This window comes from Gorilla gorilla, chromosome 17 (genome assembly GCF_029281585.2).
Source record: "Gorilla gorilla gorilla isolate KB3781 chromosome 17, NHGRI_mGorGor1-v2.1_pri, whole genome shotgun sequence".
Lineage (NCBI taxonomy): Eukaryota > Metazoa > Chordata > Mammalia > Primates > Hominidae > Gorilla > Gorilla gorilla.
This window is the reverse complement of record NC_073241.2, coordinates 71,618,745-71,690,833: the sequence shown is the minus strand read 5'-3', so window position 1 is coordinate 71,690,833 and position 72,089 is coordinate 71,618,745. Positions and strand designations below refer to the sequence as shown.

Sequence of the window (72,089 nt, the reverse complement as noted above, 5' to 3'; positions counted from 1 at the left end):
TCAGGAGGCCGTCTCAACCTACCACCTCATACTCCCATATACTCCCAGCACCCTTGTTCATATCCTGCCTCTTCTCTCAACTCCACATTGCTTGGTTCTTCCTCTCTCTCTTTTTTTTTTTTTTTAATTTGTTTTTTTTGAGATGGAGTCTTGCTCTGTCACCCCGGCAGGAGTGCAGTGGCGTGATCTCGGCTCACGGCAACCTCTGCCTCCCGGTTCAAGCGATTCTCCTGCCTTAGCCTCCTGAGTAGCTGGGATTACACACACCCACCACCACACCCAGCTAATTATTATTATTATTATTTGTATTTTTAGTAGAGGCAGGGTTTCACCATGTTGACCAGGCTGGTCTTGAACTCCTGACCTCAAGTGATCCTCCTGCCTCAGTCTTCCAAAGTGCTGGAATTACAGGGATGAGCTACCATACCTGGCTGGTTCTTCCTCTTTCCAGGGACCCTCATCTTCATCTCTTTTCAACCACAAGCATTTCCATGAAGGCACCGGGATCTTCTCTTCCATTGTAAACCCCTTTATCTTCAACTGCTTCCTGAATTGTTTTGCCCCTTCCAGGCCTCAACAGATATCTAGAAGTGCCTGAAGGATACAAATTGTAATAAATGCATCTCAAATGAAAATTTCTTTTTCTCCTTCATTTTCCTTGCCTCTAGGTCAAAGAAGTGGTCATCATTCTCATTACTCTCTCTCTAGTGATTTTTCCAGAACATTTCTATTTAGACCTCAGTAAGAAAAATAAGAAAGAAAAAGACATCTTGCCGCTCTTTCTACCTAATCATATAATTTGAATACCTCCTCATCACTAATATCTACCATGCTCCTGGTCATTCATCCTTCTTCATTGCTTCCTTTAGCTTAAAGCACACTACCCTTTGGCCCAGCTCCATTTCTGTCTTCACCCTAGGTGCCCTCAGTACCCCTTGTGTTAAGCCACTGTACAACTGGTAAATTCCTCTCTGTGTTTCTATCACCAGTGCCTCCCCAGCCCTATTTCTGCCATCCACCCACTGCCCTCACCCTAAACTTTGCTACCATCCAGTGTTATTTTACTTCTGAAACATTTCATTTAAATTCGGCTCTCACATAACTGAATTGCCCAACAATAGGAAATGGCTAAATTATTGTCATTGCATAATACAGGATATCATGCAATTATTTATACAAACAAGGCAGATAAAAATATACTGATATGAAAGTTTTCTAAAACATATAGTTAAATGAAAAAAGTCAATTAACAACGTATCTTAATGGACTTTTATCAGACTATTACAATCCATTTTTGTGCAAATAAATCATTTACAGCTGTGTGTATGTATAAATGCATAGGAATTTTCCAAAAGGATAAATAAACTGCTAAGAGTGATTTCTTTGGGAAAAAGGTTAATAATGAGGACAATAAGGAAACATTTTAATGTTTCATTCTTTGTAGTTCTGTATGTCCTGAATTGCTTTCAATAAGTATGTATGTATACATTATTTGTAGAATTTTTAAATGTACATATATGAAAAAAACTCTTTACCACAATCTTTATCTTTCTTATACTCTGTTACTCTCTTTACCTATATCTTGACATTATTGAGAATTTCTGGGGTTTGACACTTTTTTATCGCCTCATGTCTTTCTTTCTTGGACTCTCTTAGTTACCATTTTCTGATCACTGCAACAATCTTACCATAATTTTTAAATTTTTGCCCCAGTTTTCCTTTATTACATCTACCCAGTATTATTCCACCTCAAGGTAGAGTCAACCATCCACTTTATCTACATTCAAGCTAATACCACCGCATTTCTCTGGTTTACTTCCTACATAGATGCCTCCTCTAAATCCATTACAGGTTATTTTTCTCTACCTGTGCCTATAATGTTAGGGTTTCTCAGGGTTTTGCATGAAGACCTCTTCTTTCCTCATTCTTCATGCTCTTCATGGTAGATTTAATTTAATTTTGAGGCTTTAAAAAAACCCCTAAAAAACTAAAGCTTAGTAATAATTCCTAGTCTTTACTTCATCTCATGCCTCTCTACTTTGTTCCAAACTCATATGTCAAGGTGACGACTTGTGATTCTCATGAGTTCCTCAAACTCAATATGTTCAAGATCACATCCTTCTTTCTTTACTTGGATACTTGTTATAACTATCTCGAGGAATGAACCCATCATGCCACAACCTGTGTTTTTGATTTGAATTATTATTCTTTCCTGGTCTTTATATTCATTCGTTCACCTAGTCTACTAATTCTACCCCCTAAATAACTCTCAAAATTCTTGTTTCAAGCCATCATCATCACCTGCCTAGATATTGCAATGGTCTCTTGTCTAGTCTTTCTAACTTCTGCTTTTTTCCCTCTAGTTCATTTCTCATAAAGCCTAACTGAACTTCCTGAGATGCAAATCTCATGTCACTTCTCTGATGAAAATGATTTAAGGATTTCCCCAACAAAAACAAGTTCAAAATTCTTTATAGGACTAACAACACCCTTCACAAGGCACTACGGGCTATCTCTTCAGTTCATGTATATTTGATTCACCCTTTGCTATCCATGATGAATCCATAATGAGTCCTTCAAAATCTTGTGTTTTCTTTTCCACCTCCATGGCTTTACCAACTCTGGCCTTCTCCCTGGCCTGCTCTTCCACCATTCTGCACTGAGCAAATTTCTATCCTCCATTCTAATACCAAATTAGAGGTAATTTCTCCCTCTAGATCCCAGAGGACATTTATATATTATTTTACCATGATTTTTGTCACTGTGTATTTTAACCGATTCATTTGTCTGCTTCGTCTACTGAAGTAAGAGCAAATTCCTAGGGAGTCAGGACAAGGTAATTTATTACAATATACAGAGTTTGATACATGGTGGGAATATGGTATCATGCAAATGCCAATGGCTCCTGAACCTATTGTTCCAACTGCGTTCTCTACCTTAATCTTAATGCCCACGACTTATACTGTCTACTGAACTTCCCCACTTCAGTAATATAAGTTTATGTAACTGCATGTGATAAGAGTTTAACACATCTAAAATATATACTCCTTATGACCTAACCTTTTCAAATAACCTGTTCTGCCTCCCAAAATCCAATTTTTGGTGAATTTCCCCAACATCCCCCCAACACCATCCTTCTCATGGGCCCCTCAGCTTTCATCTTGTTCTTCTCAAGTCCAGGTTAGTCTATTTTTTTCTATTGAGAATTTCAGTAATGCATCCTTTTTTCTTCTCTCTGTACTTTCTTGGTTATCATTGCAACTTTGCAACAACTCTCTTGGAGAATGTAAACATAATCTCCTTTAATAACTAAATTTGTACAATTTTCTTCTGGCTATTGGTACTAAATTCAATTACAATATTCATTACCAAGATCACTTTTTAAGATAATGATAGATATTTTGAGTTATGATCCTATTGGTTCACATTGGGAAAAGGCTGTTATCCTGATGTTCTTAAATAGGCCATTTTTCTTATTTCTCGTGATGTCATTAAATAAAGATTTATCAACATCAATCAATTAATGTAACTGGACAAGGAGTAAGAATAGATACCTATCACATAATACCATTGTCTGCAGGGGTTAGCAGTCAATTGGCCAGGGCAACAACCCCTAAAAACCAATTAGCAGAGTAATCTTCCAATAGAATTGTTCGATGGGAATGTAGTTGTTTCCTTGCACTCTGCTAATTAGTGACCCTGTATTTAATAATTTTAGAATACAAAATATACATCTAAGTAAAAATTCTATCAATGCATTTTCTTGAAAAAAATTTATATGTTCAGAATGTTGGAAAAAAACACATTGTTTTCAAGCCCCTCCCTGAATATCTTTTTTAAAATATAAAATGTTGTGGAGACAGTGTTGATTAGATGCCAAGATTCTTAATTTTTGTCCTAATTGTTGCTAATTCTCTGTGTGATTTTGGGACTGTTACTTCTAACACTTACTTTTTTGTTTCTTCTTTAAAATGAGAGGTTTGTATAAACTAAACATATCTTTAATATCTTATTTTATTCAGTATTTGTATTTAGTATCCCGCACTCATTTTCATTACTGGCTCTACAAATATACTGAGAGTTAATTTTGACAAACTTCAGTCAAGTCAACCAAGTAATTAATCAATCAGGGGCTGGCACCTTGACTTAGTTTACTGTAATTAGAGTCAGCTTGTTAAGATGTACCAGTATTTAAATAATATTCAAAAATTGTTTAATATGAACATGAAAGAAAGGATTCATTATTCTCATCAAAAGCATGTTCACACCTCAAGTAAATGTTTTCATTTTCATTGAGCACAGAATAGTATTCAGTCCTTAGCCTCACATTGGACAGTAATCAGATACATTTGTTATTAGTATTTTATGAATTAGTATTGTGAGAATAAAAGTTTTGCTTTATAAATTACTGTCCTGTCATGTCACTAGTTGACCTATATTATTACAAAACCACTGTCAATCATTACAAAAGAATTATGAGAAGATTACAACACAGGATATGGCCAAACATAGTACTAGCTTTTAAAAAATGAGGAGAAGTAAATTAATGTTTATTGAACATATGCAATGGATCAAACCTTTTACATGTATTATCTCAATTAAATATAAGTCTTCTAAAAAGCATGACTTTATAGAGGAAATGAAAGATAGAATGACTTGAAATAGAGGTTATGACTTGTACAAGTGGAAGATACAAAATTTAAGACAAGTTCTGCCTGAATTGCAAAGCCACATATTCTTTAAAAGCAAAAAACTGATAGTAAAATAAAAAGTAAATGATAGTAAATTGAAAAGAGGCCTGGAGGCCTAGGAGGTTCTATATTCTATTGAACAGAGAGTTTAATATTAATTTCTGTCAAATTTTCAAAAAGTATTATTTTATGACATTTATGTCATTTTTGATGTGTCTGTTGCAATGGCGAAACTGATGTATTGATTTATTATATTCTGATGTCAGAAAAACAAGCCCCTCGTGACATATTTTTTGACAAGATGAAAAAACATAAATAGATGGATAATATCTGATAAAACAATTGTACACCCCAAAATGTTAATTGATGGATGTGTCATATAGTAGTTTATAAATCTGATTTAATAAGTACACACATGCACACAAACACACACACACATACACTTACTATGGGAATGTGATCTGAATGCTCAGTATGTAGGTTATCAACTGTTCCTGTTTTCCTGGGAATGGAAAGCATTTCCAGGACAAGGTGTTTCCAGTTCTAAAATGGGAAAATAAAGATTTTCCATTTTTATAGACAAACAGGAACAAGTTGGCCACCTGATATAATTTGAATTTGTGCTCCTGCCCAAATCACATTTGGAATTGTAATCCTCAATATTGGAGGAGGGGGCTCATGGGAGGTAATTGGATCATGGGGGCAGATATCCTCCTTGCTGTTCTCGTGATAGTGAGTGAGTTCTCACAAGATTTTGTTGCTTAAAAGTGTGTGGCACCTCTCCCCTCTCTCTCTTCCTCCTTCTCTGGCCATGTAAGACATGCTTACTTCCCCTTCACCTTCTGCCATAATTGTAAATTTCCTGAGGCCTCCCAAGCTGTGCTTCCTATACAGCCTGCAGAACTGTGAGTCAATTAAACCTCTTTTCTTTATAAATTACTCAGTCTCAGGTATCTTTATAGCAATGTGAGAACAGATTAATACAGAAAATTTGTATTGGAAAGTGGGGCATTGCTATAAAGATAACTGTAAATGTGAAAGCAACTTTGGAACTGGGTAATGGGTAGAGGTTTGAACAGTTAGTAGGGCTCAGAAGAAGACAAGAATATGAGGGTAAGTTTGGAACTTCCTAGAGACTTGTTAAATTGTTGTGACCAAAGTGCGATAGTGACATGGACATTGAAGTCCAGGCTGCGGTGTTCTCAGATGGAGATGAGGAACTTATTGGGAACTGGAGTAAAAGAAACTTTTGCTAAGCTTTAGCAAAGAGACTGGTGGCACTCTGCTCCTGCTCAAGAGATCTGTGGAACTTTGAACTTGAGAGTGGTGATTTAGGGTAGCAGGTAGAAAAAAATTTCTAAACAGCAAGCATTCAAGATTTGGCCTGATTCCTTCATATATGGTCATATATATGAGCAAAGAGATTATCTAAAACTGGAACTTATATTTCAAAGGGAAGCAGGGAATAAAAGCTTAGGAAATTTTTAGCCTGACCACGTAGAATTCCTCTCCCCATTTTTGGGAGAGGAATTCAAATCACTTCAGAAATTTGCATAAGTAAAGGGGAGCTGAATGTTAATAGCCAAGAAAATGGGGAAAATGCCTTGAAGGCATTTCAGAGAACTTTGTGGCAGCTCCTCCCATCACAAGCCTGGAGGCCTAGGAGGGAAGAATGGTTTCCAGGACCAGGCCTATAGCCCTGCTGCCCTATGCAACTTCAGGACACTGCTCTCTGTAGCCCAGCTGCTCCAACTCTAGCTGTGACTAAAAGGGCCCCAGATATGCCTCAGGCTTCTTCTCCAGAGGTTGCAAACCATAAGCCTAGGCAGCCTTCATGTGGTGTAAAGCCTGTGAGCAGGCAGAGGGCAAAAGTTGATGCTTGGGAGCTTCCACTTAGATTTCAAACGATGAAAGGAAAAACTTGGATGTCCATGCAGAAGTCTGCGGCAGGGATGGAGCCCTCATGAAGAATCTCTACTAGGGCAGTATGAAGGAAAAATGTAGGGTTGAAGCCCCAACACAAAGTCCCCACTAGGGAATTGCCTAGTGGAGCTGTGAGAAGAGGGTCACCATCCTCCAGACCCCAAAATGATAGATCTACCTACAGCTTGCACCATGTACCTGGAAAAGCCACAGGCACTAAATGCCAGCCTTTTAAAGCAGCTGCAGGGGCTGTACCCTGCAGGGCCACAGGGGCAGAGCTGCAAAAGTCCTTGAGAGCCCACCCCTTGCAACAGTGTGACATGGGTGTGAGACATGGAGTCAAATGAGATTATTTTGGAGCTTTAGTATTTAATGACTGCCTTGCTGGGTTCCAGACTTGCATGGGGTATGTAGCCCTTTGTTTTGGCCTACTTCTGCCATTTGGAATGGGAGTATTTAGCCAATCCCCATATCTTCATTGTATCTTGGAAGTATTAACTTGTTTTTGGTTTTTACAGTCTCACAGGCAGAAGGGACTTGCCTTGTCTCAGATGAGACTTTGGACTCTGGACTTCTGTGTTAATACTGATAATGAGATGAGTTAAGACTTGGGGGACTGTTGAGAATAGTTGATTGCATTTTGCAATGTGAGAAGGGCATGAGATTTGGGAACAGGCAGGGTTGCAAATATACGGTTTGAATTTGTGTCCCTAGCCAAATCTCATGTCAAATTGTGATCCCCAGTGTTGAAGAGGGGGTGTGGTGGGAGGTAATGTAGATCACAAGGGTGGAGTTCTCCCTTGCTGTTCTCATGATAGTGAGTGAGTTCTCACACAATCTGTTTGCTTAAAAGTGTATGGAACCTCTCCCCTCCCTTTCTTCCTCCTTCTCTGGCCATATAAGACATGCCTGCTTCCCCTTCTACTTCTGCCATGATTGTAAGTTTCCTGAGCCCTTCCAAGCTGTGCTTCCTATACAGCCTGCAGAACTGTGAATCAATTAAACCTTTTTAAAATATGAACTATCTAGTTTCAGGTAGTTCTTTATAGCAATGCAAGAATAAACTAACATACCACCCTATCAGGATAACACATATAGACTCTCCTTATTTATGCCCTGATATTTTAGCCCTGTTTCCATGGAAATAACCATGATTCCAAGCCAAAGAGATAATGGAAAGGCATTAAGTTAATAATTAGGACTGGAGATACAAAGTTTATCTAGACTACATTATCCTGGACTGACACATGCAATCTTATTCCTCTAATTTCTCCCTAAATGCTCTCTTGCCTGACTCTTGTGCTAACACGAACTAAGCAGCCATCATTTCCAAACTGTACCTTCCTCCCCTAGCTGCCTAAATTCCAGCCATGAGTATTCTTCATCACTTCCTTTCCACTCTTTGGCAATTACAGGAGCATCAATGTTATTGCCCTAGCTGACCACTGAATGAATGGTCATCAAGAATGTTAGCCTCATTCCTGAACAAACCAAATAATAAAAACTAACTGAGGTTTAAAAGGTCAAAGCTAAAATCAACATGTTACCTCACCAGCTAAGTATCTTGTGTTCTTTTTTGCCTGCTGACCACGAAGAGTCATCTGTGACAGGCAGAAAGTGTAAGAGAATATTTCAGGCAGAGTAAGCAGGCACTCATGGGTTAGAGCTGTACAATGATGAACTCAATATTCCTGCCGAAATACTGACTTTTGGTTAAAGGCAATAAACCACTTTTGTTTATGTAAAAATTGGTTGAACTTAAAAAAAACATAAAGAAGAATAGGTTATGTTTTATTATTCACAGCCATCCAGAAGTGAGGACTGGGCTTATATTTTTAATACACTCTCTGTGGACCTTAAATAGACATAAAAGTAAACTAGGATATACAGTGAGTCCTCCTATAACATTGTCAATAAGTTTTTGAAAAGTTTGACTTCAAGTGAAACAATGTACTGCATTAAAGAAATAATTTTACCATATGCTAATTGATATAAACAAGAGTTAAGTTTCTATAACATACAGTATATCCAAAAACCTATAGGCAAGTTTAAATAAGGACATACTGTATTCCCTAGTGATGTGTTACAGGGTTCAGTATTCAGTTTGACTTCTTTTTAGAATGTTTTATTTTATTTTTAAAAAATTGTAGGTGACACGATAATTGCACATACTTATGGGTACATTGTGATTTTGCTTGACTTAATGTAGTGTGGTGGTGGTGATGGTGGTGGTGATTTCTGCTTATTCGAATGATCTTTCCAATTTTGATTGAGAGGATTTTGAGAAGCAAAACTAAAGGAGATAATGAAAGGTTGAAGTCAGCACTAACAACTGCCAATTGGCAAAATTTGGCCAGTTAAGTCACTGGTAGGTTGAATTCAACATTGGTTAGAGTATTTATACCAACGAAATTGTCAAACATGGTTATCAGTGGGGATTTTTTTCTCTTTTTATTTATTTATTTTTCTTTTCTGGAGAGCCAGTTGTTAAACATCTACCAACACACAACTGGACAAAATCTCCCCTAAAACTTGCAATCCAGATCAGTGTAAATTATGATAAGCAGCAGAGGAAAAGCACCTCACCTATATCCATTTTCTCATTCATGGTTTCAGGGGATAATCTTTACCACCTAGAACTCTAGATTAATTCAGGTAATAAAAGCAAGCCTTCATAAAGAACTTGGCTCTCAGGCAGCTGAGGAACAACAAAAAAGAGTTAACATGAAGTGTGAAATGGTTATGAATACTGAGCCCCATTTATTTTAGCTGAAAGCACATAATTTATTAAGAATGAACAAAAAGGGAAAAGTCATCACTTTTCCTCCAGTTAATAATGGCCTACACTTCCTCTGTCTCCAAATGCTTTGTTCAGTGACATACAGATGATATTAAAAAAAAAATCCTGATCCAGCTATTCTATCCAGAGTCTTGTTAAAAGCTTAAGAATCTTTTCTTAGATTAAACCTAACTTCAAAAGCATCAGTTATGGTCTCTGTTTGTCACTGTAAGAGGGATTTCAGAACTGCAGAACTAAGATCTTAGAGTGAAGGTTCTCTTTTACTTCCCAAAACACATTTTTTTCAGGACAACCCCATGGAGAAGCAGCCCATAAAGAAGCATTAAGAAGAGTGGCTTTTGCATTTTGTACATATGTTATGGATCTCAACATTCCAGGATGAGTTTGTGTGGTTTTCTTCTCATCAATCTGGAGGATTTGTCACAAAATACCAACATGTAGCTCATTTATTTCTCATTTTATTTTTATTTATAGTTCTGGGTGGTAGTTTCTTACTGTGGGGATTTGCATTCTCTGGCATTGGTCAAGGTCAAAGTAGAGAGCCTTTATGTGCATTCTAAGCCCTTTCAAATATGTGTTCAACCCCAGTGTGATGCATTAAAAAAAGATACCTTGTTCAGAATCGACCCACAAGCTCCTGCATTTTGTTTGTCTTCTATTAAAGACTAAGCAGCTACATTTCATTTCAAATTCCACATAAATGCTTTCAGAATAGCTGAAATCTGGAGCTGTCTGAAAACAGGAAAGATATTAGATGACCTCTCAGAATCCTTCCTTGTTCCTCAGTTTTCAGCATTGCAATGGCTTCCTATTGTGTGTGCACACAGCTGTTCTAACTCAGTACTGAAGGCTGCAGGCTCTCTGGCCTGCGCTCAATTCCTTTCTCTATATCTATGTACCAGGTACTTTTCTATCCCTACCTCCTGTCTCCAGACCTAAACTTTTCCTCAATAAAGTTGCTGATAAATTGTGTGTGTGTGTGTGTGTGTGTGTGTGTGTGTGGCATGCATATGTGGGAGAGATTGTGAACATATTCATCTTCACAATATCCAATTAATGTGGCATAAAGGTCTATTGAGGGTCAGGATAATGCCATAAAATGGATTTCAGAGATTAACATTGTTAAATTCTTTGCAAATTCCTTGGGTCAAAAACAGGTAATTTACTGAGCATCTTTAGGCCTGCTGCCCTATATGCAAAACTGAGACAATACCACTTCATAGGTTTGTTCTGAGAATTAAATTATAAAATGTATATACCCATAAAGCACTTGCTCTGGTATATAGGAACTCTGCCCCCAATCCCCACAAATGCAAATAATATTTTGGGTGTTGCTGAATTACCTGTGCCTTGAAAGGATCAGCTCGCTATAAGAAAGCAGGATATTAAATTCAGACACAGCCTCCACTAACCTCAACCACAAAGACAAAGAAGCAGCCTGAGGCATACAAGATCAAGGAATGAGGCCCAGATGCTCAGAGCAAATAATTATGAAAGAATTGGAGGTCAAAATGAAAAACTAGCCCTATGCTCCCTGGCTGATCCCTGATTTTCTTCTCTTTACTCATTTCAGTTTTCCTAGCTGTACAACATACCTTAATGCCCTTAGGGCTAGCAAATCAACATAACCAAAATATTTGCAGGCATATAATAATTCCTTAGTTCTTCATTCTTAGATTTGAGCACAGATTCAACACACTGATCCAATAAAAGTTTTTCAGAAAAAAAGAAAGATACTTTCTACATTAGATTTAATTATTAATTACAGGACACCTTAATTTCAGAGATACACAATTGTAGAAAACAAGTGTGCTTTTCAGGATCAAGGAACTATGGTAGTCAATTGAAAATTAGTTTCCGGACTGTGAGAACCACTCTTCTCACCAATTCGCTCTCTCCTTTACTAGTTTCTGATGGTATTTAGATTGGTTTATAAAAATCATGTATGTCAGATAGGCCAGACAATGTGTCCAGAAAGTGAGCTAAGACACAGATCAGAAGTTCAGTTAAGGAAGTGAGAGAACAAAGACTCAGAGCCAAGTAAGATTTGGACTCCTAAAATCGATGCATGTAGACAGCCAAGTGACATGAGAACCAACGATGGGACTTTTTTAGTTCCTATATTTGAGCCAAAGATCTTTCCACAACATTCTAGAACAATATCAGTGCATGGAGTATGAATCATCTGATAGAGGAGACAGTAGTGTGATGGGTTGGCTAGTGGAACAGCTAGGTTTAGAGTAAGGGCAGAGGTCTAGAAGAATTAATCATGTCATGTTACCTTAGCACTGGTGATGTGATCAGGGTTAAGCCTTGAACTCCTAGGAATTTTAGAATCACAATTTGAGAATGCCTTGGTACCCAGGCATGGGGCAGCCAAATCTACGAACTTGCAGGACAGAGACTCAGCTGACTCATTAGGATGGTGGATATCACAGTTATAATTGTGAAGGGACAGAATAATGGCTTCTGTGGGAGGCTGAGTTTGCCTCCCCACCCCCATGGCCACTCCTTTCACTTGCCCTCTCAGAGGAACAGCTACCTCACCCATAAGCATCTCAACAGCTATCTTCTCCCTACATAGATCACTGCATAGCTATATTCTGAATGTTTCTAAATTCAATTGTGTTCCAACAAACCATCTAGAAGTCCAGCTGAATCTCTGTAGACAGCCAAGCAACCTCTGACACTGGAGTAAAAGAGAACCTCACTCTCAGGTTGGAGGGTCCTTCTGTCCCACTGACAAGTCTTCATGAGTTCCCCTTATGTGAGACATGGTTCCTTGCATCATGGGGGTATGAGATATAAGCAAATGGCTCAGAGTAGCATGGGAACACTGGGATCTGAATTTTATCCATATCCAGGATGTTATGAAAACCCTATTATGAAATATAGGAAGGACAATAAAATTGATTTCAGTTAATGAATATATAGATGTCCTGTGTTCTTTTTCATTAACTCTAAAAACGATGTCCCCACACATTTAAAGCACTGTGTAGAGGGACACTTATAGCACTAAATGCCCACAAGAGAAAGCAGGAAATATCTAAAATTAACACCCTAACATCACAATTAAAAGAACTAGAGAAGCAAGAGCAAACACATTCAAAAGCTAGCAGAAGGCAAGAAATAACTAAGATCAGAGCAGAAATGAAGGAGATAGAGACGCAAAAAAAACCCTTCAAAAAATCAGTGAATCCAGGAGCTGGTTTTTTGAAAAGATCAACAAAACTGATAGACCGCTAGCAAGACTAATAAAGAAAAAAGAGAGAAGAATCAAATAGATGCAATAAAAAATGATAAAGGGGGTATCACCACTGATCCCACAGAAATACAAACTACCATCAGAGAATACTATAAACACCTCTATGCAAATAAACTAGAAAATCTAGAAGAAATGGATAAATTCCTCAACACATGCACCCTCCCAAGACTAAACCAGGAAGAAGTTGAATCTCTGAATAGACCAATAACAGGCTCTGAAATTGAGGCAATAATTAATAGCTTATCAACCAAAAAAGTCCAGGACCAGATGGATTCACAACCAAATTCTACCAGAGGTACAAGGAGGAGCTGGTACCATTCCTTCTGAAACTATTCCAGTCAATAGAAAGAGAAGGAATCCTCTCTAACTCATTTTATGAGGCCAGCATCATCCTGATACCAAAGCTGGGCAGAGACACAACCAAAAAAGAGAACTTTAGACCAATATCCTTGATGAACATCGATGCAAAAGTCCTCAATAAAATACTGGCAAACTGAATCCAGCAGCACATCAAAAAGCTCACCTACCATGATCAAGTGGGCTTCATCCCTGGGATGCAAGGCTGGTTCAACATACCCAAATCAATAAACGTAATCCAGCATATAAACAGAACCAAAGACAAAAACCACATGATTATCTCAATAGATGCAGAAAAGCCCTTTGACAAAATTCAACAGCCCTTCATGCTAAAAACTCTCAATAAATTAGGTATTGATGGGATGTATCTCAAAATAATAAGAGCTATCTATGACAAACCCACAGCCAATATCATACTGAATGGGCAAAAACTGGAAGCATTCCCTTTGAAAACTGGCACAAGACAGGGATGCCCTCTCTCACCACTCATATTCAACATAGTGTTGGAAGTTCTGGCCAGGGCAATCAGGCAGGAGAAAGTAATAAAGGGTATTCAATTAGGAAAAGAGGAAGTCGAATTGTCCCTGCTTGCAGATGATATGATTGTATATCTAGAAAATCCCATCGTCTCAGCCCAAAATCTCCTTAAACTGATAAGCAACTTCAGCAAAGTCTCAGGATACAAAATCAATGGCAAAAATCACAAGTGTTCTTATACACGAGTAACAGACAAACAGAGAGCCAAATCATGAGTGAACTCCCATTCACAATTGCTTCAAAGAGAATAAAATACCTAGGAATCCAACTTACAAGGGATGTGAAGGACTTCCTCAAGGAGAAATACAAACCACTGCTCAACGAAATAAAAGAGGATATAAACAAATGGAAGAACATTCCATGCTCATGGATAGGAAGAATCAATCTTGTGAAAATGGCCATACTGTCCAAGGTAATTTATAGATTCAATGCCATCACCATCAAGCTACCAACGACTTCCTTCACAGAATTAGAAAAAAACTGCTTTAAAGTTCATATGGGACCAATAAAGAGCCTGCATTGCCAAGACAATCCTAAGCCGAAAGAACAAAGCTGGAGGCATCATGCTACCTGACTTCAAACTATACTAAGAGGCTACAGTAACCAAAACAGCATGGTTCTGGTAGCAAAACAGAGACACAGACTAATGGAACAGAACAGACCCCTCAGATATAATACCACACATCTACAACCATCTGATCTTTGACAAACCTGACAAAAACAAGAAATGGGGAAAGGATTCCCTATTTAATAAATGGTGCTGGGAAAACTGGCTAGCCATATGTAGAAAGCTGAAACTGGATCCTTTCCTTACAACTTATACAAAAATTAATTCAAGATGGATTAAAGACTTACATGTTAGACCTAAAACCACAAAAACCCTAGAAGAAAACCTAAGCAATACTATTCAGGACATAGGCATGGGCAAGGACTTCATGTCTAAAACACCAAAAGCAATGGCAACAAAAACCAAAATTGACAAATGGGATCTAATTAAACTAAAGAGCTTCTGCACAGCAAAAGAAACTACCACCAGAGTGAACAGGCAACCTACAGAATGGGAGAAAATGTTTGCAATCTACTCATCTGACAAAGGGCTAATATCCAGAATCTACGAAGAACTCAAACACATTTACAAGAAAAAAACAAACAACCCCATGAAAAAGTGGGCAAAGGATATGAACAGACACTTCTCAAAAGAAGACATTTATGCAGCCAAAAGACACATGAAAAAGTGCTCATCATCACTGGCCATCAGAGAAATGCAAATCAAAACCACAGTGAGATACTATCTCACACCAGTTAGAATGGCAATCACTAAAAAGTCAGGAAACAACAGGTGCTGGAGAGGAAGTGGAGAAATAGGAACACTTTTCCACTGTTGGTGGGACTGTAAACTAGTTCAACCATTGTGGAAGACAGTGTGGCGATTCCTCAGGGATCTAGAACTAGAAATACCATTTGACCCAGCCATCCCATTACTGGGTATATACCCAAAGGATTATAAATCATGCTGCTATAAAGACACATGCACACGTATGTTTATTGCAGCACTATTCATAATGACAAAGACTTGGAACCAACCCAAATGTCCAACAATGATAGACTGGATTAAGAAAATGTGACACATATACACCATGGAATACTATGCAGCCATAAAAAAGGATGAGATCATGTCCTTTGTAGGGACATGGATGAAGCTGGAAACCATCATTCTTAGCAAATTATTGCAAGGACAAAAAACCAAACACTGCATGTTCTCACTCATAGGTGGGAATTGAATAATGAGAACACTTGGACACAGGAAGGGGAACATCACACACCAGGGCCTATTGTGGGGTGGGGGGATTGGGGAGGGATAGCATTAGGAGATATACCTAATGTAAATGAAGAATTAATGGGTGCAGCACACCAATATGGCCCATGTATGCATATGTAAAAAACCTGCATGTTGTGCACATGTACCCTAGAACTTAAAGTATAATAAAAAATACATTAAAAATTATAAAACTAATGCAGGAACAGAAAACCAAATACCAGTTGTTCTCACTTATAAGTGCGAGCTGAACAATGAGAACACATGGACACAGGGAGAGAACCAACACACAATGGTGCCCGTGGTGGTGAGGGCTGGGGAGGGAGAGCATCAGGAAAAATCGCTAATGCATGCTGGGCTTAATACCTAAGTGATGGGCTGATAGGTGCAGCAAACCACCATGGCACACCTTTACCTGTGTAACAAATCTGAACATCCCACACGTGTATCCCGGAACTTTAAAGATTTTAAAAATTAAAATAAAAATTATAAAACTAAAAATAAATAAATAAAAATACAAATGATGTCCCCAGAACTAGATTTCTACATTTTTAAATTTAATAAGTCAAATACAGTCTCAAAACTTAAACACAAAAGAATGCTTTCTATAAAGGTACATCTATGAACATGCTCGAGAAAAACGATGTATGAAAATATAGCATAATACATGCCACAGTAGAAACATGCATGGGGTACAGTAGAAGCCCAGAGAAAGAGGGTAAAGTCAAACCAGGCAACAGGATGAGAAACAGGGAATAGTTCACAAGGTGGGTAAGCTCCGAGCCCTGTCTTGAGAGATGACTAGAAATTAGCCATAGTAAGATTCTAGGCAGAGGAAACAGCATAAGAAAAACAACAGAATATGTAGAAGTGTGTGTGTGTGTGTGTGTTTGTGTTTACATGCCTGGGAATCCCAGCTCTCACCCTCCTTCTGAAGTTAGTGCAACCAGTCATGTACACTGCCCTGATGTGAATAACTTTAAACTCAACATGTTCTCTGTACCAGGGGTTTTGCACTCTATGCCTAGTCTCCAGCAATAGAATCAAAAGTCTTTGTTCTCTAACAAGGGAATCTCGGATACCCATATCAGGTGGAGGTCATATATGTTTAGTGGAGAATTACAATAGTCCTTATAAAGTTACCTCCTCTATAAACAAGAAGGCCCTGCCTTTGTTTTGGCAATATTGCAAGCTTCCAAGATGGCACACAGCTCGGAGGCTGCTTCCTGCCACAGAGAGAGCATCCAGTACTCACCGACCATGTGGCTTCTCTCCTGCCCTGGCCAGGCTCCAGGCTATTTCCCTCTGTGAGACATGCTGCTCGTGACATAACTGGGTCATGCTACAACCACAATGTGATGCTTCTGGGGAACAAGCCAATTTCCTGCCTTCCCTAGCCCATTCGCTGCTCAATGGGTCAGTCAGCGGTATGGAAAGTGGCAAGAAGCACACCCAAGCAACAATGACGGTAAGGGATACCGTGGCAAACCCCGATTTCAATCCCTCTCAGATGTCCATGGCCCTCAGGACCAAAAGGTAATTAATTATCATTGGCCATTTTTTTTTTCTCATGAAATAATATTACCCTCCAAGTTGTTTTGCAAGGAAACAGCTACAACCTGGGTTAGTAGCAACACAGGACAGAACACAGCTCTATACATTGGAGATCAGAGTTCTTGTACTTCAGGAGAGCTGAAGCACTAGAATTGTGCTTCGCTTCGGAGAAGCCACAAATATCTGCCGCTGTGGTTCTTCCTCAGGCGAATAACGATGCCTGTTCTTCCTAGGCTGCAGGGACTACTACTATCAAAGAGATTAAGGCATTCTCAAAAACTTTAAAAAGCTAAATAATGCTAAATTAAGCTAGGAAGTTGTTCATACTGAGAATTTGTCGAGACGAGTGAGAGCAAGCAGGCTATTTTTGTAGGCAGGTGGGTCAATTGCAGCTGTCACATTTTCCATCCATGCAAGATATGCTGCCTAATTTAGAAGGAAGTCTGGAATTAGAGTTCAGTACACTCCACCTAATACTAAATATTCTTTGAGAACCTATCATGCACAATGTACTGTGCTATATGTTTTAATTTTAGTGATTTGTCCAAGGTCAGAGGGCTGGTTAGTGTAGGGCTAAGCTAGCTGCCCTTGCTCCCAGCTGTGTTATCCATCATCCCATTTCCATCATGTGTTCTGGAGCAACTATTTTCAATTGGGCAAATAACATGGACTTTATCTGTGTTATGTTTACAATGGTTTAATTGGAACCTCCAAATAAAGCACACCAGTTTTTCCGGAAATAGTTTATTAAATTTCACTTAATTTAAGGACGGGAAAATATATTAGTGGCACCAAGATTTTTCCAAACAGAAAAAGAAAATCTGGGAAATGCAACTGGATTCCTAAGGAAAAGCAGCAGGAGTAAGAACAGCACACAATGCCAACACACCCATACACACACACACACACAACCACATAAATAATTCCGCAATTATTGGCAGCTCCAAATTCACTGGCTGTCATCCTAAAAGAAAAGGAAGTCAAACCAGAGGTCCAACAACATGAACCAAATGATCATCTGCCACTCATCTCAATCAGTGCTGCCCATTAGTGAGGGAAGTTCTCACTAAGCTGTATCCACCCTGCTGTAGCCCTAACCACACAGAAATAAAGAAAGGGAAAGAAATTTGGCTCTTGTCACAGAGTATGTCATGATGATTTATCAACCTGAAATATAGTTTAATCTGCATAAAAATGGAGTCTTGCAGACTGACTGGGATTAATAGGCTTCAGCTCTAATTCCTTCTGGTGGTCTCATTTAAATACGCCATTCATCACCATGACCTCTTTTGATAATAGCCTTACTATAATATTTAATTTCACATTAATTCTGTTGTAACTTAGCCTATGTTCATTTGCAGAAAATCATTAAAGAATCAGCTCTGCCCCCAACCCCTACCTTTATCAACATCCTCATGAATGCCAAAACAATTGAAAATGGTCAATTCCCATATTTGCTAAATGCACTGGTCAAGAATCATATGTGTTTGGATAGAATAGGGCATAAGGAAAAGTAGACATTAACAAAGAATCTTTACCTAGACAGTGAGGTAATACATTTATTTTGAGCCAATTAAGACATAAAATATGTCTCCATGGAAGAAATTCAGTTTAACAGGTCAATTGACACACATTATTTGATTTCTATTTGTGCTAGGGTCTGGCAAAATCATCTATGTGACTCTTGCTTCTTAGCCAGAACATTTCTGGTCCTGAGGGACATAATGGATTCTAATAAATTCAGTTCAATTCATTACAATATTATGTGTTTACACAGCATGTATTGTTGCCCTCTCTAGGTTATGAAGTTAGCATATAGCCATCCTCAGGAGGCTTAAGTATACTTTGTGGATAAAGGATTGTTTATGCCATAACTGGGTCATGTCATAACTAAAACTAGTGTTTTGATCAGCTTGGCCAGGAGTGGGATGTAAGCCTTTAAGTCACTCTGAGCAGCCAGCAGCGCACTGAGGTGAAAGTGGCAGGAATATATAGTTCACACCTAGAGCTGTATAGACAGTCAGAAAAACCAGAGACTGCTGCATCTGGAAAATCTTTATATTAAGTTTAAAACTAGCCTTCCAGGCAAGAATAACCTAGGGACAGAGAATTTTCTCTCTCCCATAAAGAGCCCAAGACATTCTTACTAGATCAATCTCACAGGGGATTCACAATGGACACCTGAAGGTGATGTAAAAGCTCTCTGCTAAATGAACTAATGTGTCTCAGGTGTTCTGGGCTGGCAGCAGCTGCGAAGATGGTCGCAGCATTCATTTTAGATATAAGAGACATTCACCATTGTTCTTCAGCGTGTTATTTCCCCTCTTCCTACAGCTACATCTCCTTCAATAATACGCATATATGATTGATAATGAAAGTGCCTTCTTTTTAGAATTTAAAGATGATATTAAAGATTATTTAATTCAATTCTAAGAAGCATTACTACCTATAAAGATCAAATAACTTGCTAATAGTTGCAGATAGAAGAGTTGGGCAGTGACAGGACCCAGGCCAGGGTCCGCATCTCTTGATTATTGGCCCATTGCTGCTTCCACCTCCCATGCACTCATATACTACTTCAACCATCTGTCACTATGAGTGGCCATTTGGATCAGAGCTCTGTTAAGGAGTGAGCTAGATGAGCAGCTGTCTGGGGGCCAATTTATATGGTACATTAAAATAAGTTCCTCCTCATCTTAACTATTTCAATAATATCATTTTGAAAGGGCATCAAATTACTAGTCTACCAAGGGTACCCACAACTCTAATCCTTTTAACTGATGTAAAAGAAAGTTATTCTTTATAACCCAGTAGCTAAAGATGAAAAATAATGCTTACCAGGAATCATACACAATCAGAAACAAGAAGTTTTCCCTGGGCTCATAAGCTGAGCCCAGGTCACAGAAATAGATCCCATCAAAATCACGACGATCTTTACGTTGCCCAATTTCATTTTCAATTCTCAGTTCTCATCTTACGTAACTTCTCTGTAGTGTTTGTCACAGTGCTTCATTCCTTCTTTCTGGAAAAACTTTCTTCACTTGGTTTCTAAGACATCACTCCCTCATGGTTTGCCTAATGTTATATAGACTGCTCCTCAACTTCCTCAGTTGATTGCTCCTAAATTTTCCAATCTCTAAATGTGGGAGAGTCCCATGGCTCAGTCCTTGGACTTCTTTAGTCTCTACCTACACTAACTGCCTAGGCAATCTCATTCAGTCAAGTGGCTACAAAAAACTACATAGATCCCCCAGAAGTCCTAGATTGATAGTTTTAGTTATTAATTTATTTCTTTTCTTCAAGTCTGTTCTTAAATGTTACAGTGACAAAGAAGTCTTCTCTTATAATCCTATATAAAATAGCATCTTGCCCAACTCTGCCTGTCCTCTTTATTTACCTTACCCTCCAAATTACAGACATATCCAACAACACACGGGACAGCCTTATTTGGATGTCTAATAGGCAGTTCAAACTTAACACATCTAAATCCTAACTCTTGACATCCCCCTCTTAAGGCCTGGTTTTCATCAGTTATACCCTTGTCAGTAAATCACAATTCCATTCTTTTCAGTTTTCTCAGTCCAAAATTATTTTTAATCATGTTAATCTCCAAGTCATTCTTACACCCAATCTGTCAATATCTTTGGCCCCAACCCAAAATACATCCAGAATCTCCATAGTACACCAACTCCAGCCACCATTGTCCCTCAGCTGGGCTAATTCAGTAGTTTCCCAACTAGTCTTTATTTCCAACCTTGTCCCTCACCATCTGTTCTTTACATTGTAGCTAGAGTTACAGTTTTAAATGAAGATCATCTCACTCTTCTGCTCAAAAACATCTGATGATTCCTCAAGTCATTCAAAGCAAAAGCCAAAGTTCTGACAAAACCCTCAAGGACTTTACGTGACCTTTCTCCACTACCTCAATGATTGTCTGAACCTTTGCAGAAGTGCATCTGAGGCAGAAAAGACAGCATGCATAGGTGAAAGGGAAAGCACCAAGTATGTGGGATGTAAACTACACAGTACTAGTCATTGAGCCCCACACAAGTCCATTTTATAAGCTAAAGAATTTAAACTCTGAAAATGACAGCTAATTTTTGGAAGACTAAAACTGGTAAATGAATAGGGACTTCATAGTAACTCATCATAATGCCACTTTTATTCCTGAAAACAAGAGCACATCTCAGAAATAACTTAAATCTTCAAATGCTTTTAAATGAAGCCATCCTCAGGGCACTAGGAAATCACCAAGATGGATGAGAGTTTCCATTCCAGATTTTCAGCATGGCATGAAAAGTCACAGAAATGCAAGAGCAGACATTTAGATTTGAACTGTATTAATGTACTCTGCAGTAAATTTTAATGCTACTCTTGTTTTTATTTATTCTTGATTTGAGGAATTTCTTATAATATAATTGTTTAACTTCATCAAAAATTATCTAATTTCCATAGAGGTCCTAGGATGCACAGAAACTCATAGTCTTCAGGCAAGGTACTATCTTAGAAAGTTTATGACACCTAAAAAAACAAACAAGAATTAGTGATGTTACTTCTGACCATTCACCCTCCATAGAAGTCATCTTATATTATAATAAAATAGATCTTATCCATTCATATTCACTTCAAGTTCATCTTGAATTTGGAGAAATGAAGTCTCATCAGCTGTCATAATTATTATCTAGTCATACTTGTACATGTTAGCTACCCAAAGCAGAGGATGATAACATATTGACTTGCATTGTGCATGTACTATTACATTTATTATCAAATTTAATCACCCTCACCACCATGTAAGACATTAGTTATCGTTTCATTTTATAGATGAGGGATCAGGACTCAGAATGTTGAAGTTTCACACCAAAAGGCAACCAGGAAGTGACAAGAGAGCCAGGATATATACTAATTTTCAATCTTGGAATAATTTCCACTGTGCATCTGTTGGCAGAAGGGCTTTTATCTGTTCTCTAACCCATCATTCTCATTTTATACAATTTGTAATTATAAGTCCATTCTTAGGAAGGCAAACACATTCAATTATGTTTTACACTAATGCACTTCAGTTAAATGAGCATTTATTTTTAGTGAAAAAGTTAAATATCTGCAAATGATCAGATACTTAACAGTCATAAGAAAAGTTGCTTCTTGACTAATTATTTGACTAAATTAAATTTTTTAAGTTATTTTCACACCACTTTGGGGTCTAAGCATAAAACCAGCTTAATATGTCTTCAGGAACTTACTATCAATGTGGAAAAGACCCAGAGTGTAGTTTCTGTCGCCAATGTCTGAGGAGCCCTCCACATACTAAAGAGCAAAAATACTAAATACTGCTCCACATGCTAAAGAGCAAAATCCCCACCCATCTGACAGATACCCTCTTATCAAAACTTCTCTGTGGCCAGTAAGTTAAATGGTCATAATTCCATTATGACAACTGGAATTTTTTAATTAATTTAGCTAAATCAGCTTTTATAATCTTTTAAGCACTTTAAAGCCTTTAAGAGAAACTGATATACGAAGTTATAAAACATTTAATTAAGTTTTCAATCCATGTTTAAATATTTGGAGAAATTTATGTTCAAAATTTTTTAGTTTATTAATTGTGTAAGTGGATGAAAATATTTCCAAAACTATTGTTTAAAGATTGCACATAATGGTACATCCCTCTAACATGTTTCAAGCTATACCCCCATAAAAGCACAACAATGTGTTTAAAAACAATTTCCAAATTTCATAATTGGTCTACATCAAGAAATAAAAAAGAAAGAGATTTACTCTAAAAGAAGAAAAAGAAGAAGTTGGCTATGATTCCCACTTCATGGCATAAACATAGGGTCAACACAGACATTCTGTAATAGTAAAAAAAACCTTGGATAATCTAAACCAACACATAACATTGCTTATGTATCACTTTTATATAGATGCTGCAGACATTTAATTATAATTATGACTCTGAAATTGTTTACTAACATACTTATTTATCTCTGCTGATCTCCTCAGAAAAATGTGATTTTTCCTTCTTTCATTCCTTACATATGAGATTTCAAGTCCTGGTTACCTGTGGAACAGTATCGTTTCTGTTACAAAACCCTCCACTTCTCTAATCACTGGGGCTCTAAATTCCAAAATAATCTTTAACTCTTTTTTCTTCAACTATCATGGTAGATACCACATCTGGTCTTTCATTCATTCCTTCCTACATTTGGTTCCATTCACAATGTCATCACCCAATTTCAGATCTATATCATTCCATGCTTTCTTAGTTCAACCAAATGTCATTCGGCTGCCTTATCTTCTACCTTTTCTTCATACACTTCATCGTATGTGACATCACAGTAGATTATCCCTTAATACAATTTTATACTTACCATTCCATGTTCAAAATAATGATCCTTCTTTCCTACCACATTCAACTACATCCACCAGGTTTACCTACTCAGTTTATCCATAGAGAAATATTGTCTTCTCTTCATCATCTTTACTTTCCTTATTTATATCTCTTCCTCAATGTATACTGAGATATATGAATTTCTGCAGGTATACCTTTACTCAATTCATCTCAGTCTGCCTAGTCACTTGCCCCATGTGCATTGTAACCCCCATAGCTGAAGCCATTCAGCCCTCTCAGGAATAGAACTTTAAGTCCAGACCACAAGGCAGTTAAAACATAGGACTTGTAGATCTGCATTTCCAAAGTGATTTAGTTGCATGCTAATTCTGTGAGTGGTTAATAGGCATATCATACACGCATGCACACACACACACACAAACACACACACGAGAACCACGGTTAAAGATGAGTTTGGGAAATACTGCATTAACCAAAACCAAAAAGTCATCTTTGTCTTTTCTGTAAAATTGAATATGCCACCGTACAATGTATTGTCTAGGACCGTACTATGCTGGCACACAAAGTAGGGAGTATGTGGAAATTACAAACCTGATGAATGTTCTTCTCATAATTTATCCCTAACAATGGTGTCTTTCTCATTACTTGGAACATTTTTATACTTACTGTGAAACCTGAATGCACCCTTGCTTCTTTGGAACTGGGCCCCAGCCTTATTCTCATACCCACTTTCAAAAACAAGAGTCCTGCTGGGAACACCATTAATTCTGGTTGTGTCCATGCTACAAGCTCCTCAAACTGATGGATACTCACTATTTATCTATGGAGACTTTCTTTTAATATTTACTGTTGGGACTCTGACCAAGTTTGGTTCAGATTTATCACTACACCCCTCTATACTTTTACCTCTATTTTAGAAAATCCCAATCATTCACTTTACAAATTTAAAGTATTGATTGCAAAAATACCTGGGTAACAGTCTATGGGTTTCTTAGTTTTAACCATCTCTATTTTTAGAAAATCAGATCAAGTGTATACCCTATTCATAAAGGGCAGATAATCTCCTTTTGAACATAAAAGAATTTGCTCATTAATCACACCAGACAGTTAGAAAAGATTATATCAGTGGTCTCTTACAGCTCTGACAAGGAGATTCTATAAATTGCCAATTCCGGTTGCATGTTATTAGCTATTTTTGCAATGTGGGATCTCAGTGGGTCCTAAGATATGAATCTCATGGCCTGGGTAGTTCTATCTTTCCTAGGCCATGTGACTCCATAAATCCTCACATTAAAAAATGATAATAACTTTAATAATAAAAGAAAGCTCTGTGGAAGGTAGGCATTTAAAATGAGAAAAAATCAATAGCCATGACTTTGAAAAAAAAAACAAACAGCAACAACAAAGAATTGCATGACAAATCAAGTTACCAATATCCATCGAGTCTTTAGCTTATGGACAGAAAGGAGGCAGAGCAGGAGGCCTTTCAACCAAATATGAAATGCATACAGGCTTTCAGAGAGGAGACCAGAGATGTGGCTCTCCATTAGGAAAAATAAAGCTGGACAGTTAGGATGGGGTCGGATTTTAGAGGCAGGAAAATTTCATTTCTTAATTTCCTTTTCTTTTTATCCTTAAAAACTCCTTGTGCTTGGAAAATAAATTCTGTCACCACAGGCAACATTTTCATCCCGAGTCAGAGCTCTTTTGCAAGCCCAAATGCTCGCTGCCATCCGTTCACATCTATAACATTGAACTTTAATGCCTCTGTCCCTGAAGAGGTGCTGAACACATTTCAATGCAGCAGCAGCGGACATGGCCTGAAGAACTAGCTGCTTGGCAGCCAATCATCAGGTGACCTTTCCTATTGACACTGTCTGCAGGGCTGCTTGACCACATAGGCAGGAATAAATCTCTTCCTGAGCTAGCCTCAGATGGGAGATGGGAAATTGCACACCCATTCAGCAACATCAGATTTATTAAAGAGAAGGACTGTCCATGGCAAAGTGAGCAGAAACCATGAAAATAGATCCAGAGAGCTGATCTGCCGTGCTGTGAAAGCTACATGTACTGCATTCAGTTGTGGCCACTAAGTTTATACTGAAAGTTCGCCAGAAATCAAAAGTGGAGTCTGGGTGAATGAGCTTCCGGCTGTCCTCCTTCCTCCCCGTGGTGATCCAGGTGGTCACTTTCCCTCTGCCATACAGCTGCCCTGTTTTTCGAGCTACAAGCCAGACTGGGGTAAAATTGAAAGTCAAAAAACTTCATTCCCCAACCCTTTGATTTTACCCTCTGGCCTTTCACAATGGTTTGGCATAACTTGCATTAAGTTTGAATTAAATTAAAAATTGATTTATCACTTATTTGTGGTTGACTTCAGGTGAAATATTATTTGGGAATTATGATGAGGTATAAGCTTTAAAAATGCTATAGATTAGTGAATTTTAAATATTGTAAACTGCATAGTTTGTTTAAGAAACATAAAGGAATCCCAATATAGAAGACAAATGAGACAATAGTTTCACCACTTAAAGAGGATTAAAGCCAAAAAGGCTGTAGTTTCTACTTTCCAAAGCAGGCTCAGGGGCAGATGTGTGCAATCCTGGATTTCTGAGGATGACCATTAAAAAGCTCTGCTCTGTGTAGAGAAGCTACTATAAATGTGTGTTCTCATCATCAGGATAAAAAAGGCTAGTTCTTGGTGAAGACAAGTAGAGATGTCAATTATCCAAAAAATCTTTGTTTATCTATGCAATACATTCAGTACTTTTGAAAGAATAGTTGCCTCCCTAGTTCACAGCTAGCTTGAATTTTTATACTTCATAACTGTAACAAGTAACTTAACCTCCTAAATTTACTTTGGGCTCATTAATTCTTACAGCCTCATTGTGAGGATTAAATAGAACAGCATAAGAAAAATACCTGGAACAATGCATAGCCTAGATTTATCTCATACCCTTACCCACCTCCCAGCCAAGGCCATGGTTTTCAATGCATTTATAATTCAGGATAATGGAAGTAAAGAACAAACAAGCAAGAATGGATCAGGCTATTCAGTGCCATAATAGAAATATATGTGAAGTGCTGTGGAAACTCTAATGCTCAAACAATTGCCTGTACTTGAATCCTAGAAAAGGCTTCAAAATGAGGGAGTCATCTAAATAGGTCTTAGAAGGTTGAGTTCACATACACTAGACATACAAAGGAGGCAAGTGGATATTCAAGGCAGAAAGAAGACTGTGAAAAAACCTTAGATGCAACAAAGTACATGAGGACTCAGTGTAGTCCCAGCACAGCGTGTAACTCATGAGAGCATGAGTCTTGTCTGTCTACATGTCCTAAAATTAAGCAACATCCCTGGTGCAAAGTTGGCTGATACGTAGAGATAAGACTGGAGCAATAATTTCAGTTTTTATTATTCTGCTCATCTTGGTAACAGTTCAGACTTTATTATACATGCACTAGGAACCACTGAGGACTTTTAGACCACAGTAGCATAATTAGAACCTGGTTTTGCAAAGAGAATCCTGGTTTTATTCAGGAAGACAAGTTCCAATTCAAACACCGATGCCAAGCCAATGATAAAGGAAGGTATTTTAAACAGTCTAGCAAATTATGATAATATAATCATAGATAGAATTTATTTTAATATGTGCTAGGCACTTTTCTAAGCATATTATTGCATTATTTCACCTAATCTGCATCGTAAACCAATGAGAAAGAACTTACTATCATCTCCACTTTAGAGGTGAGGAAACGAGACATTGAGAGGTAAGGCAACTTACTAAGGTCTAGAACTGCTTAGCAGTGGAATCTACCTATGAATGCAGAAGGTTCAACTGATGATGAAGATTTGAACTAAAATCAATGGGATTTGATGACATTGAACAAGAAAGTGGCCAGAGTAAATAAGAAGGTTTCTAGTTCTGAAGAGCGATAGATTATGATGCCATTAAGTAGAAGGAACAGTTTAGGAGGATGAATGTATGTACTGAGAAACTGAAGACAAATGGCCAGGATTGGGTGTGGAAAGTCAATAATTTAATACAAAAACTCCTTCAGAGGTTGGCAGAGTAGGATGGCTGAATAGAAGCCTTCACTGATTGTCTTCCCTGTGGTAACACCAAATTTAACAACTACACCAAAAAGGCACCTTCATAAGAACCAAAAATCAGGTGAGCAATCACAGTACCTAGTTTTTACTTTATATTGCAGAAAGAGAAACTGAAGAGGGTAGGACAGACAGCCTTGAATAGCTGACACCACCCCTCTTCTGTTCCCCTACTCGGACCTAGAAGCAGCAGCAGTCACATGATGCAGAGAATCTGTTCACTTGGGGGAAGGAGAATGCAGCAATTGTGAGCCCCTGTATTGAAGTCAGCGCTGCCCTGTCACAGTGGAAAGTAAAACCAGGCTAAACTCAGCTGTTGCTCATCCATAGAGGGAACATTTAGACCAGCCTTAGCCAAAGGGAATTGCCCATTGCTCATCCCAGTTGTCAGAACTTGAGTTTTGGCAAGCCTTGCAACTGCAGGCTAAAGTGCTCTGGGGTGCTAAATAAACTTGAAAGGCAGTTTAGGCCACAAGGACCACAATTCCTAGGCAAGTCCGAGTGCTGTGTTGGACACAGAATCAGTGGATGTAGGGGCACACATCCTACTGAGACATCAGCTGGGAGGCTGTGCTTGTACTACCCCTCCCCCAAACTTTGGCAGTGCAGTTTGCAGCAATGAAAGTGACTCTTTCCTTCTGCTTAAAAAGAGGAGAAGGATAATAAAGGGGAATGTGTCTTGCATACTGGATAGAAGCTCAGTTACAGTAGAATAGGGAACTGGGCAGAGTTCTGAAGCTTCCATTTCAGGCCCCAGCCCCTGGAAAACATATATACATACATGGTGGGCCAGAAGAGAGCCCACTGCCTTGAAGGGAAGGACTCAGTCCTGGCAGGATTTATCCTGCTAACTTAAGAACTCTTGCTGCCTGCTAACTTAAGAACTCTTGGCCCCTGAAGAACCAGCAGCAATACACCATGGGCCTTGGGTGAGACTCGGAGACATGCTGGCTTCATGTGAGACCCAACACATTCCCAGTTGTAGCAGTTATGCTGAGAGACTACTTCTGCTTGAAAAAAGCAGGAAAAGTAAAGGGGACTTTCTCTTTCACCTTAGGTGCCAGCTTGGCCACAGAGGAGTGGAATACCAAATAGGATTTTGGGGTCCCCAATTCCAGGACTAGGCTCTTGGGTAGCATTTCTTGACCTGGTGTGGGTGAGAGGGGAGCCTACTGCCCTGAAAGGTGAGTTCCAGATTTAGAAGCATTAACCACAAGCTGACCGAAGAGCCCTTGGGCCTTAAGTAAACATCAGCAATAGGCTGGCAGTATTCCCCATGGGTTTGTGATGGTGGTAGCCATAGGAAGAGGCTCCTCTGACTGTGAAAAGAGGAAGGAAGAGTGGGAAGGACTTTGTCTTGTGGTTTGAGCATCAGATTAATAACAGTAAAATAGAGCACCAGATAGATTTCCAGGTTTTTGACTCCAGTCCCTGACTCTTGGATGGTATCTTTGGACCCACCTGAGGCTGCGTGGAGCTTACCATCCTAAAGGGAAGCATACAAGCCTGTCTGCCTTTGCCACCTGCTGATTGTATAGCCTTAGGGCCTTGACCAAACATAGATGGTAGCCATGTAGTGAATACAGCATGCCTTGGATGAGACCTAGTGCTGTGCTGGCTTCAGGTCTGACCTAGTGTAGTCCCAGTGATGGTGGCCACAATGTTGTTTGTGTCATCCTACACCCAGCTCCAGGCATCTCAGCACAGAGAGAGAGTGTGTTTGGAAGAAAGTAAGGGAAGATAACAAGAGTCTCTGCCTCATAATTCAGATAATTCTTCTGGCTCTTATCTAAAACCACTAAGATGGTACCTCTATAAGTCTACAAGAACCACAATGTTACTGGGCTCGGAGTGCCCCCTAATGCAGGTACTGCTTATATAACAACACCCAAGTCCCATTGAATACCCAGAGAGCATCCCAATAAAAACAGGTATAAATAAGCCCAGACTGTGAAGACTATAATAAATATCTAACTCTTCAGTGCCCAAACACTAAAGAACATCCACAAGCATCAAGATCATCCAGAAAATCATGACCTCACAAAATGAACTAAACAAGGCACCAGGGACCAATCCGGGACGGATATGTGACCTTTCAAACAAAAAATTCAAATTAGAAAAAGTAGACATCAATAACATGAGGAATTTTGAAAACTATGCAAACTTATGGAAATTAAACAATATGCTCTTAAATGTCCAGTGGGTCACTGAAGACAATAAGAAGAAAATGTAAAAGTTTCTTGAAACAAATGATAATGGGAACACAACATACCCAAACCTATTGGATACAGTGAAACCTATACTGAGAGGGAAGTTTATAACAATAAGAGCCTATATCAAAAAAGCAGAAAAACTTTAAATAATTAAGCTAACAACATATCTTACAGAACTAGAAAAGCAAGAGCAACTCAAACACGAAATTAGTAGAAGAATAGAAATAATAAAAATCAGAGCAGAAATAAATAAAATGGAAATGGAAAAAAACACAAAAGATGAAGGTAACATTAAGTTGGTTTTTTGAAAAGATAAACAAAACTGGCAAACCTTTAGCCACACTAAGAAAAAGAAAAAGAGAAGACCCAAATAAATAAAATCAGAGATTAAAAAGGAAAACGTTGCAAACAATACCGCAGAAATTCAAATGATCATTAATGGCTATTACAAGCAACCATATGCCAATAAGTTGGTATATCTAGAAGAAATTGATAAATTCCCAGACACATCCAACCTACCAAGATTTAACCCTGAAAAAAAAATCCAAAACCTGAACAGACAAATAACAATAATGAGATTGAATCCATGATAAGAAGTTTCCCAGGAAATAAAAGCCTGGGACCTAATGGCTTCACTGGCTGACTTTTACCAAATATTTAAAGAAGTAACATGGCCGGGTGCAGTGGCTTATGCCTGTAATCCCAGCATTTTGGGAGGCCAAGGCAGGCAGATCACGACGTCAAGAGTTCAAGACCAGCCTTACCAACATGGTGAAACCGCATCTCTACTAGAAATACAAAAATTAGCCAGGCGTGGTGGCATGAGCCTGTAATCCTAGCTACTCAGAAGGCTGAGGCAGGAGAATCAATCGAACCCGGGAGGTGGAGGTTACAGTGAGCTGAGATTGCGCCACTGCATTCTAGCCTGGGTGACAGAGCGGGACACCATCTCAAAAAAAAAAAAAAAAAAAAAAAAAAGAAAGAAAAGAAAAGAAAAAGAAGACGAAGAAGAACCGATATTATTTCTACTCAAACTACCCTGAAAAACGAGGAGAGGGGAATATTTACAAACTTATCCTACAAGGTCAAAATTACCTTTACACCAAAACCAGAAAAAGACACATCAAAAAAAAAACCTACCAGCTTATATCTCTGATGAATATTAATGCAAAAATCCTCAACAAAATACTAGCAAACTGAATGCAACAACACATTCAAAAGATCATTCATCATGACCAAGTGGGATTTATCCCAGGGAGGCAAGGATGGTTCAGCATACTCAAATAAATCAATGTGACACATCATATAAACAGAATGAAGTACAAAAACCACATGTTCATTTCAACTGAATCTGAAAATTTGATAAAATTAATATCCTTTTATAATAAAAACCCTTAAAAAACTGGGTATAGAAAAAACATACCTCAACATAATAAAAACCATATACAACAGACCCATAACTAGTATCATACTGAATGAGGTAAGACTGAAAACCTTTCCTCAAAGATCTGGAACTTGACAAGGATGCCCACTGTCACCACTGTTATTCATCATAGTACTGGATGTCCTAGCTAGAGCAATCAGACAAGAGAATAAATAAAAGTTATCCAAATTGGATAGGAAGAAATCAAACTATCCTTGTTTGCAGATGATACAATCTTTTTTGTTGTTCAATTTTTTTTTTTTTTTTTTTTTTTTTTGAGGCAGAGTCTTGCTCTGTCGCCCAGGCTGGAGTGCAGTGGCGCGATCTCGGCTCACTGCAAGCTCCAACTCCCGGGTTCATGCCATTCTCCTGCCTCAGCCTCCTGAGTAGCTGGGACTTCAGGTGCCCGCCACCGCGCCTGGCTAATTTTTTGCATTTTTAGTAGATAGGTTTTCACCATGTTAGCCAGGATGGTCTCAATCTCCTGACCTTGTGATCTGCCTGCCTCGGCCTCCCAAAGTGCTGGGATTACAAGCGTGAGCCACCACGACTGGCCAGTTTTTTTTGTTTTTTGTTTTTTGTTTTTGAGGCAGGGTCTTGCTCTGTTGCTCAGGCTGGAGTACAGGGGCACAATCTCAGCTCACTGCAACCTCTGCCATCCAGGCTCAAGCTATTCTCTTGCCTCAGCCTCCTGAGTAGTGGGGAATACAAGTGCATGCCACCACACCTGACTAATTTTTTGTACTTTTTTGTAGAGTTGGGGTTTCACCATGTTGCTCAGTCTGGTCTCAAACTCCTGGGCTCAAGCAATTTGCCTACCTCAGCCTCCCAAAGTTAGACGATACAGTCTTACATTTGGAAAAACCTAAAGACTCCACCATGAAACAATTGGAACTGATAATTTCAGTAAAGTTGCAGGATACGAAATCAGCATACAAAGATCAGTAGCATTTCTACATGCCAACAGCGAACAATCTGAAACAGAAATCAAGAAAGTAATCTCACTTACAATAGCTACAAATAAAATAAAATACCTAGAAATTAACTTAGCCAAAGAAGTGAAAGATCTCTACAATAAAAACTGTAAAATGTTGATGAAAGAAACACACACAAAAAAGAAAGATATTCTATGTTCATGGAATGGGAGAATAAATATTGTTAAAAGTCATACAATTCAAAGCAATCTACAGATTCAATGCAATCCCTATGAAAATACCAATGACATTCCTCACGAAATTTTTTTAAATCCTAAAATTCTTGTGAAACCACAAAAGACCCAGAATGGCCAAAGCTATCCTGAGCAAAAAGAACAAAACTGAAAGAATCACATTACCTAATTTCAAATTATGCTACAGAGCTATAGCAACCAAGACAACAAGGTACAAGCATAAAATTAGACACATAGACCAATGGGACAGAATAGAGAACCCAGAAACAAATCCATACACCTGCAGTGAACTCATTTTCAACAAAGGTGCCAAGAATATACATTGGGAAAAAGACAGTCTCTTTGGTAAATGATGCTGGAAAACTGGGTATCCACAGGCAGAAGAATGAAACTAGACCCTTATTTTTCTCCACATATAAAAATCAAATCAAAATGGATTAAAAACTTATATCTAAGATTTCAAACTATGGAACTCTTAAAAGAAAACATTGGGAAAACTCTCCAGGACATTGGACTGGGCAAATATTTCTTGAGTAATACCCCACAAGCACAGGCAACCAAAGCAAAAATGGACAAATGAGATCACACCAAGTTAAAAAGCTTCTGCACAGGAAAGAAAACAATCAACTAAGTGAAGAGACAACCCACAGAATAAGAGAAAATATTTGCAAACTACCCATCTGACAAGGGATTAATAACTAGAATAGGTAAGGAGCTTAAAAAAACTGTATAAGAAAAACACTAATAATCTTATTTTAAAATGGGCAAAAGATCTGAACAGACATTTCTCAAATGAAGACATACAAATGCCAAAAATGTATATGAAAATGTTCTCAACATCATTGATCATCAGATAAATGCAAATCAAAACTACAATGAAATATTTTCTCACTCCAGTTAAAATGGCTTTTATCCAACAGTCAGGCAATAACAAATGCTGGTGAGGATGTGGGGAAAAGGGAACCCTCGTATACTGTTGGTAAGACTGTAAATCAGTACATTCACTATGGAGAATGGTTAGGTAGCTCCTCAAAAAAGTAAAAATAGAGACCATATGATCCAGCAATCCCACTGCTAGATCTACCCAAAAGAAAAAAAAAATCAGTATATCAAAGAAATATCTACATTCTCATGTTTCTTGCAACACTATTCACAAGAGCCAAGATTTGGAAGTAACCTGTCCATTAACAAATAAATGGATAACCAAAATATGAGACATATACACAATGGAGTACTATTTACTCATAAAAATGAATGAGGTCCTGTCATTTGCAACAACATGGATGGAGCTGGAGATCATTATTTTAAGTCAAATAAGCCAGGCACGAAAAGACAAACTTCCCATGTTCTCACTTCTTTGTGGGAGCTAAAATTTAAAACAATTGAACTTATGCAGATAGAGAGTAGAAGGATGGTTACCAGAAGCTGGGAAGTGTAGTGGGGGTGTGGGGGCTGGGGGAAGTGGGGATGATTAATGGGTACAAAAAATAATTAGAAAGAATGAACAAGACTTAGTATTTGATAGCACAACAGGGTGACTATAGTCAATAACAATTTAATTGTACATCTTAAAATAACTAAAAGAGTATAATCGGGTTGTTTGTAACACAAAGCATAATTGCTTGTGGTGATGGGTGCCCCATTTACCCTGATGTGATTATTATGGATGGCATGCCTGTATCAAAATATCTCAAGTACCCCATAAATATATACCTGTACTGTGTACCCACGAAAATTAAAATTTAAAAAATTCTTCAGGTTTTTTATAATGCCAATTTTCCTATATAGGCAATTAAGAGTAATAAGATATATGTAGATATGTAGATGTTAGATAGATGACAGATGATAGCCAGATAGATAGATAGATAGATAGATAGATAGATAGATAGATAGATAAATAGATAGATAGATACTATCTTATCCGTAGAATCTATTTTAAAATAAACAGCAAAGTCCTTTTGAGTTTTGAATTTGGACATATGTCCTAGCCTTATGTCAAAAGTTAGATGGTTACTTTATTACTAGACTTGGTGTCTTCTGAATCTTTCAAAATTTAGAATCTAAAAGACATCCAGAAGTATGAGAATATATATAACTATAAAATATATCGGCCATGTGCCATGGCTCACGCCTGTAATCCCAACACTTTGGGAGGTTGAGGCAGGTGGATCATGAGGTCAGGAGATCAAGACCATCCTGGCAAACACAGTGAAATCCCATCTCTACTAAAAAATACAAAAAATTAGCCAGGCATGGTGGCACACACCTGTAGTCCCAGCTACTTGAGAGGCTGAGGCTGGAGAATAGCTTGAATCTGGGAGGCAGAGGTAGTGGTGAGCCAAGATTGCACCACTGCACTCCAGCCTGGGCAACAGAGCAAGACTCCATCTCAAATATATGGGTACAAAAAAATAATTAGAGAATGAACAAGACTTAGTATTTGATAGCACAACAGGGCAACTACAGTCAATAACAATTTAATTGTACGTCTTAAAATAACTAAAAGAGTATAATTGGGTTGTTTGTAACACAAAGCATAATTGCTTATGGTGATGGGTACCCCATTTACCATTATATATATATATATATAATATATATATATATATATATATGATCAGTAGATTTTTTTAAAAAGATGAAAAAACATTAAGACATTTAGAGAACATCTCAAACATACAAGATTTTAAAAGAGACATTTCAATTAGGGAAGGACTTTTGATATAATCTAGTACAATCCCTTCTTTTTTTGAATGAGTGACACAAATAAAAGAAAGATAATATAACTAGTTCAAGTTTTCCTTCACATTGTATGTCAGGTTCCTATCAGATTTAGTTACAGTAAGTAGAATTGCTGCAGTTAGACTGAAAATAATTTTCTTTTGACTTGTTTTAAAAAGCCACTGAGAATAAAAATCATCTGTAATTTTATTTATCAAATCATTGCATGCATCTTCCATACAAGTATATTGTAGGAAGAATACTTTTAGATAGAATATTGGAAAGGATTTGTGTGATCATTTGTGGAGCTTGAGCTCACAGCCATATAGGTCATATAATATCATTCCTTGAAAAGAGAGGTGGACAGGTACATCTTGATATACTCCACAGACAACATCTTTCCTACATTAATTATTTTGCCCAAACCTTGAATGGGCTTCCTCTGCTTTATTCAAATATTACTCCCAACAAATGTAAAATGCTAGAGCATTTGAAGTCTATTCCAAAAATTCTAGCATTTGATGCTATCCTGCCTTGTTTATAGACTTATCTCTTCTAGAAAGCAGGAAACTCCTGAAAAGCAAATAAAATATTTTTATTCCTCTGTTATTTACTACCTACTCAAGAACAGAAAACATGGTAGGAGCTCAAAATATTTATTGATATGACTTTCTTTAACATGATTTAGTCTACTTTACAGAACAAATTATGCAAAAGTATTTTGTAAAAGAAAAAGAAAAGGATTATTTGACTATTTCCAACAGTGACAGTGACAGGTCTACATTATTTTAAAACTTAACTTGTTAATTTTACTGCTTTAAAAGATATGCACAGTTAGTTAGGGTATGTCGGATTCATTCAATAATATATAGTTGGTGATTCTGTCTTATGATCACATTTTATTAAGAAGTCTTCTCTTCTTTTCATATCCAGACATGGCACTTCCATTTTTCTCTCCTTCTGTAAGCCACGTTGCTTATTTATATCCTGTGATCCTTGGAATATAACTCTGTGCTTGTATTTTTTCTTTCATTGTTTATTATAATAAGCATTCATAAAATATTATGTTGACATTCCAAGTTGCAGTTTGTGGCTACAAGAGGAACCGCTTTTAAATATAGATGACAATAAAGCCAAGAAAGTGATCTGGTAGGATGGTGGGTCGCTGAAATTCAAAGAACTATAAATTTTTATCAAAGAAGAACTTTTAGTGTGTTTGGGAAGGGGGTGGGTAGAATGTACATAGAACCTCAACTCCTGACATGAGCATGTTATCAGAGGTCATTTAGAACCAAATAAAGACATTTTATAAGTTCAGAAAATGTAAAGGTCTCAGCTTCACAGGATTTTTTTGTCTTCTGTGAAATTATCAGGAAGCTTGGTAAAACTCAGATAAAATAAATAACACAAAGTGACCTGTATTTTCACTACACTGCAGTATTTATTCATTCTTGGCTTTTAGACATGTAAACAAAAACTCAGCTGCTTTTTATAGACACAATGGAGGATTTCATTGGAACACAGTAGGAAGGACTTAAGACAAGAAAGCCAGGTTCAAGGGCTACTTATCATTCTGGTTTGTTCACTATTTCTATACTGATAGGGGCAGGAGGCAGAGAAATGCTAGGCAGACTGCGGCAGGTCCTGGCAAAACCCCACCTACAAGCTGAAAAGCCTGAAACCCACAACCCAATGTAAAAACTTCTATCCCTGTTTGCCTGCTCTCTCCCGATTTGTTCTTTCTGAATAATGTCTTTTTTCCAATTGAATGGTGCCTTTTCTAAAACTGCCTATGGCCTGTCCTGCTCCCTATCCTGTGCCTATAAAGACTCCAGATTCAATTGGTAGAGGGAGAGAAGCTGCTTGACTGCAGAGAGGCAACTAGACTTCAGAGGGATGACTGGACTCCGGAGGAGAGGTGGCTTCAGATGAGGTCCAGATGACTGGACTTCAGAGAAGGGCTGGCTGGGGATGGCCAGACTTCAGGGAAGATTACCTGCCTGTCCCATCCCCTCTCCAGCTCCCCTCTCCACTGAGAGCCCTAACCGTGACTAAATAAAATTCACCATCTCCACCATCCCTCAAGTGTCCATGCGACCTCATTCTTTTTAGACGCCAGACAAGAGCTCAGGACTCACCTAGTCAGGTACCGAAAAAAGGCTGTCACATTGGTCCTTTGCCCTCACTGGCAAAGGACAGCTGCCCTACACGATGAGGTAAGACACCTACTGAGCTGATAACACACACTGTCAATGGATGGTGGAGCTAAGATACTACTGTAACATACCCTCTGGGGTTTCAGGGGTAGCAGGCACCCCCAGCTGGGCACTAAAATGGGGCCACTCATTGAGCCTGTTCCTGCCAGTGCCCAAAATGGCCAGCCAGATCCTGCACTCACTAGCTAATGCATTTCCTCCTGCAAAAAGTTGAGTGTGGCAGCCCGAGTAAACAGGGCACTCCCATTGCAAGTCTGATGAAGAGGTCAAGAAAAACTCCTGCATCAATACAAAGATACACGGTATGGCCCATGTTGAAACAAAAATTTCCTCCATATTGAATTCCTAGAATATCATTTCTTTTTAAATACAAATTGCAGTATTAGTATTGACTGAACTGTGACCCCTGGCCATGTATCAAATCACCAGCATCAAATCTTATTCTACCAGAGAAATATCTGCCAGTCATCCATGTGTAATACCATCTTCTGGTAAAAAGTTGGTTGGCTTTAAAAAACGTATAAGCCAGGATTAAAATATTCTATTTCAAAGGGAATCTATTAGATATTTTTGCAGGTAATGACATGATTTGATTTATGTTTTTAAAGAGTCATTCTGGTTCTTCTGTAAAGAAAGGAAAAATGAACAGAAATGGGAGACCAGGTAAGAGACTGTAAAATAATCCTGATGATAGAGAGTGGTAGCTTCATGTGGAGTAGCAGCTGTAGAAACAGAAGAAAGTAGACAGATTTGGAACATATTTTTGGAATGGATTTAAATATGGGGAGTGAAAGCAGGAGGGAGCCAAGGATGACATTTACTCAAGTGATGCAAAAGATAATTTTTAGTCAATTCTTTTATTGGCATTTTTGTCTGATCCATCATCTTACACAGCATCTTGCTTATTCTTAAGGGCTGCTGGTGCTGCCTGGTAATCCCTGTTCTTGGCTCAGTTTTGACTTTCACCAGAACTTTATTTACTCACAACTTCCTATATCCAATCTTACCTATACTCGTAAAGAAAAATGTGTATCTATACTTAATGGACACATACGTACTTAATAGGAGAAATCAAACATTCATCTACCTGACTGTGTATATGAATATATCATCTTTCAAGGACTTTGTCCACTTTGTAGCTGGAAATTGGTGTGTCTCATGCAAAAGCATTGGTTCTTTCCCCTACAATGAGCTGCCTCCCTATAGGCATGACACCTTCCTACAGAGTAGAGGAAATATAAATATATATGAGAAATTCATGTCTTCTAGATAACTTGCAATCTTGTGGAGGAAAAGAATTTTTTTTACTTAATAATATGGATCAGCAAAGGGCAAATACATGATTAGTTTTACAAGTACTAAAGAAGTTGAGAAAAAGAGACCTTTCTGGCCAGAGGGGACAGTAAACGTTTTGCCCAGTAAAACTAACTTAAATTAGTCTGTAAAAGTTAAGTAGGAAGAGAGACATTGGGTGGACATTTCCAACACTGAGATCAGTGAGGATGGAGAAAATCAGGAATTTGTCTAAAGAATGCCAAAAAAAGGGACCTAACACTTGTTAGGAGCCTACTATATTTCCCAAACTGACACTTTTACATACATTGTATTTCATCTTATTTAATCCTTATGCTGAGACAGAAAAACATCAGTATCTTCATTCACAGATATAAGAATTAAGACTCAGAATAGACAAGACACTTTTTCCAAGGTCATAGAAAAATAAGAGACAGAGCTAGGTTTTGCTCCTACATTTCTTACAAATCTAACATTACCTTCACCATGCTAAATCTGCTTAGTGAATAGTAAGAGAGGAAAAGTGGGCTGAAGCCAGCTTGAGATGGGCCTTGATTGGAAGACTGAAGAATTTGGATGGGTAGACATTGTTTTGGGCAGAGCAATGATTGCTTTTTGTTTGTCTGTTTTTATATTGAATTGTACTAGGATTGGGTTGTGGTGAGTAATGGCTTCTGAAATAACTGAGAAGCCTCCTAAAGTAAATATTTTGAAATGTTTAGATATGGAAAGTTCTGGCAAGTTTGTTTAACTGGTCTCATTATTTTGTAGTCTCTTCTTAGAGTTGATACTGTAGACAAGAAGCTGTGACTCACGAATTCCACAGTGCAACGGCTTTAAAGTTACAATGTTGCAAAATAAATCATCATTTAATCTGCTTACTCTTTTTCTGGAAAGAGGTTGGTGACGATATGTCAACATTTTGGTAATTTTTCAAGGGAATCACGACTCCCGTCTGGCCCCCAGTAAATATTTATTAACTTTCTACTATGTTCATAGCATTACAGTGTTAGGAAAGCAGAGATTCATAATGTTTAATCCTTGATCTCAAGTACTTCTCAGTGTGATTGGGAAAAAAAAAGATGCCTCCACTTTAGAAATTATATGATGTCATAATAATCATTACTGACTTTCCTGGAATTCCTCATAGCTTATGAAGCAATGGCACTAACATAGTAACAGTGAATCATGGCGACACCCAACGATTAGAACAGTGGGGCAATGTTATCATCCTTCTTGGAGAGATGAGAGCATGTGGATTCAGGCAGGCTAGCTAACTTCCCCAAGGCCACACAGGTAGTCAGGTAAGCTTCAAGACTGGAAGCACACAGGAGCAGAACAAGCTGCCTCTTTCAAAATCTACCAAGTAAGTGACATCACAGACAATATGCATGCTCTGGCGAGCTCAGAGGGAGAATAATTTCTGCTGGGTAAATTAATAAGCAGATGCTTCCAAAATAAGGTGGAATTTGACTGGGCCTTGAAGAAAGCTAATATTTGGCAGCCTGAAGAACACCTGGGACCTGAAACAGTATCTATAGGACATTTTTTTTGACTGTCTATGGGACTCACCTTCCCTGACCAAATGCCATATTCACAATGCAATAAAAGATAGGCACTCTCTTAAGTATATGAAAACACTAATTCCGTTCACATTTGTCCCTTCCACTATGCATAAAAGTGGCAACCACGAAGTCCAGGTTTGGTGAAAAGTGAGAGGAACATCTTTACAGAGGGAAAAAATTGGCTACAAAAAAAGACCCAGGCAGAGTGGCTTGCGCCTATACACCCAGTTCCTGGAGAAGCTGAGGTGGGAGAATAGACTGAAACCAGGAGTTTGAGACCAGACTGATCAACACAGTGAGATCTCATCTCTAAAAATAAATAAATAAGTAAGTCAGAGTTTAAGGCTGATGTCAGCTATGATCACACCACTGCATTCCAGCCTGGGCAAAAGAGCAAGACTGACTCAAAAAACAAGCAAACAAAAACAGTAGCTGCCAACCACTCATGATTTTTATAGTTAACAATTTGCACTCAAGATGGTCAGTCACATCAAGTATTTTTTCCCTGGATTTGCAGCCCCACCCCCATTCCCACTCACCCCTCCCACACTCTCAAGTAGGGCTAAAAAAAATTGCCTTGGACCTTATCCACCTTTCCTCAAAATGCTTCCAAGTCTGTATGTATAATATCCTCTGCAAAATGATGTCCGGGCTTTTTCTCTGAATCGTCTTGAGATCTTCACAACAGCCATGCTTGGCTAGCCCCACTGTTAGCGTGGGGCAGCCAGGGCACAACTGTGGGACAGGGAGGCAGGTGGGAGGAGCACTCAGGACCAGCCTCTCTGAGTGAGTATACCTCCAGTGGGGTTGACTGCATCTGACAACATCCCCATCAGGCCAGCTGCATTTGCTTGTGTTGTCTCACCCTGTCAGCCTGTGAAATGTCCAGGTCCCCATATTCAGCAAGACAGCCACAGGTTAGGTCTGGGCCAAATGGGGAAGGGAAACATACAAGACAGTTGTCAAAGTTAGCGAAAAATGAATATCTGCACCATTGATTCACGAGTCTCCAATGCTCTATAGAGTTCTACCTAAGTCAGAGGAGGAAATAAAGGAAACATACTATCAACATTATAGCTGTCAAAATGTCACAATAACTTTCTGAAAGTCATGGGGTAGGGGAAGGAGGGAATTCTCTTTGATAGTGTGTTCAGACAGGACCAAGAAGAACTAAATGTCTTCCCAAAAAACCAAAATAAGAATATGTCAGTTCCAAGCTATAGACGTAAAGCAAATTTGCAGATATTGTGCCTTCAATGTGGAGCAGCATTATATTAGCGTAGATAGCCAATTGGACCACATCTAGGCTTGTAAGCAAGTGTCCTTACATAACTCTGAAAGTGGAAGAGAGGTCACAGTAGGGAAATTTTACCAGTAGTTGTAATAAAGAGCACATCCCATAGGACAAAGCAAGACAATGGATGGTGATCATATTAGTCATGTAGCAGGAATGTGAAACAACTCAAAAATGCTAAAGGAAGATACAAGGTAAAAATACATTGACGGTTTCAGCTGAACAAAAGAGAAACAAAGTGTGACATTACTGAGGAAAAAAGTGAGAATAAAACTGGACATTCTTAATAGAAATATAAAGATCAGAGCAAGAGAAAATATCATCTTTTTTTTCCATGCTGGTAGTGGCTAGTTGGTCAAGTTGTCCACATAAAAAAAATGGGAGCCCACGCACAAGATTAGTAAAAAGAAAGCAAAACTAGGGCTTATGAAAATGCTTTAGAAGGACTGAGGCAGTAAGTCCTAGGAAGGCTGGAAGGCCTGGAGAAAAGAAGACTCAAAGGGGAAAATGACCATTGTCTTCACATATTTGAAAGAGTATTGTCTTGGGATACAAATTATTATTTTCTATAGGACTATAGGCTTATCATTTAGGTTTGGTCTGCTTAATGTTTCTTTGAATCTTCCTTTACTTTTCCAATGTCTGGGCTTTTATGATGTAAAGTAAACAATGGACAGAAACCAATACACCTAAAGTTGGCAAGGGCAAGGGGAAAGAATGATGATGATGAAATTACACTGCGAAATTCCAAAGATAAAAGTAGCCCAATCAGAAAGCAAACTACTGATGCATTAAGAGTAAGATCGAGCAGTGACAGACTGGGATGGAGGGCAGAAGGTAATTTTGGGATTGGAAAATAGAGAAGCCCCTGGGAAATGAAAAGAATAAGGATTTTTTGTAACAGCTTTTAATACTATGTAAAGGCATCATCTGAGAGTTCTTAAAGAAATAACAGTTAAAGCCCAAGTGAAACAGAGTTATAGTGAAAAGTACATTGGATAAAGAATGAGAGAACTTTAGTGTCAGCTGAACTATTTCCTAAAACTGTCACCTTGGGAAATTCATTTAACCTTTCTTAGTCTCAGTTCCTCATATGTCTAAATAAACAGAAAAAAAAAAAGACACATGACAACCTATTTTCCAAACCAAATAGATCCAGGCATACCCTTCCCCCAATGGATGTGGCTTATGGTAAACTGAGTTCCCTGTATTTCCCATTCCAGAGAATGGAAGTCAAAGCCCAAGGAGAGAGAGAGCCATGTCTTTCTTAGGACACCATCCCAGTGAGTACCAGTCATATCAACCACTCAGACATATTGGGGTGAGAGGCATCACTTGTAGCAGCTGGCTTTGTGCCAGCAATATCCTACGTAATTTGCACAATATTCTAAATAATAGTTAAATTTATTGATAAAAAGTTCTTGGTTTCATCTGACTTTATGACACAGTAGATTAGACTAAACCCAGTTAAAGATAAGCAACTTAGGTTAAATGTAAACTTACATCCTATGATATCTTCCATATGATGATTCATTAGCAAGCTCACAACTATTTCTTAAAGGAAAATTGTTTCAGAAGAGGGCTTGACTTTGCTCCAAAACTGGGTCCTCAACTATAATTTCCCATAGAGCTTGAGAAAGGGCCCATAGAACATACTGATCTGCCTCAGATGTTTTTAGTACCATTGGATTATCTGGGTCATGACAGGCAACTGGCTGCATTGCTTATATACAAGATGGATGCTTATACACAAGACCTTCCTCTTGCTCAGGGCTATAGGCATTTTGGGCAAATAAGTTGAAACAGTACACTTTATATGTGATATGTGTTGCCTCCAAAATCCAAATAGGACAATTAAACATTATGCCTCTATCCTAATAAGAGAAGATAAAATGTGCTGCAACTTGTATTTCTCTTTGGAAGATGTAGCCTCAAATGTTAAAGTATATATCACCCGATATCTTCACTGGGGTGACAAGCACACATGACTCCTATTGAACCATTTAAGACAACCCTACTTTCTGCTCACCTGGTTCTATCAACATGATGTCATCAATTTTGTAGACCAACACGTTATCCTGAGAAATTATGTGATGGAGAAAGTCCCTGAGGACAAAATCAAGGCATGTAGCCCAGATGAAGATGGTTATGGTACTAAGCCCAGATAAAGATGGTTATGGTACACTGGTATTCCTTCCAGGTGTGGGAAAAATCTATTTCTGGCATTTTCTGTTTATTAGGATGGGGTGGAGGAGGAATTAAAAACATGCTCAAGCTAAATAGCTAAAGAACAGGAGCCAAAAGCTGGGATAATCTGCTAATAACAAAGATAATATATCTGGAAAATTACAATTGGATTCATTATTTAATTACACTTACATTAATAATCCTTTGTCATTACCAAGGTTCTTCTTTCACTACACAGTCATCACAATGTTAAGTGGAATATAATAGAAACAACCATCTTTGTATCTTTTCAGTCTATGATTATGAACAAATCTCTGCAGTTATTCTAGGAATATTTCTTTCAGTTCCAAGGACTTTCACTTGTCTTTTAATATCTACCACTCCACAAGTTCAAGGCTAACATGGAACTGCTGCTTATTGCTGAGTATATATCTTTTCCATCTATATCACAGTAGCCACAAGATGAGTTTGTGAATCCTCTGGGCCCACCAGGACATAATATCAAGCATAAATTCTCTTAACCACCTGATATTCACTCATAAGTCTCAACTATGACCTCTGGACCACAATACTGTTGTGATTTACCAGAGAACAGTATGGTCATAGAGTCAATGTCCAATAACTTCTCCAAAGACCAGGAGCCAATTAAGGCAAAGTTAACCTTAAATTTGCCACCAATCTCTTCGGGAAAAGCTAGGAGAAAAATTTATAATGACTACTTGGAAAGTCATTACAGGGTCTGTGGTGATTTGTTTCCCCTCTCTAAAACTCATAGTAAAATTTAATTACTAATATGGTTTGGATCTGTGTTCCCACCAAATCTCATGTTGAATTGTGATCCTCAGTGTTGGAGGTAGGGCCTGCTTGGAGGTGATTGGATCATGGGGGTGGATTTTCCCCCTTGGTACTGTCCTGAGTACTCATGAAATCTGATTGTTTACAAATGTATAGCACCTCCCCTCTCTCTTTCTTCCTCCTCCTACAGCGATGTGAAATGCCAGCTCCCTCTTTGTCTTCTGCCATGATTGTAACTTTCCTGAGGCCTCTCCAGAAGCTGAGTAGATGCTGCCATGTTTCCTAGCCTGTGGAACTGTGAGTCAATTAAACCTCTTTTCTTTTTAAATTACCCAGTCTCAGGTATTTCTTTATAGCAATGCAAGAACAGAATGATACAGAAAATTGGTACCAAGGAATGAGCATTGCTGTAAAGATACTGAAACTGTGGAAGCAACTTTGGAACTAGGTAATGGGCAGAGGTTGGAAGAGTGTGGAGGGTTCAGATAAAGACTGAAAAATGAGGGAAAGTTTGGAACTTCCTAGAGACTTGTTGACTGGTTGTGACCAACATGATGATAATGACATGGACAATGAAGTCCAAGCTGAGGAGGTCTCAGATAGAAATGAGGAACTTATTGGGAACTGGAGTAAAGGTCACTTTTGCTATGCCTTAGCAGAGACTGGCTGCATTGTGTCCCTGCTCTAGGGATCTGTGGAACTTTGAACTTGAGAGTGGTGATTTAGGTGATGAGCCTATGCTTATATGTGTGAGCAGAGAAATGACCTGAAATTGGAACTTATATTTAAAAGGGACACAAAGCATAATAGTTTAGAAAGTTTGCATCCTAGCCATGTGGCAGAAAAAAAAAAAAAGCCCATTTTTGTCGGGGGATAGAAATTCAAGTAGGCTGAAGAAATTTGCATAAGTGAAAAGGAGCCAAGGGGTAATAGCCAAGACAATGGGACAAAGGCCCCAAAGCCATTTTGGAAACCTTAGCAGCAGTCCCTCCCATCACAGGCCCAGAGGCCTTGGAGGACAGAATTGTTTTGTGAGCCAGGCTCAGGGTTCCACTGTTCTGCACAGCTTCAGGACACTGCTCCCCATGTCCCAGCTGCTCCAGCTCAAACCTTGGATCAACGGGGCCTAGGTACATCTCAGTCAACTGCTTCAGAGGGTGCAACCCGTAAGCCTTGGAAGCTTCCATGTGATGTTAAGCCCGAGGGTGCAAGGAGCGCAAGAGTTGAGGCTTGGGAGCCTCCACCTAGATTTCAGAGGATGTATGGAAAAACCTGGATGTCCAGGGAGAAGCCTAATGCAGGGGCAGAGCCCCATGGAGAACCTCTACTAAGGCAGTGCAGAAGGGAAATGAGGGGTTGGAGGCCCCACACAGAGTCCCTACTGTGGTATTGCCTAAAAGAGTTATGAGAAGTGGGCTACCATCCTCCAAACCCCAGAATGGTAGGTCTACTGACAGCTTGCACCTTGCACCTGGAAAAGCCATAGGCACTCAACACTAGCCCTTGAGAGTAGCCACTGGGGCTTAATCCTGCAAAGCCACAAGGGCAGAGCTGCCCAAGGCTTTAGCAGCCTAATCCTTAAAACACTATGTCCTGGGTGTGAGGCATGCCGTCAAAGGAGATTATTTTGGAGCTTTAAGATTTAATGACTGCCCTACTGGGTTTCAGGCTTGTGTGGGGCTTGTAGCCTCTTTCTTTCGGCCAATTTCTCCCTTTTGGAATGGGAGTATTTATCCAATGTCTACACATCCATTGTATCTTGGGAGTAACTAACTTGTTTTTGTTTTTACAGACTCATAAGTGGAATGGAGTAGCCTTGTCTCAGATGAGAGTTTGAACTTTGGACTTTCGAGTTAATGCTGGAAATGAGTTAATACTTTTGGGGATTATTGAGAAGTCATGATTCTATTTTCTAATGTGAGAAAAACATGAGATTTGATGGGCCAGAAGCAGAATGATATGGTTTGGATCTGTGTCCGCAACAAGTCTCATGTCAAATTGTATTCCTCAGTATTAGAGGTGGGGCCAGATGGGAGGTGATTGGATCATGGGGCAGATTTCCCACTTTGTATTGTCCTGAGTTCTCATAAGATCTAGTTGTGTAAAAGTGTGTAGCATCTCCCCCTCTCTCTTTCTCCTGCTCTGGCCATATGAAGTGTCAGCTCCCTCTTTGCCTTCCACCATGACTGTAAGTTTTCTGAGACCTCCCTAGAAGCTAAGCAGATGCCACTGCCATACTTCCTAAATAGTCTGAAGAACCATGAGTCAATTAAACCATTTTTCTTTATAAATTACCCAGTCTCAAGTATTTCTTTATAGCAATGAGAGAGTGGACTAATACGATTGCCATTGTAACACTATTAAAAAGTGGAATTTTAAGAGGTAATTAGGCCATGGTGACTCCACCCTCATGGATGAGATTGGTGTCATTATAAAAGAACAAGCTCTACCTCCCCTTGCTGTCTCTTATGTTCTCACTTCTGCCCTGCAATGATGCAGCAAGAAGGCCCTCACCAGATGCAGGTACCTTGATATTGGACTCTCCAGCCTCCAGAACTGTGTGACAATAAATTTGTGTTCCTTAAAAATTACCCAGTTTCCAATATTTTGTCATAGCAATACAAAACAGACTGAGACAGGGTCCCTCCTTAAGCATGTTCAACTTTCCCTTCATTCGGCTGGTGCTAGGTCAGGTTTATAAGTTGGTTGAGGGCCTACAGGAGTCTATACCATTGATTCAAGTCAAGCTTATATTTATCAAGCCCTGAGTTATTCTCTTTTAGGTATGCAAATCAAGTCAAATTTTCATGAAATGTCTACCCATTTAAGCTCTAGGAACCCCATGATCAATTAGCCATTGCCAAAATTTCATGTAGATCATATTATTCTGATTATCAGTTATGCCTGCTGTTTTCAATGGTAGCATAGCATGCCCATCTTGCTTCTGGGCATTAACAAATATTACTTTGTCATTGTTACTCTGAGTACCCAACCTTATCATTAAGATCAGGAAGCCATTTAAATGGTTACATTTCTCATCTTTATCACACCCTAAAGAGGAGAGTCTTTGAAATACTTTTTAAGGCCTCTGCTGCTTCTCTCACCAATGTATTTTTCTATGCTGAGTGAAAAGAAATAATATCTAGGCTGTTTTTTAGGAAGGACTAGATGTTTTGAAAGGATGAATAAGTCACATGTGATTAAATCCACCCCCAACTCCAATATTTTCCTAAGACTTTGGATTTCTTGATTTATATTAAACCAAAGCATTTCTGATATCTTCACTTCATTTGCTATAGACTACCATTTGGTCCAGCTTTAATAATCAAAAAAGTCCAAGAAAATTACTAAATCTACTTCCAGCTATTTGGGCTAGTTTGACCTAGTACATTAAATCCAGAATTTATTGTAAGTGCACCAATATAGACATTTTCAACCTGATGTAAAATATAATTTCCCCTCTTTGGTCTAGCACCCTTAGGACCAATTCCCTCACACATATCCAAGGTCTTTTGCTGATGTAAAATGTTGAAATGTATAAGTCAACATCTGGATTTGGTTTGTTGAATTTATCCCCAAGAGCATACTGGGATCTACCTTCAGATGCCAGGTGAAGTAGTAGAGCAAGGCAGGGGGAGTCTTAGCACCATGTTCTTTGAAGTCATTACAATGTCTTCAAGCATCACAGGATCAGCCTTAACTGACAGGAGATGGGGACTGCTTCTGCCTGCCCTAGGAGTTTCAGGGGATTTGGAGTTATTGAAATTTCCCCAAGCATCCCAATTCTAAGCCTGTGGAGTCTAATTCTTTACCAATCAATGCCTTAACATTTGCCTGGGAGACCTGATAAACTGTAAATTTAAGTATTTTAAATTCAGCAACCTACATGATCAGGTCCTGTGACTATTGGTGCACACATTAGCCCTGGAACTACAGGACATTGTTTTAGGTAGGTCACAGAAACTTCCTTGTTTTCTAACTTTGCCTAGAATTTAAGATCCTGAGTCTGTTACTTTTTTTCTCTTTAATTATTTAATATGGGTAGAAGTAGCTGGTATTTTGCATCATTATTGTTCTCTTTGTAAAGCTCTATTGTAGAATTATTTCAGTCTATCAAAACGATTCTTTCATTTCTGGTGTCCCAAAGAGATAATTTAAATATCACAGTTTGCATTGGGTGGCATGGAATAAAACCAATACCCCACCCTCTAACAGTAACTGAATCCTTCAACCCATCCCAGATTTTCATTCCTTTTTGGATCTCCTACCTGCCATTTCTGTTCCCAATTACTGTATGGGCCAGAGTTCTTAGTTGCAGGCAACACAGTCTATTCTTAGCTTAACTTAAGCGAGATAGATACCCATATACATCACTGAGGTATTCCAATGAAAATGCCAGTGATAGCGTCACCTACTGCTTAACACCCAAAAAGCTGGGCTGTTAACTAGGGTGTTAAACACCAGAAGTTCCAGAACAACTGCCACAGAACCAAATGCCACAGAACAAACAAAACACAAGTATTTTCATGAATACACTTTCACAAAACTGTACATCTCTGTGTTCTGATGTTTACATCTGCTTTCCAAGTCTCATACAGGTGTATTTGACTGGCTGACTCAGATCACAGCAATAGTTTGAGCTTATGGGAGTCTGGTAATTGCAGCATTTGACTATAGGAAACATACTACAACAGGGTTGGAGTGGTGTTGAGTAAACCAATCTTCAGATTCTGCAAGAGTCATGTTTACCTATATGTAATGGCTTTTGATTCACATACAGCTTTAATATAAAACTTATTTATTATTTGAACCCTGACTATTAGTGCTGCCATGGCTGCTATTTTTCTTTGAAAAGAGAAAAACATCTGCAGAGGAAAATTTCCATGTGCAAAATAACACTTGCTTTATTTATCTCTAATATTCAAGGTTAGATAAGCACGGAATGCTAAGAAATACCTTCAAGCTCAGCTCCTACTTTCATGGAGCTCCAGTCAAATAAGGAGAAAGTCACATAAATAAACAATGGTAAATTATTGTGGGAAGCGCAAAGGGTGAAACATTCACAGGGAAACATTGTGATTGTAACAGTAATCACCACAATGATGAAAACTGAAATGGATTGAATGTATAGCATGTGTCTAGTGATTTTCTAAGGTTTCACAGGGAAACATTGTGATAGTAATAATAATTACTACAATGATGAAAGTGGAAATGGACTGAATGTATAGCATGTGTCTGGTGATTTTCTAAGGTTTCACAGGGAAACACTATGATTGTGACAATAATCACTACAATAATGAAAACTGAAATGGACTGAACGTATAGCATGTGTCTAGTGGTTTTCTAAGGTGTCTTCATGTGTTTAATGTCATACCATCATCCCACAATGAAAACTCAATTGGATCCTTGAAGTCTTAACTTCCTATAATTCACAAATTATCTTCGTCCTTATTATTACCTCTCAAATCACACAGAGGAAGAAGCTGGTTTTCTTTACCTTCTAAAACTTGTAGCTCTACTCCTAGGCTTTAAGTTTCTCCCCAGACTAAACAATGATAATCTCACTGCTTAGCTTTGTGCCACTTCTCCCTTTCCAACGCAGAGGATACACAATTTGAAAAGCTTTCTCTTAGTATTCTGTAACTTTAAATAAAATGTATTTCCCAGCAAACAATTTTATTTTAAAAAGTTTGTACCTGATGGAGTGGGGAAAAATACCTTATTTGTTCCAAATCGTTTCATTTCACCCTCCTAAAATTTGATTGATGCCCAAATAAAATAGAGTAATTTTGCCACAGGCCTGGAATGCCATCTGTTGCAAAGAATAACACTTTGCAGCAATTCCACAAACTGTATCCAATGAGTAAGGTTAGAATCTGCTCTCCAAAATAGTGAGTGGAACTGTCATAAATCCTAGAGTGTTGTGAGCAACATCTCCCTGTAACTAACCTTGAGTAAGACATCTTTTTCTGTCACACAGACTGGCATACACTAAGAAAATTTCACCAGTGCTTCTGTAGTTACCATTGCCCTCATTCTCTCACTGATTTCCCTGTGTGCCACAGGAGACAGAGAGAAAAAGAGATTCACTTCAAGCGGCTAGATGAAATCATCTATCCTAACTTCTTCAGCAAAACAATGGGGAAGTAATATTTCTAAGGTGAGTCGGCTAGTATGAGAAAGGGCCCATGATGGCCCCCCCAAGATAATTTTTTAATGCATATAATGTCCTTGTATGCAGCTGGTATTCTTGATCTACTATTGGTGTTTTGCTTTCTTTACCCCAGGTGAGGAAATGGATCAGCCACGCTGGATGGAAGCCTGTCAGCAATTTGATTTATGGGGCCTGTGTCCTAGTTTCCTTCCCCAAACCTTAAACAAATAGGCTTTCATTCAATCATTACAGTTTTATTCCTTTGAGGTTTGGGGCTTTTAAACCTCAAGACATTGATTAAATCTCTCTTAGTGGTCACAAGTTGTGTTATTACCAATATCCTTTGCGGAAATTTCTAAGATTTGCTCATCCAATAGAGACCCGAGAAAGGAAGAAATCTGAGTAAAATGACAGGCAAAATTCTAAGTTTTGCTGACTTCCCGATTTTTCCAAGGGAAGCTGTTGGTGGCATGCCATATCAATGCTCCTTTGGGGTCCTCTTGGTTCCCAGGATATTTATTTGGAGTAGGCTGGCCTAGGTTACAAGCACTCTAAAGCTATGAAACAGAAATTTAAAAAATCAATTTCTCTCATGCTGAGAATGAATGTCATGACCTTGGTTTAAGGCAGTTCTCTCCAAACAGGCATCCCACACCTTGATAAAGGCAGCTGGAGCCAACAGCATGTATTTGGTACTGCCAACAACGTGAGTGGAAACAGCTCTCCATTTCGCACCCAGTTAAAAAGCCTAAAGCCCTTTTCCAGGAATGACCTTTGAGGATTCTCACCAGGATGCTAGCCTTTTACAATATATAATAAAGGCTTGTCAGATAACTGTGTAGTACTCTAACATATGACCCCAGTGTTGGGATCACTCAGAGACCAGGGCCTGAGATTCAATATATCTTGTCGAAGGAATGCAAAACTTTCAGAATACATTATGGTGAAGTTTGCAAATCCCACATACATAAATTAGGAAATCTGTTTGATAGACTTGAATGTCACTGAATCTTTGTCGGGCACCTTGCTAAGTGTGGATACTGAGCAGGGCTGCTTCTGGAGCAGGAAGAATAGGCAGCTTTGCAGACATGTTTGCCTATCTTTCCATACCACAGAACTCTGGGGCTACTGAACCTTCACTTCCTCACATCCTACCATGTTCACCTCCCATGTGACTTTGTAAGTACTATTTCTTCATCGAGAAGAAGGTGGAATGGTAGAAGATAGGAAAGAAAGGAAGGTAAGAAAATAAGCAGAAGCAAAAATGCAATTTTTCCAACATTACTAATCATCAGGGAAATGCAATCAAAACTACACTGAGATATCATTTCACTTTAGTTAGAATGGCTATTATTAAAAAAAAAACAAATGCTGGCAAGGATGTAGAGAAAAGAGAACTCTTACACACTATTGGTGGGAATGTAAATTGGAAAATCAATTACGTAAAACAGCATGGAAGTTCTTAAAAAAAGCTAAAAATAAAACTACTATATAATCTAGCAATTCTACTGGGTATTTATTCAAAGTAAAGGAATCAGTATGTTGAAGAGAGATCCACATTCCTATGTTTATTGCAGCACTATTCACAAGAGCTGAGATATGAAATCAAACTAAATGTTCATCAGCAGATGAATGGATAAAGAAAATATGGTATATATACACAATGGAACACTATTTGGCCAAAAAAAAAAAAAACAAGAATGAAATCATGTCATTCATGAAAAATGGATGAGGCTGAAGGACATTATGTTAAGTGAAATAAGTCAGGCACAGAAAGATAAATACCACATGTTTTCACTCATACATGGAAGCTAAACAAATTTGAGTTCATACAAGTAGAAAGTAGAATTGTGATTCTTAGGGCTAGGAAGGGTAGTAGGGAGGGGAGGATAGGAAAAGTTTGGTTAATGGGTACAAAATTACAGCTAAATGGGAGAAATGACTTATTGGGTCTTACAGCACTGTAGGATAAATATGCTTAACTATTATTTATTGCATGTTTTCAAAAAGCTAGAAGACAAGATTTTGAATGTATACAACACAAATTATAAATCTTTGAGGTGATAGAAATAATAATATCCTTGATTTGATCATTACACATTGCATATGTATTGAAATATCACTCTATATCCCATAATTATGTAAAATTATAATATGTCAACTAAAAATAAAAGTAAAAAAATAAATACAATTTAAAAATAAAACTTTTGGGACTGATGGGCATGCTGATTATTTTGACTATGGTGGTGACTTCCCAAATATATAAGTGTCAAAACTTATAAAATGTTCACTTAAATATGTGCAGTTTATTATATGTCAATTATACCTCAATAAAGCTGTTTTTAAAATGTTAATGCGCTTTATATCTCGATGAGAAGTGTGAAAGAAAAATGTTTTTCCCCAGGGATTTTGACTTTGTTACTATGATGCTATTTGCATAACCGATGCTCTTGCTTCTAATAGAGTTTGATAACCCTGGACCTGCCTTCCCAGAAATTTCCCACTGCTGATTAGCTCAGAGGCTGTGGGTTTATAACCTGATTTAAACCACATCTCTCTCCTTCAGAGTACAGGGAGGACTCACCCTGCTGGCCTGGAAGGGCACTGTTGCAAAGGTGCTAATCCTTTGCTTCAGTCAGAAATGATTCTAGAATTAGCAGATGGTAGCGGCAGAGGAAATGAAGCAAGAGGTAACATCCATTGACTTTTGGAAAGCATTTATTCTCTTGAGAACATCACCCAGGTCTGACTTCAACACTCACATGCTTTTAAATGTCATAGCCATCAATTTTCGGTGTTAATGAAGTCAGGGAAATGAAATTATGAAACCCAACAGAGAACAAACCCCTGTGTCTCTGCTTGTCATGACCTGCTGACATGAAGGACCCCACACAACAGCTGTTTGCAAATGATTACTTCTCTTCTACTCTTTTCAAAGTTCAAAGTAGAGACATGATAACCTTTGTAAAAAAGTTATGTGCTTCAATGTGTTCAAACTAATCTCAAAAGAACCTCCAAAATAAGGATCATGAAATAAGCAGCTGTCTTCCTCTAGTAACAAAAGCAGTGACACAAAACACTCAGAAACATCAAACCACATGTTCATGGTACCTTGCTCCACTATCAATGTGAATGAATATGGGAAAAATATAGATGGGGCCATAAAGCTGCCATTCTTCCTGCAGAGTGAATTATGTCCAAGGCTAAGAAGGAAACCAAATTCTTTACAAGTAAAATGTGATCAAAGCACATGCTATGAGTGAATATTGAAACACCTGTTCTTAATTTACTCAAGTAATCAATAAGCCTTTAGTAAACAATCATCAAAATATTTACCTCTTGCCAACAACCGTAGAAGGAAAAAGACCCCCAAATATACTGGCCTAAGTTAAACAGTAGTGCAATTCTCTCTTATGTATGTTAGGTAGTCGAAGGATAGCATGATGACACAACAGAGCTGGAGATTTTGCCTCCTTCTATCTTGTAGCTCTGCCCTTCCTAGTGCTCTGCCCTTGTCTTTCATGGTCCAAGATAGCTCATCACCACATTCACATTCAACTCCACAGGAAAGGGGAAGAAGAGGACATAAAGATCATGTCCATTCTCTTTTAAGGGTTTTATTAAGCTGTTCTTTGCATTGCTATAAATAAATGCCTGAAACAGGGCAATTTATGTAGAAGGGTTTAATTGGTTCACAGTTTGACAGGCTGTGCAGGAAGCATGGTGCCAGAATCTGCTTAGCTTCTGGGAAGGCCTCTGGTAGCTTGCAATCATGGTGGAAGACGAAATGGAAGCAGCATGTCACATGGAAAATAGTGGGAGCCAGAGAGAGAGAGCGCGAGGTGCCACACACTTTTAAACAACCATTTCTTGCATGAACTCAATCATCACCAAGCGGATGGTGCTAGGCCACTCATGAGGTATTCTCCCCCATGATCCAAACACCTCCCACCAGGCCCCACCTCCAACACCAGGGATTACATTTTAGCATGAGATTTAGCAGCGATACAGATTCAAACCACAAGGAGGGCATAACCTGGAAACTCAAAATATGAATTTGTTTACATCCCACTAGCCAAAACTTAGACAAATGGCTGCAACTAAGTACAAAGAAGTCTGGAAATTTAAGACTTTATTTTGGGTAGCATGTGTCCAGTTAAAATTTAGAGGCTCTAATTCTAAAAGGAAAAGACAGAGGATAAAAACTGGGAGATAAACAGCATCTCGGCCATGTATGTGGATAGTCAGAGCCTGCTATGAAATACTGAATAAAAGAAGTCAGTCTTCCAAAGTCAAGTACTTCTCTTCGCCCAGCCCCATGACCCCATACTGTCTTCAAACACTCAGCGCCTTTAGGATAATCCTGTGCACACTCAAAGCCACTCCTTAACTTGAATTAAAACCAAGTGCCCTCCTTGGTCCCACCCTCTCAGGAATTTCCTCAGCATGGTTACACTGTGTCAACAAAAGAAATGCATGAACAGATGCCACATTAGAAATATTCACCTTGAAACTTTTTTGGAAAATATTGTCTTCTGAAGCACTTATGCTCAGGTCCTTGTCTTCTCTAATGTTTTTGATCCACCCCTAAAGTCTTTATTCCCTCAGTCGTTTAACAGGAAACTTTGGGATGCTTCTTAAGCCTATGATGCTTCTAAATTCTCTTGATCAATTTTTCTACTTGTTTTAAGTAGTCTAATTTATCATGATGGCTTGAGTTTCATCCTACCTCCCCCTTGAAGTCTTGCTTGATCACTTTTGTTCTCACTGGTCATATTTGTCTTTGAATTTTTCTCAGCTCTTACAATAATTTTAGCCACAATTTGTATTTATATGCTCTGTTATATAAGATATTTACATGTAATGTCATATGTACTAACATTGGCTTTTCGGTAATATTAACAATTCCTTGAAGACAGTAGTCATTTAATACGCTCAGTACCAGCTCAAAACTTCAAACCTGAGGTGGTAATTTTGTTAGTATTTATATGGTGCTTAGTGTATGACTGTCATTGTACAATCAAAGTTGGCATCCATGCAAAATAATGAAGGTACACAGGTATGATTAATAATCAAAACCCACAATATATTCCAAAATATTAAAGCTAAAATTTGAGCATGAAGAAAAGGTGAGGGCCAGGCTCCATGGAAGTATTGCGAAGCCAGACTCCTCTTCAGTTTAGTTGTACAAATGGGTAAACATTTCGGCAGTAAATACTGCAGAGTGATATAACATGAGATCATTGTCAGGGATCATGCTTGCCTTTCTATCAGTGTTGGAATCCATAGTTTCAACTTCAAATGTCAGTTTGGATCCAACTCTTTCAGGAATTTCTCCTCAGCAATGCTGAAGTTCTATTGCCTCAAGACTTGACAAAGATCACAAAGGAATTAATTGAATATGTACATTAATTGAATACTATGATATAAACAGATTAATTCTGAACTAAATATAATATTATATATATATAGGTTATATATGTAGGTAAAACGAATTGCAATTTATCAATACCATGTGGTTGTGGTATTCACTATAATTCTTCCTCATAATGGACCAAGAAAAATCCTCATTCATCCATTTAATTAGATCATTCATCTATCTTCTTTCTTTGTATGGTCTCACCCCATCATTACTTTCTTTGGTCTTATCATTCTATGTCACATGGTGATCCCTACACTGACCATCCTATTATATCAAATCTGATATACGAGTCACATGGCCTCAGTTCTTCCTCTCCCCATTTCCTTCCTTTCTCTCTCCCCATACCTCTTCCTTCTCCTCTTCTTTCTTCTTCTGGCAATACCTTCTTTTTTCCTGTGGCAGTGGTATGAGTAACATTAGAAATTCACATTTAGGTGGGAATTAAGTAACTTTCAGAAGTGACATACTGCATAAAATATTCATCATTGTTCAAAATCCATTATTATTTGTTTCTCAAACTACTATACTTGTTTATGCTCACTTATATGTGTGCAGACATAGCTCTACACATTGCAAATAATGATTGCTTTGCCATATCTGTGCCAGTAAAATGACACACATAATGCATACAAAACTATCCATCTGCATGTTTTGAAACATGAAGACCTGGACATACACTATTTTTCCTTCCCTTTTATTGTTCTACATTTTGCATTCTGGCCTGCAGTGCAACTGCCCTAATCACTCTAGCTTTAGAGTGATACAATGCATTAAAGTGGCTTTTATGATTGATTAAATGCTCCAGCTCTGCTACTACATTTAATCAATGGCAGAAACTTGACACAGCTTGATTGGCTACGAGGCATTACAGATTAAGCTTCACACATTTTAGCTATTTCAGAACAAATTATAATTTTTATAACTACAGTATTTGTAGAGCTTCAGAGAGTGACTATTGTTTCTAGGAAAATAACATATTCATTTTAATTCTAATTAATTTGAATGTCCAAAATCATTGCAAGGTATATTTCATTAGTACCTTGCCTTTGTAAAGGCTATAATAATGTTAATTCCACATTTCTTTCAATAGTCTGGTGATGACTCTTAGAGTAAATGGTCATAAGATCTGATAGTCCAACCATCAGACACAAAATTTGCAAAATATTGGAGAGATTATATGAAGAAAATTTAATCTGCTTAAATCTTCCATTAAAGGTAAACAGATTTCTTGGTTCTGGTGACTCTAGATATGCTTGTTTTCAACTGCATATATATTTCTATGATATAGTTATAGAATATATATTTATACATTAAGATATATATAATATGTAAATATATAATATATATTTTAGAATGAAGTGAAAAATGCTCTCCCCTTACTCTTTTAGGACTCATGTTTCTTCCCTAAGCAACTGGCCCAGACACACTCCATGTTGATTAAAGTAACAGGTTACAGATTTTCAACCACAATTGCTAAAACAGATCTGATGACCACAATTTACCTTTCTCTGAAGATGTCTCCCAGTATTTTGTTTTTCTTGAGAGAATGGACTATGTCATATTACCTTTGTGTTCCAAACAAGAAGTACAATTTCTTGCTCAGAGTGTTTAATATATGTTGGTTGAATGTCTTTTTTTGTGGCCTAAAAGTCCAACAAACTTTTGAAAAACCTTCAAAATGACCATTGGAAATAAGCTACAAAATAATTAAAACAGCAACCTTTTTGTTAATAATGCCAGAGGACAATCCCAAGTAAACTCTTATACTGTGTTGATGGTGTCTTCTTTAAAATATAATCATGAAAAGGAAATGTTTCCAAGAGAGATTACTACAAAAGAAGCCAAAAATTCTGAGTAATTTATATTCATGAATGCATCAAAAATCATAAGACTTTTTAGTTTCCAAAACCAGAGCTGAGTAGACATGCAACCAATAATCATGAAAGATAATTGATTAGTACACTCCAAAAGTGTCAAGATATTGAAAGAGACAGGACTAAGGAATTGTTATAGATTGGAAGAAACTGAGGAGACATTATAACGAAATGCAATGTGGGATCTCTGATAGGATCCTGGAACATAAAAGTGGACATTTGTGGACAAACTAGTGGAATTCAAATAAAGTTCATAGTTTAGTTAATACTATTGTACTATAGTTAATTTCCTAGTTTTGATCAGTGTACTGTGGTTATGTAAGATGGTAATATTAGTGAAGAGTTTATACGAACTCTACTATTTTTGTCAACTTTTCTGTTGGCCTAAAATTAGTTTAAAATAAAAGTAAAATAATAATAAGTAAAGGTGAATAGTAAATAAAGTCCCTAACTATCAACTCCGGGAGGTTTAGCTTACCAGTTAGGATGCTTTTAGATACAAGCTATAGAAATCCAACTCAAATTAGTTTAAACAGTCAGGAACTTTGTTGGCTTCTTGAAAGTTTGGAGGTAGGTAGTCTTCTGGCTTAATACAGTTGAAACTCCAGCCCTATTTCTGCGATTCTTTTCTCTTCTCACTCTGGACCTGCTTCAGACTGTATTTCACCATGATCTTACGATGGATATCAATTTTTGAGGCCAAGATTCCTCTTGTCTTTTCTGAGAAAGAAAAAAAAAAACCCTGTTTTCCTTTCTCATAAAAGCAGAATCTTTGCAAACTCCTCCAACCATTTTCTTCTTAAGTCTCACAGGCCAGAATTGGGTTATATGTCTGTTCTTAGATGAATGACTGTTAAGTCATTACCACGATTAATTTAACTAATCAGAGCCCATCTGTGAAACCAGAGATTGGCTCAGCTTTTCTTGGTTAACATAGCTGCACAAGAGAAAGACAGAAACCTGAGTAAAATCTGTCAAAAAGGAGAAAATTTATGTTTGGGAGGCAACAAGAAATGTTCATGACAATTATAATTAGAAGAAATATTCTTGAAATTTGAAAGCAATTACTATAAAGCAAAGTACTACTTTACAGAGTAGAAAGAACCCATGTGGAGAATAGTAACCTAAAAGTTGACATGCAGTTGCTTTAAGTTCAAGTGGGTTTCTAGCTTAGAAGGACTAATAAACTTCAAGTTAGAGTACAAATTACAGACCATGGAATCCTAGATTTTGAGTTTCTTTACAGTTTTGCACTTATCCAGGGCAGAAAACTGCCTCACCCCCAATAACTAGCCTTTTCTAAAATATCTCCCATATACATAGGCTGGCTTCAGATCTACTTTGCAGGAAGTTATTTTTTATGTTGCTTTCATTCTGTCTTCTGGATCATCACTAATATAAATGCACTTCTTTTCCCCATGGCAAGCCTTCAGTTTCCAGAAGATAAATTCCACATTTCTCTTCTCCTGCACACTGAATAAGGTTGTTTTTAGGCATCTCACGTGCCTAGTCACCCTCTGGACACCATGTTTTCTCTTAAAAAACATGGACGTAACACCTGCCTTCATGTCTGAGCTCAGTAATAGGAGTAGAGTTGGGCCACAATTTGTAAGAGATCTGTACATTATATTAATTAATGCAGCCTCACATTACATGCTTAATGTGTTAATATTATTTCATATTAAGTTCCTTGGAGGTTGAGGAGGAATGAGCTCCCAGATAATAAACTGCCTGAATGTGCTGAATAATGATAGAAATGTCACTTCCATTCTTCCTCCCGTGAACTCCTGCTTAGTGGCCTCATGAGGGCAATAACAATAAAACAGAGTTAAGGGGAAAGTTGGGGGGAAAGTTAGCAGATGTTTAACCTATTTGAGCCAGGGGACATGTTCTCCTAGTGAGGCCCCAAACAGCTTTCAAACTGCAATAAAATAAACCTTGTTATTGTAGCTGAAGGAATCAGCCTGAGTTATTGCCCTGTAGGCATTAGGAATTAGAATATGCATCCATCTATTCTGTGGCCTTCAGAGCAGGTCTAACTCAATCTTCAATAGCAGAGGTGAGAGGGAGAGGCTGGAAAATCATTACATCCAGCAAATCCCTGTTTCTCACTCCATGGACTAAGGGTGTCCTTCACCCAAAATATGGGTTCTGGGCAGAGCTGCTTACACTGGGGAAAAAAAAAATCTTAGTCTCACAAAACCAAACAATCTGTTACTAGAAAAGAACATTTCTTTCTCCCACAACAGAGTTGTAGTGATACTCTGGTCTGTACTAGCTGGGTTGACCAAACAGACCTATGTGTGGGGACAGGCCTCACTGTTATGGGTTGCTGTGGTGTGGATATTAACAAAAGCCCTTCTCATTCTCAAAGACATCTGAATTTGGACAATAAATCACACAGTTATTTGATACCACTATATCACAGACTTAGCTCCAGATGTTAGAAGCCCATATTAAGGTCTTATCATCCTAATAAGGCTATTATGAAACACATGATAATCATAATAAAACCCCCATTTGGCATAAGAAAGAATAAGTGACACCCAACATCACACAACTCAGTCACAACCGGACCAGCTGTGGAACTCAGAGCTCCCGAGCGTGATTTCAAATGTTTCACTGGAAAATGTTGTTGGAGGCTGTTTTTGCAGATCCATTCCCTTCCTATGCCAGCCTGAAGATGAGAGAAGGGCAGCTAAGGGAACCTCAGTTTTTCCTCTGTATACACTGTTTTGCTGAATTCTCCCTTCTTTTAGATGAAAGAGATAGTAAGATTTAAAAATATATAAACTAAGTTATTTTTTTCTCTCTGCTTCATAAAGTATCATTTACTTTTCTTTTTAAAGTAATGCATAATTAATAGAAACCTTTAGAAGATAAGAAAAATGTAGAGAGAAAAAGAAATAGGCAATCTAGAATGTGGTGGGCGGATAGTCTACTTTTAAAAGTTAAAATTTTTGTTTGTTTGTTTAAAACCATAGTTTCAATTTATTTATCTGCCTAGAATATTCTTTCTACTTTTTTCCATTAATCTAGATTGCTAAATTTTCTTAAGACCTCCCTGAAACTTTTCTAAGCGCCGTAGTCCACAATAATTCTCTTCTCCTTACTGGGCCTCAATCACTTATTCTACTTTCTAGTACTTATTTTATTGCAAACCTTTGTCTCGGAGACTCAAACCTTTCTAAGAAATGGGATCCCCTCTGATACCTCTGTTTATCCTTAGTACCTGCCACCATGCTTACACATGATAAGAATTTGAGAGATATCTTTTGAATTACAGTTAATGATGATGAGGACCATGGTGATGATGCTACTATTAAATGTATCTCTAATTGATTGTCTAGTCTTTGCACATACACTGCCTTCACTTTGTTTGATTATTAGCCTTGACCACATATCTTAAAGGAATTTTAAATCCTGTAAATAATACCTGTGTCTCCTCATAGAAAATTACATTCAGGCCTAGAGCTTCTCAGATATAGAAAGATGTTGACAAATTGCTGCAAATTCAGTGGAGAGTTGCTGGATTGATTAAGGGGATGGAGGACTTGATTTATGAGCAAACATTAAAAGAACTAAATATGTAAGGCTGGGCTTCACAGCAATTCTGAGCGGGCTTGAGGGATCTGACAACTGTATATTAGTAGCCAGAGGATGAAAACAGCATTGCAAGAAGAACCGCTTAAATTAGAGAAAAGAGCCTTTGGTGACACCAGGGATTTTAATTACTGGGGAATAAATGTCCTGATACATGAATTCGGCACTTCTCAAACTTTAATGTGCTCACAAATCACCTAGGGATCTTGTTAAAATGTAGATTCTAATTCAGTGAGTCCAGGGTGGGCCTGAGATTCTGAATTTCTAGCAAGCTCTCAAGTTATGCTGCTACTGCTGTCCAGGGACCAAACATACTTAGTCAATCCTCTTCTCTTTTAGAATGGTACAATCTTATTTAATTACAGAGTACAAGTTTCAAAAATGAGACATTGAAACTAAATAAAATATTCTGCAACCCCTAAGAAGGAAGTCAGGGCACAAACCAGCCAAGCAGGGCAGGATGATGAGTTGTTTTTCCCTATTTGGCATCCATACAGGGCCTGCATGCTGTGATGAACTTCCCAAACACATTGCTTCTCTCATATTTATCTTTCCACTCATGCCAGATGACAGCATAGAAAAAAAAAAAGCACAGCTACCTCCAAGTGTTGATTGTAGGCTCTCAGAAAGTTTCTATTTGCTTCCAAAATAATTACCTTTTGATTAATGCCTGGAATTCTACAGCTGGTGCTTCATTCCTTTAGCTTAAAACTTCCATCTCTTCTGCAGTGGAGATCTCATCAGTTATTTGTAGTTCAGTATGGATGGCTTTTAAATCTTTTCCTGATAGATTTTAATGGAGGGCAAAAAGACACCATAAGGATACTACACTGGGGAGTAGACAAGAGTGAAGAATGTGAGGACAGCCCAACCATTTCACACATAAGAGTGAGGTCTAAAGAAGAAAGGTCAGGCCAGGCACAGAAATGCACGCCTGTAATCCCAGCACATTGGGGAGCCGAGATGGTTTGAGACCAACATGGGAAACACAGTGAAAAATAATTACGAGGACCACGGTGAATTCTTCCTTCTCTAAAAAAAAAAAATAAAGGCTAAGGTGGGAGGATCCCTTGAGCCTAGAAGGTTGAGGCTGCAGTAAGCCATGATCATGCCAGTGCACTTCAGCCTGGATGACACAGTGAAAGCCTATCTTGAAAAAACATAAGAAAGAAAGGAAGGAAGGAAGGAAGAGAGAGAGAGAGAGAGAGAGAAGGAGTGAGGGAGGGAGGGGAAAGAATAAAAAAAAAAAGAAGAGAGGCCAATTTGCCAAGGTCTTCCACCTCCTTGTTGCTGAAATCCTGATTTCCAGATTTTCAGACCAGCATTCTTTTCAGTGCATCAAACCTTCCTTTCTCCTCTCCTGGAAATCTGCACTGCTCAGGTCTTCATCTGTTTCAGCCTACAAGTACAGCCAAAGGGCATCCTCCAGCCCTTGGAGCAAGTCAATGATGGCCAGTTTCTCTCACCCAAATTATGCTTAATCAGATAACTTAAGGTAATGTTTCCCTCATCAGATATAATCCCTGAACAGGTGAGTTTCAGTTTCTTTATTATAACCGAAGCAATTAGAATTCAAACTGGAAGGTGAGCCCAGCTGCTTTCTATCAAACAAACAGCTCAAGAAGACTTTCAGTAATTCACTAATTACTATAAGTGACATCATCTCACCTCCATACATATGATCAAATGAGCACAGTAAAGACACTACCTCACACCCTATCAAACCCCCTCTGTAGTCCATGTTTTCATTTGATACCATAGATAATGATATCTTCTGTTGTCATAAGATTTCACCAATCATATAGATACTTCATGTATATCTCTAATTTGATTCTCACAATAATTTTTAAGATAAGTATTATTGTTACTATTTCCTGTTTTTGGCTGGCAAAACTGGTTCACAAAAAAAGTTAACATCATGCCAAATGTCACACTAAATCCAGAACTTGGACCCTGACCATTGGACTTCAAAACTCATGTTATTTTCAAGAAAATATACCTACTTGGCTGGGCATGGTGGCTCATGTCTGTAATCCTAGCACTTTGGGAGGCCGAGGCAGGCAGATCATGAGGTCAAGAGATCGAGACCATCCTGGCCAACATGGTGAAACCCTATCTCTACTAGAAATACAAAAATTAGCTGGGGATGGTGGTGTGCACCTGTAGTCCCAGCTACTTTGGAGGCTGAGGCAAGAGAATTGCTTGAACCCGGGAGGTGGAAGTTGCAGTGAGCTGAGATCGCACCACTGAACTCCAGCCTGGTGACAGAGCGAGACTCCATCTCAAAAAAAAAAAAAAAAAAAGAAAGAAAGAAAGAAAAAGAAAATATATCTACTTGATCAAGTTAATTATTTCAGTCCCAAGGTAAGTTCAGAACTTGTTGCTTTTACCTAATAAAGTGGACTTCACTGAGTCATAACACAATATTTACTTTGGGTGTTCTTGTGTGACTTTTTGATTTTCATGGGTCTTTTCTAGTAGGCTTCCCACCTTAGGAAAGTATATTTATTAGGAAATGATGGTGCAGCCTCAATTAATTGGAACTGAAGTAACCAGTTGGCAAATGTAATATTTTTCTCAGTTCAATGGATTAAGAGAAAGAAGCAGTAGACAAGAAAACCAAAATGGAGCATTTTACTTCAAAAATACAGTGCAAATCCTAAGGTCATTATGGATTCGGTGTGAACTCATTCTCTGTCTCTGTTTAATACAGCACACTGAGAATTCAGGGCCATTAAGATGTCGCCAAGGCTCTTTAAGATCCCCAGTCTGCAGAGACAAAATCAATCACGTTCAATAGCCTCTCCTTACTGAGACGTAAAACAAATGTGGACACTAAGACAATGCCCACCAGAAAGTTTGACAAAAATGTGTTCATCTGGTTTAGATATTCGATTCCTCATGAGATATTATTGACCAAATTTCCCACATCTTGCATGTGCTGGTTAACTGAATCTTTATGGTCATTTCTATTTTTTTCCAGCTCTGCTATCAGAAACAAAAACACTGAAGTATTTCCATCTCTATCCATTGGGATGAGCCTTTGGATCAGTTATACAAAGCCTAACTATCATTTAAGGACCAGTTTCTATTCTACTCAATTCTATATAAATAATGTCAGCCTAATTCTTTCCAGTGGTCTCAGATTGGCTGTGTGGAAAACAGATGGTGCTAGTGTGAAGTAGCACATTTGTTTTCTCTATATATTTGTCTGTATGTATTACCCGACCTTTTAATTAAACAAGCAAGCAGTTATCTAAGTTGTCTACCTTATTTTCCAGGTATATCCAAATGACTACTACCTTTTAATGCCTAGGTAATAATAAAAATAAAACTGGGGTAGTGTTGTAGCTAGAATGAGATTCTACACAAAAGTACACTGGAGGAAATCGGGAAAAGTAACATCAGAGAAGGTGACTGGTGTAACTGAAAAGCAGGTTAGTTGCTCCCTGTATGTAGAGTTCAATTAATGAGAGTAAAGCCTGACACACACAAACAAGTGAATTTATTCAGAAAGGGGAATATGACACAAAGCATCCTGCCTTTAAAGGTGCTACTTCACCTTTGGAGCAGAAAGCAGACATTTTTATAAGGTAGGGAAAGAAAGGAGCAAGGGCAGGGGTCTCCTACTACCTTTTACCTACAGGATTTTGAGTTGGTGCTTTCCTGGGCAGAAGTAAGTCATAATAGTGGCCAGGTGGGCATGCTTTACGTAAGCCCTTCTAGTGAGTGTGAGTTCAGAGCTGACCCAGGGAGGATGGAAGTTCTGAGACAATTCCCTGGAGATGAAATTTCCATGGCAGTATGCTTTGGTCTGCAGATTGACTGTCAACTCTGCCAGAGAGATCTGTCTTGGAACACACAGTTAGAAGAACTTGGCCTGTAACACCAGGACTAGATACAAAGATGGACTAAATCTGAGGTGCTAAATCTGAGAATGAAACTGGAAAGCTAAAAACCATATAAAAATCTAAAGCCAGAAGTTACCAAAATGTATATATGCACATCATCAAAATGGCTAAAACTAAAATGATTGTCAATACCAAATATCAGCAAGAATTGAGGAAACTGGAAGTGTCACACATTGTTTGCAAGAATGTAAAATAGTATAATCAAGTTGGAAGACTGAGTCTTAGGGGATGGACATAGCTTGATGATTAGTTTATCATGGAAAATAATCATTGCCTTTATCATGGAAAAGGCAATACGTTTAAATGGAAAATTTTTAATACTTACTCATACAGGTTGGCTGTGTCCCCACCCAAATCTCATCTTGCGATGCAGATCCCATAATTCCCATCTGTTGTAGGAGGGACTCAGTAGGAGATAAATTAATCATGGGGGCTATTCCCCCCATACTGTTCTTGTGGTAGTGAATGAGCCTCATGAGATGTGATGATGTTATAAGGGGTTTCCCCTTTTGCTTCGCTCTCATTCTCTTTTTGCTGGCCGCCATGTAAGACATCCCTTTGCTCTTCCATTGCCTTCCACCATAATCGTGAGGCCTTCCCAGCCACATGGAACTGTGAGTCCATGAAACCTCTTTTCCTTTATAAATTACCCAGTCTTGGGTATGTCTTTATCAGAAGCATGAAAACAAACTAATACACTCACCCATTAAATGGAAGTTCTACTCCTAGACATATATCCAAGAGAAATGAGTACACATGGCCACCAAAAGATGTGTACAATAATGTTCATAATAGCTTTATTTGTAATGATCAAAATAAGAAAATCATCTAAATGTCAATCAACAAGAAAATGGACAAATAAAAGGTAGTATTTCCATGAAATGGAATATTATATATAAGAATTTTAAAAACATAACTAAGGCATGCAACAATATGGGTAACTTTTATAGATATTAAGTTGAATGAAAGAAGCTAGATGCAAAAGATGTAGAATGTATGACTTCATTAAGGAAATTAGAGTAGTAGTTATGGGCTGGAGGGGGGCCACCAACAGGAAGGAAGCATGAGAGAGCCTTCTGGGGCACTAGAAATGTCCCATATTTTCTTCCAGGTAGTAGATACATGAGTGTATACGTATGTCCATACTCATTGAGCTTTATTCATAATATTAGTGTATCTTATGTAATTTGCTATGTGCACAACATATGCTAACCACATAGTGTTATCTCAATTTTTTAAAGTGTCAAAAGGTAACAATAATTCTAAACACTGGAACTGAATAGAATTCACGTTCATCTTTGCTTAAGGGCTTCCTTTGAAGACCCAAGTCTTAATTAGGGAGAACAGCTTCAAGACTCTTAAAGATAGCCAGGCGTGGTGGCTCGCGGACATAATCCCAGCACTTTGGGAGGCTGAGGCAGATGGATCACAAGGTCAGGCATTCGAGACCAGCCTGGCCAACATATTGAAACCCCGTCTCTACTAAAAATACAAAAAAAAAAAAAAAAAAATCAGTCAGATGTGGTGGCAGGCACCTGTAGTCCCATTGTCCCAGCTACTGGGCAGGCTGAGGCAGGAGAATTGCTTGAACCTGGGTGGCAGAGGTTGCAGTGAGCCGAGATTGTGCCACTGCACTCCAGTCCAGGTGACGGTGCAAGACTCTGTCTCAAAAAAAAAAAAAAAAAAAAAGAAAGAAAGAAAAAAACACTCTTAAAGACAAAGACTCTACACAATGCTTGGAAACAAATGCCTCAGTAAACTCTTGATCCTTATTCTCATCAGACGGCATTTGGCTAAATAAGCCAGGTTCTTCCACAGAACTTAACTGCATATCAGGCAAATGCCCTCTGGCCAACGAGTAAAGCTGCAGTAATTGTCTTTCTTATGGGTATTATGCACATGTATAATTTTCATCACCAGTGCAAATTTTTCTACTAATTTCATATCCATTTCCCTATTTTAAAACTGTAAAATTTGGTAATTTGCCATGGGAATTCAGGATACTTGTGAGAATGAATAATGTTCCATTATGTTTTAATCACCTCTTATATGGGTTTTTATTTCTCATCTGTGGGTTGCTAGTTTATTAAAAAGTGGTATAGAAGAAAATTAAAAATCCTTAGGAAGCATGGTGCTGGAATAAGATTTTTTTTTTTTTTAAAAAAAGGCTTTGTAAGTGTCGAAGGAACTTACTACCTCCCCTTCTACCATTTAAAAGTGAAACTTAATTGACAGTAGTAGTGGTTTGATGCTGAATAAGGTGCAGACTGAATAACACTCTGAGTCTTAGGGGATGGACATAGCTTGATGATTATTTTATCATGGAAAAACACATTTAACTAGAGAGATCACAATGATTTCGGGGACAATGATGTTACTTAGAAAATTGTACTGTAATTAAGGTGCTATTGATTCAAATTAATACTATGGTGTTTCTAACAACAATGCTGGGAATCTAATACCAATGACAGCCAAAGTATTGTCTTTAAGTAGGTTGAAAATAAAGGTATTTCCATTTTAAATCTCATCTTAGAATGACTAATTGTTTTCTCAAAGAACTGTCACTTAAAATGTTGATATCTCTTTCAAATCAAAAGCCTGTTTCAGCCAAATGCACAGTCTTATTATCGAAAACCCAAAGCATCAGATTTCCCCTCTATATATTGATTTCTAAAATTACATTGCTTTTTAATATTTCTGCAACCTCATTATAGCAACAGAATAATTACTTCAAGATAATTATAAAAAACAACAAAAAGAGGCTAAGTCTGGGCATTTCCAATGTAGTAGTATTTCAATCACTCCTTGCTTCTATATGGGCAGTATATACTTTATTCACCAAATTTGTATAAAACTCTTACTATGTGCCAAACCCTGTCCAGGTTTTAAGGAAGCAGTGTTGAGAATGGAGCTTAGAGTGAACAGTAGGGGAGATAATTTAATCAAAATATCACAGTATTGAGTGTATAATCACAAACAGAAATAAAGAAACAGGGCCCAGTGAGAGACTCTAATCTAGACTGAAGTCTAATGAAGTGACATTTGAGCCGAGATCTGAGGAGCTGTGCTGGGTGGAGCATCGCATGTGAGAGCATTCGACAAGGAGTGAACACAGGCAGAACCCTGAACTGGGAGGAACATAGGAGTTTCAGGAAACCAAAAGAAAGACCAGGGAGCCTGGAGGGCAGAGAGTAAGGAAGAGAACAGAGTGAGAAGAGGCTGGAGTGGTCTCAGAGACCAGGAGTAGTCTCAGGAAGCAGATTAAACACGTTTTTAGTTCATTACAAAGAGAAATCATGAAGAGGTCTTGTAAGCAGAAAGTTTACAAGATCATGGAGGCATTTTGAAAAGAACATCATGCTACAGTGTGGAAAACAAACTGGAGTGGATCAAGATGGCTTCAGGGACATCATCAGCGTGCTGTCACAGAGTGCAGAGAAGAAACGAGAACTTAGGAGACACAGTGATCACAGGGGTTAGGAGTCCAGACTCTACAAACCTATGCTCAAATGTAGGTTTGGAATGCATTATCCACCAAAAAGAACAAGAACTATTGATTCCAGGGCTGGAGAAATACAAGACAAGCCTAGAACACCTTCAAAGTAAGAATGTGCTTGAAGAATGATGGAGTATTGACAAACACCTCATATGTAGGCATTAGCTTAAATGGGTACCCTCTGTCCAAATCTAGGACAAGTGAGCATCGATTTCATTAAAACAATCGCAATGGATTATAATCCTTTAAATAATGTTTTATGAGTCTTTTTTTTTTGAGATGGAATCTCATGCTGTCGCCCAGGCTATAGTTCAGTGGCACGGTCTCAGCTCACTGCAACCTCTGCCTCCCAGGTACAAGCGATTCTCCTGCCTCCATCTCCTGAGTAGCTGGGATTACAGGTCCATGCCATCACACCCAGCTAATTTTTGTAATTTTAGTAGAGACGGGATTTCACCATGTTGGTCAGGCTGGTCTTGAGCTCCTTACCTTGTGATCTACCCACCTCTGCCTCCTAAAGTGCTGGGATTACAGGCGTGAGCCACCGCACCCGGCCTGTGAGTCTATTATTAATATGAAGAAATAATGATAGAACAAAAGATGAAGGGAGGGAGGGATGGAGGGAAGAAAGAGGAAGGAAGGAAGGAAGGAAAGAAGGAAGGAAGGAAGGAAGGAAGGAAGGAAGGAAGGAAGGAAGGAAGGAAGGAAGGAAGGAAGGAAAGGACAGTTCTTCCTGGTGGATAATGTATTCCAAACCTATATTTGAGTGTTAGGTTTGTAGATTCTGGACAGAAGAAAGACAGGAAGAAGGGAAGGAAAGAAAAAATGGAAGGAAGAAAGGCCAGAAGGAGGGAAGGGAGGAAAGTTCTTCTTTATAGTAGAATGACTAACTAAATGTAGAACCAATATTGGAATTAATAAAGTAATTCTTGACAACCACTATAATAATAATTGACTTAGGTAAGAATCACCAGTGGATGCTAAATGTAGTGGGTGAAACTTTTTTTAGTAGCTGGACATTTATATAGTCTCAAAGTATCTCCTGACAAGATACGTCTTAATCATAAAGGGAAAAAAATGTAACTTTTTACAATGGAATCACTTAGAAGATACCACTTTGACTGAGTGACCGAAGCTAACATTAGCAGTAATTGAACAGAGCCAAATCACATGCCTCCCAATGTGATGCACTGGGAAGAATACAAGGTCACTTCTCTGGTATTCTCGGCCAAAATGCATAGCCTGAGGATACAGCAAACAAATCCAAAATAAGGAACTTTCTACAAAATAACTGGCCAGTAGTTTTTAAGTTAATATCATGTAATAAAAAAGACTGTGGAACTGTTCCAAATTAAAGGAGACTAAGAAAACATGAGTATTAAATGTGATGTGTGATGCAGGATTTTCTTGGACTATAAAGAGCATTATTGAATATATAAATCTCAATAAAGTCTGTGGATTAGATTAGCTATTGCAACAATATTAATACCGTGATTTTAATTATATGATAGTTATGTAAGTGAAAACCTTATTCTTAGAAAATACACTGAAGTATTTAGGGGCAAAGAGGTATCTCACAACTACAAAATAGAGACAGAACAAAAATGATAAAGCAAATATGGTGATATGTTAACATTTGGGAAATCTGGGTGAAAAGAGTATACACGATTTTTTTCTTGAAACTTCTTTTTAAGTCTGAAATTAGGTAAAAATAAAAAGGTAAAAGAAAAAATAAAATAACAAAAGACAAAACAAAACAAAATGAGTGTGGGCTTGGAATGTATGTTTGAGCTGGAATCCTGACTCTCCTGCATGCAAGCTGTAACATAGATCTTGGGCAAGTTGCTTCACCTGTCCAAGCTTCAAGTTCATAATTTATAAAATAGCAATATTAATAGAATTTCCCTCCCAGGGTTTTTATGAGAATTAAATAAGTTATTACATGTAAAATGCTCAATAAATTTATCACTGAGGTAGCGGCAATAGAGAGGAAAGTGGACAGACACTAAAGCACAGATGAGGCAGTGAGAAATTCTGGGCAGTAGCTCTTGTTGTCCCCAGACCACTCAATTATATCACTAGAGCATTTTAACTAAGGCAACTCTCTTCGAAGGTTTCAAGTTTCAAACTAATACCCTTGTCCTTTCTCTGATCTCCCCCACTGCCTCTCCAGAACTCCAACTTCCTGGTCCTCATTATGCTGAGATACATCAGGTGATGAGAGAAAAGCAATCTGATTAATAAAAATTAGAAAACAAAAATAAACACACCTAGACACAGGGATGATATTGTAAAAAGTAAAAAAAAAAAAATGGTGCTGGACATTTTTAGTATTTGTAGATAATGAGACACCTAAAATTGATCACACTACTTTAGATATTGTGTGCCAAACAAATGCAGAGCACAGAAGAACTGGCATCTCACCTCCTGAGATATGAACACTCTATTTCTCTTTATGGGACCCAGGTTGCTGGGGGTAAAATAACAGTTTGAATGTCATGAAATTTACTCTCCCAAAATTGTATACAATTTAAACCAGTTCTCTCATTGCAGATAAATGTTTTGACATTAGTTCAAGAAAATTTTAAGACTGTTCATTCCCCAGAGCTGTTGTTGGAGAAGAACATTTTTCTGAGCTCTGAAATCATGCCCCTACTTTTCCCCATGCAAAAGGCCAACCCTGTTAAATAATTTCCTATTGTATAGGACAATCACTTTTTATAGTTCTCTCTCTTGGACTGTGCAGTAAAGCATGCAGCCTTATTCATCATGTCATGTTTCAAGGAAGAAATCAGAAATCTATCAGCCTTCAAGGCCTGAGTGATGGGAACAGGAACAAAAAACACCTCAAATTGGGGCTGGATAGGAGCAAAGTTGACAACAGCTCCCAAGAGGCCATTTGTTTTATTTATTTATCACCTGTCAGGGCCAGAAGGAAAAGGGAACCTAATAGGACACAGGACTCAGCAGTGCATCCAAAACTTGCCCTTATTTAGAAAACATTCATGAGGAATACAAAGAGTCTGACTAGGGACAATAGGTGTTATCTATAGGATGACCATGTAAATTACCATTTAAACTGGAGACCTCTTGGAGAGTAAAGGGGTTACTATACCCCTTTACTGTTACACTGTTAATAACCATACCAGCACAAGAGATATCATCAGAACCGCCTTGGCAAATCAGGGTATATGATCACCATAGTGATGAAGTTGTTGGATAGAGATTTATTCTAATTTTACCAGGTAACTGTGCAGATTCCAACCTCTTTGTTTTAGAATATTAAACATGCAAAACATAAATTTTAGAGCTCAAATAGTTCACAATGTCCATTTTTATAAGTGAAGCTGA

At 38.2% G+C, this 72,089-nt stretch overlaps 1 long non-coding RNA gene across 2 annotated transcripts; it reads left to right on the top strand.

Moving 5' to 3' along the window:
* Positions 1 to 16,810: 16,810 nt before the first annotated feature.
* Positions 16,811 to 52,752, top strand: LOC129528393 (uncharacterized). 2 transcript variants are annotated; one of them, XR_010131232.1, is made up of 5 exons: positions 16,811 to 16,925; positions 42,520 to 42,579; positions 44,469 to 44,575; positions 50,344 to 50,438; positions 50,566 to 52,752. It is a non-coding gene; the product is annotated as an uncharacterized lncRNA (long non-coding RNA). The 2 variants fall into 2 exon arrangements; XR_008673668.1 differs by lacking the exon at positions 42,520 to 42,579.
* The last annotated feature ends 19,337 nt before the right edge of the window (positions 52,753 to 72,089 follow it).